This window comes from Oncorhynchus mykiss, chromosome 16 (assembly GCF_057628025.1).
Source record: "Oncorhynchus mykiss isolate SJ-2025 chromosome 16, ASM5762802v1, whole genome shotgun sequence".
Taxonomy (NCBI): Eukaryota; Metazoa; Chordata; class Actinopteri; order Salmoniformes; family Salmonidae; genus Oncorhynchus; species Oncorhynchus mykiss.
The window spans coordinates 36260188-36332276 of NC_143037.1; the positions used below are offsets into that span (position 1 = coordinate 36260188).

General features: G+C 42.1%; 2 protein-coding genes across 5 annotated transcripts; both read left to right on the forward strand.

Moving 5' to 3' along the window:
* Positions 1-13815: 13815 nt before the first annotated feature.
* Positions 13816-30043, forward strand: LOC110491853 (serine--tRNA ligase, cytoplasmic). Its single transcript, XM_021565662.3, has 11 exons — positions 13816-14047; positions 21241-21311; positions 21497-21577; positions 21698-21856; positions 22040-22183; positions 22305-22460; positions 24388-24609; positions 24846-24975; positions 28494-28651; positions 28792-28921; positions 29149-30043. Exons 1-11 carry the CDS (start codon positions 13912-13914, stop codon positions 29301-29303), a joined length of 1542 nt encoding a protein of 513 aa, XP_021421337.2. The 5' UTR covers positions 13816-13911; the 3' UTR covers positions 29304-30043.
* Positions 30044-30139: 96 nt separating this feature from the next.
* On the forward strand, positions 30140-38560 carry LOC110491854 (PTB domain-containing engulfment adapter protein 1). Of its 4 annotated transcripts, none has more exons than XM_021565663.3 (9): positions 30140-30279; positions 30421-30512; positions 30667-30738; positions 32566-32664; positions 32882-33019; positions 33133-33240; positions 33809-33868; positions 38178-38292; positions 38393-38560. In XM_021565663.3, exons 2-9 carry the CDS (start codon positions 30465-30467, stop codon positions 38461-38463), a joined length of 711 nt encoding a protein of 236 aa, XP_021421338.3. In that variant the 5' UTR covers positions 30140-30279; positions 30421-30464; the 3' UTR covers positions 38464-38560. The 4 variants fall into 4 exon arrangements, with proteins under 4 accessions (XP_021421338.3, XP_021421340.3, XP_090058712.1 ...); XM_090202585.1 differs by having other exon boundaries at positions 30272-30333; XM_021565665.3 differs by lacking the exon at positions 38178-38292.
* Positions 38561-72089: the final 33529 nt, after the last annotated feature.

The following is a 72089-nucleotide window of genomic DNA, read 5'->3' on the forward strand; positions in this document are numbered from 1 at the left end:
TTTGGCCTGATATGGTTCTCAATCAGAGGCAGGTGTTAGTCATTGTCTCTGATTGGGAACCATATTTAGGTAGCCTGTTTGGTGTTGGGTTTTGTGGGTGACTGTTTCTGTCTCTGTGTTTGCACCAGATAGGGCTGTTTTGGTTTTTTGACATTTCTTGTTTTGTTAGTTTATTCATGTATAGTGTCTTTATTAAAGAACCATGAATAACCACCACGCTGCGTTTTGGTCCGCCTCTCCTTCACTTCAAGAAAACCGTTACAACTGCTCTATCTGCAGATCTCTTGAGGGCCCCTCCAACACCATTTGGTGCCCCTTGTCGTGGCTGGCCTCAAAGAAATTCCAGTTGACCTCTTGAAAGCCTTGTTTGTGTGGTTCTGTGGGAAGTGGGTAGAAGTTCCCTTTTTGCTTGTATTGTGTAGCCGGCCCGTCAGTAAAGAAATGAAGCTGACTTCAGGGTACTTCTGCTTCAACATAGCAAGAACCGGATCAAGGTGTTCCCAAATGGAAGGTGGATCATGTCTCTGTGATGGTGAAATGGAGCAAAAAGTAATTGGTGGTTGGTCTGCAGCAGTGTAGAGCACTCCCGTGTGGAGAGTGGCTTGCTGCTGAGATCCCCCAAGGTGCACGGACTGGATCTCTTGACAGTATTTGCATGAATAGTTTTTGCTGAATTCAATGTGCAGCAAGCATTCATTGTTCTTCAGACTCTCCCTAAGCTCCCTATAGGCCCTGTATACTTGATATTAAAGATGTTCCCTAAACTTGGCAGGCCTATCTTGAAACTGACAGTTCAGTTTCTGTTATAGTGACCTCCCTCTTCACGGTTATCATGGAGCACTTCTCTACATCTTTTTGGATCTTCTCCAAGGTCCAATGTGTCAGAGGAACTTCTACATTCCCAGGAGGTTTCAGAGTTGGATGACTGGTGAGGAAGCAATCCTTACATTCACCATAAGCACATAGCTTCGATTTCGGGTCACACATACTTGATTTGACCATGTCCTCAAGGTTTTTGGTGGACAAAAGCCCAAGGCTGTGAAGAGAATTGACCATGAACTGTAAATTCTCATGGGTTTTGCACTGACAAGTTTCACTATCAGTGTTATTGGGCGTAACAACCCGAAATGGCCTGAGGTGGCAGAAGGAGGTATAGGACAACTGACTTAGTTCCTCAGACAGGAATTTCCTGTGCATATTTGTCATTGTGTCAGTAAGAAGCCTCTTCTGCATTTTGTTCTTTAGTCGTGGGATGGTTTGTTTGCGGCTGGTCGTTATGACTTACATCATCACGGAGAAAGAAATCCTTCACTTTCCTTTTGATTTCTGTTTCTGTTCTGCTTCCCTTCCTCGTCAAAAAAGAGCAAAGATCCCCTTCAAACTCTCTTCTTTGAAAAGCCCAACACTGTATGGGCATACTTCTGAAGTTTATACTTCTACAGTATTTTCACAGAGGTCCCTTTCGCAATGATTTGCTTGTTCTTCTGTTTCCTTGCATTTCTGTATTTTGTTTTGTTATCTTTAATGAGAGATGTGTGAAAGAGAAGAGGCCTGTTAATAGGTGATGTCACATTCTGACGTCTCTGCAATGCTTTGACTGTTGAACGAGGCGATACAGATGCCTGTTCTCCACTAATCCTTGCATACCTCTTCCTGTATTTTTTTCCTATCCTTTGCCACTTCTGATTTGAAATGCTCTCTCTTTTTGGAGTCTTCTATTTGTTGTTTCTTCGAAAGTGTTCCCCTTGCTGGCGTTGCGTAAAACAGAATTGACCATTCCCGTGTTTTACTTGCTATATTGTATTTACTTCACCACCATGGCCTTTTTTTGCCTTTACCTCCCTTATCTCACCTCATTTGCTCACATTGTATATAGACTTATTTTTCTACTGTATTATTGACTGTATGTTTGTTTTACTCCATGTGTGGTTGTGTGTCGAACTGCTTTGCTTTCTTGGCCAGGTCACAATTGTAAATGAGAACTTGTTCTCAACTTGCCTACCTTGTTAATTAAAGTGCCAGTAACCACAATGTAACAGGGTGGACATGTAACGGTTCTCCTCGTCATTGGAGGAAGAGTAGTCAAGATCGGACCAAAATGCAGCGTGGTATGTGTCCATGTTAATATTTAATAAATCAACTGAACACTGAATAACAAAACAACAAAGAGAGTGAACGAAACAGTCCTCCTGTAAGGTGCAACAACACAAAACTACCCACAAATCAAGTGGGAAAAACAGGCTACCTAAGTATGATTCTCAATCAGAGACAACGATTGACAGCTGCCTCTGAGAACCATACCAGGCCAAACACATAGAAAACCAAAACTAGAACAACACATAGAATGCCCACCCCAACTCACGCCCTGACCAACCTAAACAAGAAACATAACAAAGGAACTAAGGTCAGGACGAGACAGTACCCTCCCCCCCCCAAAGGTGCGGACTTCGGCCGCAAAATCTAAACCCATAGGGGAGGGTCTGGGCGGCTCTGGCACGGGACGTGGACCCCACTCAGCCATAGTCTTGGCCCCTTTGCGTGGCGCCTTAGGAGCGGCGACCCTTGCCGCCGACCTTGGACTGGGGACCCTTGCAGCTGGCCCGAATAGAAGGGCAACTCTGGCAGCTCCGGACAGACGGGAGGCTCTGGCAGCGCCGGACAGGCGGGAGGCTCTGGCAGCGCCGGACAGGCGGGAGGCTCTGGCAGCGCCGGACAGGCGGGAGGCTCTGGAGGGAGGAGACGGAAAGACAGCCTGGTGCGTGGGGCTGACAAAGGAGGCCTGGTGCATGGAGGAGGCACAGGATACACAGGGCCGTGGAGGCGCACTGGAGGTCTCGAACTAATGGCCTACACAACCCGTCCTGGCTGGATGGTGACTCTAGCCCGGCACGTGCGGGGCGCAGGCACAGGACGCACTGGGCTGTGCAGACACACGGGAGACACAATGCGCTGCGCCGGCGCAGGATATCCTGACCCGAGGAGACACACTGGCTGTCTGGAGAGCAGGGCTGGCACCATCCGCCCTGGCTGGATCCTCACCCTAGCCCGGCAGATGCGGGGAGCTGGGATGTAGCGCACCGGGCTAAGCATGCGTACTGGGGACACTGTGCGCTCCACCGCATAACACGGTGCCTGACCAGTACGACACCCGCCACGGTAAGCACGGGGAGTTGGCGCAGGTCTCCTACCTGGCTTCGCCACACTCCCCGTGTGCCTCCCCCAAGACATTTTTGGGGCTGCCTCTCGGGCTTCCAGCAGCGCTGCCGTGCTGCCTCCTCATACCGCCGCCTCCCAGCTTTCGCTACCTCCAGCTCTGCCTTGGGGCGGCGATATTCCCCAGCCTGTGCCCAGGGTCCTTTGCCATCCAGGATCTCCTCCCATGTCCAGGAGTCCTGAGATCGCTGCTGCTGCTGCTGCTGCCCGTTACCACACTGCTTGGTCCTTTAGTGGTGGGTAGTTCTGTAACGGTTCTCCTCGTCATCAGTGGAAAAGTAGTCAAGATCGGACCAAAATGCAGCGTGGTATGTGTCCATGTTAATATTTTATAAATTAACTGAACACTGAATAACAAAGCGAGTGATGAACGAAACAGTCCTGTAAGGTGCAACAACACAAAACAGAAAACAACTACCACAAATCAAGTGGGAAAAACAGGCTACCTAAGTATGATTCTCAATCAGAGACAACGATTGACAGCTGCCTCTGATTGAGAACCATACCAGGCCAAACACATAGAAAACCAAAACTAGAACAACACAGAATGCCCACCCCAACTCACGCCCTGACCAACCTAAACAAGAAACATAACAAAGGAACTAAGGTTAGGACGTGACAGGACAACGACTTTGAGGACATTCAAAAAATTGTCAATATTCTTATAAGAAGTGCAGCATTTAACATAAAAAGGCTATTCATAAGAAAACATTTAATGAAGAAAATTTGAACATTTGGAAATATTTTTTTAAATGTATAATTATATTCCTAGTTATTCTCGTTGAAGTTGATTGAGCAGCACTTGGGACATTGAGAAATTGCCTCCTTCCATGGATTCACATTGAAAATCAGCACCTGCTGAAACTGAACAGCAAGTTCAGAGAGAAATTCAAGCCTTAGAACAGAACACCTTTGTTTTTGCTCATGGAACACTACATAACCTAATGTACTCTGTACATGTAGCCTATGAAGACTGTGTACAAAACATTAGGAAGACCTGCTCTTTCCATGACATAGACTAACCAGGTGAATCCAGGTGGAAGCTATGATCCCTTATTGATGCTAAATCCACTTCAATCGGTGTAGATGAAGGGGAGGTTAAAAAATAATTGTTAAGCCTTGAGACAATTGAGACATGGATTGTGTATGTGTGCCATTCAGAGGATGAATGGGCAAAATATAGTACCCGTCAAAAGTTTGGATACACCTACTCATTCCAGGGTTTTCTTTATTTTTACTGTTTTCTACATTGTAGAATAATAGTAAAGACATGTAAGGGCAATTTCTGTTAAACCTTAATGATACTTGTATACTCATATTGTTTCTTAAACTTAGTTGCTTAGGCATTAAGGTTGAGATTGTTTAAGAAACTAGATCATACAAGAGTTCTAACTTGTTTTGTGTGTGTGCAGTATAGGAACCTAAGTAGGAACCTAAGTAGGCCCACATTGTTCGTTCTGGCACACAGCCAAGAGCTGACCGGTGCAACCTATGGTTTCCTGTTAGTCAGAAGAGAAATAACTGTTTCCTCTTAATCTACTGAAATCAGAGAAAGGTGTTATATCTCGTGTACCATTGATAAAGCTGTTGTCCTGGAATTAGCCTGTTGCTGGGAGAAAGATTCATACTTGTGTATGTGTAGCTGTGTAGGTGGGTGTGAAACCTATGCTTGCATAAGACTGACTATATAAAAGGTTCCTGCGTGTCATGTGTCATTTGAGCTCTCACCTTCCACCTCAGAGTGTAGGGTCGACCAGCTCCATTATTGCAATTCTTATTAATTAAGATGGCTTGTTTGAAGAAATAACAAAGTCTCTCCTGATTGGTTAGAATTTCCAAAACAGACATCAAAACTATGAAATAGCACATATGGAATCATGCGGTAACCAAAAAAGTGTGAAACAAATCAATCTATTTTATATTTGAGATTCTTCAAAGTAGCCACCCTTTTTGAACAGGACAATGACCCAAAACAAACCTCCAGGCTGTGTGATGGAGTGCTGCATTAGATGACCTGGCCTCCATAATCACCCGACATCAACCCAATTGAGATGGTTTGGGATGAGTTGGTTTGGGATGGTTTGGGAAGGAAAAGCAGCCAACAAGTGCTCAGCATATGTGGGAACTCCTTCAAGACTGTTGGAAAAGCATTTCTCATGAATCTGGTTGAGACAATGCCAAGAGGGTTCAAAGCTGTCATCAAGGCAAAGGCTGGCTACTTTGAAGAATCTAATATACAAAATATATTTTGATTTAGCACATTTTTGGTTACTACATGATTCCATATGTGTTATTTCATAGTTGTAATGTCTTCACTATTATTCTACAATGTAGAAAATAGTAAAAAATAAAGAAAAACCCTGAAATGAGTATAGTGCCTTGCGAAATTATTCGGCCCCCTTGAACTTTGCGACCTTTTGCCACATTTCAGGCTTCAAACATAAAGATATAAAACTGTATTTTTTTGTGAAGAATCAACAACAAGTGGGACACAATCATGAAGTGGAACGACATTTATTGGATATTTCAAACTTTTTTAACAAATCAAAAACTGAAAAATTGGGCGTGCAAAATTATTCAGCCCCTTTACTTTCAGTGCAGCAAACTCTCTCCAGAAGTTCAGTGAGGATCTCTGAATGATCCAATGTTGACCTAAATGACTAATGATGATAAATACAATCCACCTGTGTGTAATCAAGTCTCCGTATAAATGCACCTGCACTGTGATAGTCTCAGAGGTCCGTTAAAAGCGCAGAGAGCATCATGAAGAACAAGGAACACACCAGGCAGGTCCGAGATACTGTTGTGAAGAAGTTTAAAGCCGGATTTGGATACAAAAAGATTTCCCAAGCTTTAAACATCCCAAGGAGCACTGTGCAAGCGATAATATTGAAATGGAAGGAGTATCAGACCACTGCAAATCTACCAAGACTTGGCCGTCCCTCTAAACTTTCAGCTCATACAAGGAGAAGACTGATCAGAGATGCAGCCAAGAGGCCCATGATCACTCTGGATGAACTGCAGAGATCTACAGCTGAGGTGGGAGACTCTGTCCATAGGACAACAATCAGTCGTATATTGCACAAATCTGGCCTTTATGGAAGAGTGGCAAGAAGAAAGCCATTTCTTAAAGATAGCCATAAAAAGTGTTGTTTAAAGTTTGCCACAAGCCACCTGGGAGACACACCAAACATGTGGAAGAAGATGCTCTGGTCAGATGAAACCAAAATGGAACTTTTTGGCAACAATGCAAAACGTTATGTTTGGCGTAAAAGCAACACAGCTGAACACACCATCCCCACTGTCAAACATGGTGGTGGCAGCATCATGGTTTGGGCCTGCTTTTCTTCAGCAGGGACAAGGAAGATGGTTAAAATTGATGGGAAGATGGATGGAGCCAAATACAGGACCATTCTGGAAGAAAACCTGATGTAGTCTGCAAAAGACCTGAGACTGGGACGGAGATTTGTCTTCCAACAAGACAATGATCCAAAACATAAAGCAAAATCTACAATGGAATGGTTCAAAAATAAACATATCCAGGTGTTAGAATGGCCAAGTCAAAGTCCAGACCTGAATCCAATCGAGAATCTGTGGAAAGAACTGAAAACTGCTGTTCACAAATGCTCTCCATCCAACCTCACTGAGCTCGAGCTGTTTTGCAAGGAGAAATGGGAAAAAATGTCAGTCTCTCGATGTGCAAAACTGATAGAGACATACCCCAAGCGACTTACAGCTGTAATCGCAGCAAAAGGTGGCGCTACAAAGTATTAACTTAATGGGGCTGAATAATTTTGCACGCCCAATTTTTCAGTTTTTGATTTGTTAAAAAAGTTTCAAATATCCAATAAATGTCGTTCCACTTCATGATTGTGTCCCACTTGTTGTTGATTCTTCACAAAAAAATACAGTTTTATATCTTTATGTTTGAAGTCTGAAATGTGGCAAAAGGTCGCAAAGTTCAAGGGGGCCGAATACTTTCGCAAGGCACTGTATGTGTTTCCAAACTTTTGACTGGAACTCTAAGTGCCTTTGAACGGGGTATGGTAGTAGGTGCCAGGCACATCAGTTTGAGTTTGTCAAGAACTGCAACGCTGCTGGGTTTTTCACGCTCAAGTGTTCCTAATGTTTTGTACACTCAGTGTATAGTTAATCAATCTAATGCAACATCTACAGCCCCTTTTCTATTTCATTGGGGTTTGCTCATCAATTTTGTATTTCCATGATGTTCTGTTACCTCTAGAGCTAATTTGACATCAACTCATTTAGAGAAAGGATTTTGTGAGTGATAGAAAGAGGGAGTGAGTGAGTGAATGAGTGAGGAAAAGTGTGAATGCGTGATTTTTTTTTTCATGCACTTTTTGTGTTGTATTTTGTATTGCTTATAATTAATCAATACATTTTACTTGCTTTGAATGTTTAATTTATTTTCAAAAAGTAATAGTATATGTTTTACAAATCCTTTACGTATTTTTTTGTATGGAAAAGATCATGTGTGACAACGTTCAGGGAACCGTAGCGAAATTAGCTATAAGGTCAATGTTTTTATTTAAAAACTGAGTACTTTTAAAACAAGCTACTACTTACTTTAGCTTGTAGTTTTTTACACCTGTAATTTTACTTCTACTTGAATTTTATTAAAGCTCAGTAAGTCCCAAATAAAATATCACATTTTCTTTTATTGTTTAATATATATTTAAATGGATAAAGGAAAGCTTAATTTGCCATTTGTGTCAATTCAAAGTGATAAAAATATATATTTTTACGAGTTATAAATACAGCAGCTTTGTTTACAAATTTGCAGGTCAGATTTTGTCCAGGTAATTATGATGCATAGGCCAATTGATCATTTTTATTACGAATGTTGTATCTGTTGCGCTGATGCATCCATGACTACAGCAACACCAACAATACAAATAGGCCTATCTATATACCTATCATCATAAACACGACTCATTATAAATGAGAGTTGAGTGATAGAGTAAAAGTGTAATTTAGCTGACAAATGGGTGTGGTAACAGTTCAAATTGGCTCCTAGATGTCAGTTCGTATGTCTACACTTTTTGGGGATGTAGTCCGCTATAAATCCCACAGAAGAATGATAATAATGAAAGCCTGCGCTAGCTGTCTACTGGTAAGTGAAACCCAGTGTAAGCTGGAGGGAGGAGCTATAGGAAGATGGGCTCAATGTAATGGCTGGAACCGAGTCAAACGTGGTTTCCATATGTTTGATGTGTTTGATACTGTTCCATTTATTCCATCCAGCCAATACAATGAGCCCTTCCTCATATAGCTCCTCCCACCAACTAGTTAGTTAGCTAGCTAATTTAGCTGGCTATCAAACAGCTGTCAACAGATTATCACATGCAAAATGTATCAGACTGTAACGAGTGCGCTGGGAGTCGGGAAGCAAGTACAGGGAGTGAGTGCTTTAATAAATAAACGCAACATAATACAAAATAAGAAACACGAACACCATACAGACATGACACAGGAACAGAAACAATAACGCCTGGGGAAGGAACCAAAGGGAGTGACATATATAGAGAAGGTAATCAGGGAAATGATGGATTCCAGGTGAGTCTGATGACACGCAGCTGCACATAACGATGGTGACAGGTGTGTGCCATAACGAGCAGCCTGGTGACCTAGAGGCCGGAGATGGAGCACAGGTAACAAAGACCCAGATGCAGACAGTTCGAATCACGGATGTTTATTACAAAATGGAGCTGGCAAATGACAGGTCAACGGCAGGCAAAGGTCAGTAATCCAGGGCAGTGTCAGTAAAGGTACAGAATGGCAGACAGGCTCAGGGTCAGCGCAGGCAGAATGGTCAGAAATCCAGAAAACAGGAGACAAAGGGCTGTGAGACAGGTTTAATTCTAGATACATGGAAAGTGGGATATATACGGAGAGTGCGGGCAACAGAAGGCGTACAGCAGAGGAGCTAAGGACCATAGAGATGGGGAAAGGGCTGCTAAAACGGGGTGGAGAGTTTGCAGGACTTCACCCGGAGGAGCAGATCCCGAGTGGACAGCCATACCCTCTGCCCGAGACGATAGCGGGGAGCAGGGGTCCGGTGGCAGTCCTCCTGTCGCCAATACCTGGAGGTGTTCTTGAGGGTGGACCGGGCTCTCTTCCAGGTACGGCGACAGTGACAGACGAACATCTGGGTAGAGGGTATGCTCAGGGAAGGGCGGAGGCTGATAACCCATGGAACACTCGAACAGCGAGAGACCAGTGTCCGAGCAGGGAAGGGTGTTGTGCGTGTATTCCACCCACACAAGTTGCTAGCTCCAGGTGGTGGGCTTGGCGAAGATGAGGCAACAAAAATGGATCCGGAAGACTTGCTGCGCCATGAGCTGGGCTGTCTCCTTGGCTGAGGGTAACTTGGGAAGGGGAATGAAATGGGCGGCTTAAGAAAACCTATCCACCACTGTAAGGAGAGTGATATTGCCATCTGATGGAGGGAGACCAGTGACGAAGTCCAGGGATATATGGGACCAGGGGCCGTGAGGAACAGGGAGTGGTTGAAGGAGGCCAACTTGAGCTTGCCGCAGAGTCTTATTCTGGGAACACACAGTGCAGGCAGTGACAAATCCAGAGACGTTGGGAACCAAGGTGGGCCAGCAAAAACGTTGTAGAACAAGGCCCAGGATCCGGCGGGATCCAGGATGGCAGGCCAGTCGGGAGGAATGAGCCCATTCCAGCACCGGGGAATGGGCTGAGTCCAGGAAAAACATCCGGTTAGCCCCCCCAATCGAGTGAATAGCAAGGCCCATCGAGCTTGCCTGGAGTTGAGGCGCTTGGCGGTGCGGAGATATTCCAGGTTCTTGTGATCTGTCCATACTATGAATGGGTGTTCTGCCCCCTCTAATCAGTGCCTCCACTCCTCCAAATCTTCACCATGAGTAGTTCTCGGTTACCCGCGTCGTAATTCCTTTCCGTGATGTTGAGAGAGGATGGCGCAGGGATGCAGCTTTTGGGCAATTGTAGGTGTCCAGACTTGTGACAGCGAGGCAGTATTGTGTGCCTCTTGCATATGCAATGTCCACAGGAAATGTAACATTGCCCATGCAATGCAAGTATGGGAGGTATGAATACCATGGACTACATCACCTATTAGCTCACCAGACAACAACCTCTGTCGTACAACCTCTGATTATTGTTCAGCCATATGGTCAAGTGCTGCAAAGGAAGTTAAGCTGCAGCTGGCCAAGAACAGAGCCACACTTCATTGTAATCAGAGGGCTAAGATTAATACTATGCATGCGTGTCTCTCTTGGCTGAGAGTTGAGGAATGACTGACTGCTCACTTCTTGTTTTTATAAGAAACAATGTATTGGAAATTCCAAATTGTTTGCATAGTCATCTTACACACAGCACTGACACACACACTTACTCCACCAGACATGCCACAAGGGGTATTTTCACAGTCCCCTGGTCCAGAACAAATTCAAGGAAACATACAGTATCCCATCTCATATTGCTTAAGTGAACAGCAAACATGTTTTTAAAAAACAAAAAAGCAACACCTCCTGGCACAATGCCTCTCCCCCATGTCACCTACTTGTTGTGTGTATGTACTGACATGTGACCTACTTGTTGTGTGTATGTACTGACATGTGACCTACTGGTTGTGTGTATGTACTGACATGTGACCTACTGGTTGTGTGTATGTACTGACATGTGACCTACTTGTTGTGTGTATGTTCTTACATGTGACCTACTTGTTGTGTGTATGTACTGACATGTATGTGTAACTGATAGATGCACACACACACTACATGTTAATGTTTAAAAGTATTTTTTGGGTCGGTAATGTATTTTCTGTTATGTGTCAGATCCCAATAAGACTAATAAGACAATAAGACTATTGCCATTGGCAAATGGGGATCATAATAAATGAAATACAGTTGTTCTTAACATGTTTTTATGTTTTCCCCATCTAAGCTGATGGATTTATGCAGAAACTGCCGAATGGGTTCAGGTGGGTGTTGACAGTTATCCTGACCTTGCCTTTCTGCCAAATAAACCTGTCGGTTCCCCCAGCCTCCTCTAACATAGCAAAGAGAAGACAACATGATAAGCTTGTATTAATTAGGATGTCACAATGTGAAAGGTCATATACTTGACCAGAAAAAAAGTTGGGAGTTTCATCTCCCAGTTGAATGTGGGTCTTTCCACAGTACTTACCATTAGTAATTTTTTTAAATTCTCCCCATCACAACAAACAGATATCATGGTACATATCATGTACATTTTATAGATGTGTTTCATTTTCTCTAAAGGTGCATGAACAGATTATACAAAACACACATTTGTACTTTTCACTACTTTTTTCTTCTGGCAATGTAATGTAATAGAATTTTGACATTGACTATGTCAAACTATGATGGTTTGTCATGGTCATAAATATATATAAAATGATATTTAATTATTGTTGTTCAGATAAACACTACATCAGGAGGCTTATTTAAGCATACTGTATTTCTTGTTGAAGAGGTCCTGGAACTGCTTTATCAGGTATTTTATGTCCTGGTGGAGCTTATCTTTGTCTTGAGCTGATAAACCACAATCTGTTTTAAACAACAACATTAATTCAGGTAAATAATTAATGAAATGATAATTTTATGTAATAAAATGTTCATTACCATTGAAACGTTCAACAAATTCTCTCATTAAATCTTCATGCCCCTCTATGTAATTATTGCCTTCTGTAATGAACACTGCAATACGTCTGTCATTTGTGTTATGGACTATAATAATGACCTCCACTCCCACCTTTTCCAGCTTGCGCTCCTAGATTAATTACAGAAAATGATTGTGTTGTATGAATCTAAGATGCTAAAATCCCTGCTAAAATGCCTATAAGAACAAGATAAATGTAAGTGTGTATTCCCTGACTATTCACTTTCATAATGCTTACTTTCATGGTTGGTGATTGAATACATGTATTATTATGTCCATGGCTGGATTCCCAATAGAATAAGATATAATTAATCCAAATGAAACATGAAACACACCCAATTTAAGGCCAGCATCCCGGGGTCACCTCTTTACAGTAGTCGTTGAGACTGTTTTTTTGCGGGTACTATTAAATGAAGCTGCCAGTTGAGGACTTGTAAGGCGTCTGTTTCTCAAACTAGACACTCCAATGTACTTGTCCTGTTGCTCAGTTGTGTACCAGGGCCTCCCACTCCTCTTTCTATTCTGGTTAGAGCCCGTTTGCGCTATTCTATTCTGGTCAGGGCTGGTTTGCGCTATTCTGGTTAGAGCCAGATTGAGTAGTACACAGCGTTATACGAGATCTTCAGTTTCTTGGCAATAGCCTTCCTTTCTCAGAACATGAATAGACTGACGAGTTTCAGAAGAAAGTTATTTGTTTCTGGCCATTTTGAGCCTGTAATCAAACCCACAAATGCTGATGCTCCAGATACTCAACTAGTCTAAAGAAGGCCAGTTTTATTGCTTCTTTAATCAGAACAACAGTTTTCAGCTGTGCTAACATAATTGCAAAAATGGTTTTCTAATGATCAGTTAGCCTTTTAAAATGATAAACTTGGATTAGCTAACAAAACGTGCCATTGGAACACAGGAGTGATGGTTGCTGATAATGGGCCTCTGTACGACTATGTAGATATTCCATTTAAAAAAATCTGCCGTTTCCAGCTACAGTAGTCATTTACAACATTAACAATGTCTACACTGTATTTCTGATCAATTTGATGTTATTTTAATGGACAAAAAAAGTAGCTTTTCTTTCAAAAACACTGACATTTCTAAGTGATCCCAAACTTTTAAACAGTAGTGTATATACACACAATACTCCATAATGAAAAGCAAAAACAGGTTTTTAGAAATGTTTGCAAATGTATTAAAATGAACAGGACAATAACCCTAAGCAGACAGCCAAGACAACGCAAGAGTGGCATTGGGACAAGTCTCTGAATGCCCTTGAGTGGCCCAACCAGAGCCCGGTCTAAACTTATCACAAACATCTCTGGAAAGACCTGAAAATAGGCTGTAATCACTGCCAAAGGTGCTTCAACAAAGTACTGAGTTAAAGGGTCTAAATTCTTAAGTAAATGTGATATTTCATTTTTATAATTTTTTATAAATTAGCAAAACATTCAAAAATACACTTTTTGCTTTGTCATTATGGGGTATTGTGTGTAATTGATGAGGGAACATTTTTAAAAATCTATTTTAGAATGAGGCTATAACTTAACAACATGTCAAAAAAGTCAAGGGTTCTGAATACCTTCCGAATGCATTGGATATTATTCAGATTGTACAATCTGTGTGTCTCTTCATTGGCCTGGGCTAATCTTTATTTGAATTCAAGACCAGACTGATCTCAATTTGTCAGTGTCAGAGAAGCCACTCATTTTGGTCATTTGTGTCATATTAAAAAAGATTCAGCTAATGTCTTCTCTCGTGTAATAGTATTTTTTCATTATTTTTTATTTGTTTTCATCAATAATTTATTGCCTTTTCTTGTTGGTACAATACAATTGCCCATTGATAAAAATTCTATAGCTTTTGAATGAGTTATCCACATTGCAATGTTTCGTACTGCGGGCTTTTATTTTGAAGGTTTGTCATTACCATACGATGTGACGTCATCATTCGGGCTTTTTGCAGAATACAACTAGTCCGGTTAAATCATTGCAGTTGAGGAAGCTTAGTATCAGCATGGTGCTCGATTTGGACCAATTTAGAGCCGATAAAGGCGGTGATCCTGAAGTAATCAGAGAGACGCAAAAGAAAAGGTTTAAAGACGTGTCACTTGTGGATAAACTGGTACACGCAGACACAGAATGGAGGAAATGTAAGTTCCGCCTTTAGCTAGCTATGTGCATTAATTTAATGGGATGGATGCCTGTTTGTGTCCAAATTGCTTGCTAGCTTCGTGCATTAATAAACGGTACTCAAAAGTCGACCTTGTAGTCACCCAAACAGAAATGGACACATTCAAGCATGATACGCCAGTTCACGTTTTTAGATCTAGCTAGTTCACTATTAAATTCTCAGCTAAAGCCTAACTAGTTGGTCACCTGCGCTAGCTAGGTAGATAACTAGTTAGCCACCGGGAGTTAGTAAATGGCTACGTAGCTAGCCAGTTTAGCTAGCTGTGCTAGCCACCTGGGATACAACCAACAATCTCCTTTCCCATGGCTTTAACTAGGCATATCTGACATGTAGTTGATTCGTGTTTAACATAGCTAGCTAACTAACAATGTATGGTTTAGTAGTTGAACTAGCGAGAAACTCAATCGATACATCCTCCTATTCACACTGACCGTACAATCTGACGCAATCCCCACCCAGTATGTGTAAAACCGATAGGCATCTAAATCTCCCACAGATGTTATTGGGACGAGATGTAAAATTAGGTTGATGCAGATTTGACTGAGTTTTAATGGTATGGTGGTCGCTTTAAGGCCAGGCTCCACAGGCTAATAGGCATCTGTTTTCCTTTACTCTCATCAGACTCTAACTTTACCAGTTGGAAGTATACAATAATATCTTGTATTTATGTATTACAAGTTCAAGTTTAAAATTAAAATATGCAAATGAGGCAACCCGTCCTTTAAATATGCGCATATTTGCATATTACAAGAGTTTGTTTTAACACATTGCTAAGGCAGAATGTTTTTGTTTGTGATAAGACATTCAATTGTCAGACTTTTACCAATCAGTTTATAAAAATATTGTAATTTTAAGGAATTGTTTTTAAAACACTGACGGATGCATATTTTGCTAATATTTACACAAAATTACACTTAAAATCAAAACGACAAGGTGTGTGTGTATACATACATACGTGTGTATTAGAGGTCGACCGATTATGATTTTTCAACGCCAATATCGATTATTGGAGGACCAAAAAAGCCGCTACCGATTAATCGGACGATTAAAAAAAATATATATATATTTTGTATTATTTTTGGGGGGGATTTTTTTTTTTTTTTGTGATAATGACAATTACAACAATACTGAATTAACTTATTTTAACTTTATATAATACATCAATAAAATCTATTTATCCTCAAATAAATAATGAAACATGTTCAGTTTGGTTTAAATATTGCACTTTTACTTCTCCAAAACTTTGTTTTTGCATTATGTGCCATGTAAAAAAGATAACGTTTGAGTTCCTTGCTCAGAACATGAGAACATATGAAAGTTGGTGGTTCCTTTTAACATGAGTCTTCAATATTCCAAGGTAAGAGGTTTTAGGTTGTAGTTAATATAGTATTTATAGGACTATTCATCTCTATACCATTTGTATTTCATATACCTTTGACTATTGGATGTTCTTATAGGCACTATAGTATTGCCAGTGTAACAGTATAGCTTCCGTCCCCCTCCTCGCCCCTACCTGGGCTCGAACCAGGAACACATCGACAACAGCCACACCCGAAGCATCATTACACATCACTTCACATAAGCCGCGGCCCTTGCAGAGCAAGGGGAATAACTACTAAGTCTCAGAGCGAGTGACGTTTGAAACGCTATTAGCGCACACCCAGCTAACTAGCTAGCCATTTCACATCGGTTACACCAGCCATTAGGCTGATAGGCTTGAAGTCATAAACGGCGCTGTGCTTGCAAAGAGCTGCTGGCAAAACGCACAAAAGTGCTGTTTGAATAAATGCTTACGAGCCTGCTGCTGCCTACCATCGTTCAGTGAGACTGCTCTATCAAATCATAGACTTAATTATAACATAATAACACACAGAAATACGAGCCTTTGGTCATTAATATGGTCAAATCGGGAAACTATCATTTTGAAAACAAAACGTTTATTATTTTAGTGAAATACGGAACCGTTCGGTATTTTATCTAACAGGTCGCATCCCTAAGTCTAAATATTCTTGTTACATTGCACAACTTTCAATGTTATGTCATAATTATGTAAAATTCTGGCAAATTAATTCGCAATGAGCAAGGTGGCCCAAACTGTTGCATATACCCTGACTCTGCGTGCAATGAACGCAAGAGAAATTACAAAAGTTCACCTGGTAAATATTACCTGCTAACCTAGATTTATTTTAGCTAAATATGCAGGTTTAAAAATATATACTTCTGTGTATTGATTTTAAGAAAGACATTGGTGTTTATGGTTAGGTACAGTCGTCCAACAATTGTGCTTTTTTCGCAAATGCGCTGTTGTTAAATCATCCCCCAGCGTTGCATCGATTATATGCAACGCAGGACACGCTAGATAAACTAGTAATATCATCAACCATAACTAGTGATTTATGATTGATTGATTGTTTTTTATAAGATAAGTTTAATGGTAGCTAGTAACTTACCTTGGCTTCTACTGCATTCGCGTAACAGGCAGGCTCCTCGTGGAATGCAATGAGAGGCAGGTGGTTAGAGCATTGGACTAGTTAACTGTAAGGTTGCAAGATTGGCTCCCCCGAGCTGACAAGGTGAAAATCTGTCGTTCTGCCCACGAACAAGGCAGTTAACCCACCGTTCCTAGGCCGTCATTGAAAATAAAAATGTGTTCTTAACTGACTTGCCTAGTTAAATAAAGGTATATTAAAAAAATCGGAGCCCAAAAAACTCTGATTGTTATGAAAACTTGAAATAGGCCCAAATTAATCGGTCGATCTCTAGTCATAACGGCAGGACTAAATATCAACATGTTACCCTATGTAAATATTAGCATATATTTACTTTATGTAAAGCTAATTTCTCACTAATCACATTAGTCTACAGCCCTGTGACACTGTAGGCCTATGTGACAGTCTCGTTGTATAGTTATGTTTTCCTGTCACTCAGTTTTATACACTTTGAATACATTTTGCTGGAGCAAGGAAATGCATATTATTTATAGGGTAGCCTAGTGGTTAGAGCATTTGACTAGTAACCGGAAGGTTGCAAGTTCAAACCCCCGAGCTGACAAGGTTAATCTGTCGTTCTGCCCCTAAACAGGCAGTTAACCCACTGTTCCTAGGCCGTCATTGAAAATAAGAATTTGTTCTTAACTGACTTGCCTAGTTAAATAAAGGTGAAATAAAAACAAATATAAAAAAATACACAGCAAGTCACCTGACAATGGCTACTCTCCCTTTTTATTTACCTGTCATTCTCCTGTCATGTCTCTGATATGAGCTGAGACGCAAGGAAGGAATCCCTAGGACTTTGCTTATTTTCTAAAGAGCGGCATGTCCAAGTTCGTGGGCTAGATGAACCATCCTCACATTTTTATCAAATGCCACGTCTCCCCTGGAGCACTCCTGCAGCCTGGACAGAATTACAGAATCCCTGGTTGGTGGGGTCTATGGTGATTTCCAGCCCAGTGTTTAGACACTTAGGGCAGATCAAATCATGTACAAATTGGTTTGTTTGTGACGTGGAATAAAAGCCACTGTTGGCTGGCTGCTGTCTGGTTGTCATCTTCATCTCAACTAATTTGCACCTGGAGGCGCTGTTGCCGGTTACCTCCTTTTCCTCTACATGTATTACCACTGCCTCTATGAGGCACACATTTTTTTTTTTTAATTCACAGCTTTTCTCGCATTGGCTAACGGGTCGCCTATTTTTATTCGCATACTGTAGGTATATTCTTCAAGATTGTATCTTTTTTTCTCTCTTTACGTGGATTCTTCGCGGGAGATATTTTCAAACAAGGAAGTGCTGTGGCATTTTAACCAATCAGGTTGTCGGAAAGGGCCTTAACGCCAGTCACTGATCGGATGTCAGGATATTACTCCTCTTTCAGTACAAAGCACTGCGACTACAAAGGATATTGCCATGTATGGACTAGCTAACGATATGTCCTGGAAAACAAGCGTTTAAATGATGTACACTGCTCAAAAAAATAAAGGGAACACTAAAATAACACATCCTAGATCAAATTTATCAAACCACGGAGGTCTGGATTTGGAGTCACACTCAAAATTAAAGTGGAAAACCACACTACAGGCTGATCCAACTTTGATGTTATGTCCTTAAAACAAGTCAAAATGAGGCTCCGTAGTGTGTGTGGCCTCCACGTGCCTGTATGACCTCCCTACAACGCCTGGGCATGCTCCTGATAAGGTGGTGGATGGTCTCCTGAGGGATCTCCTCCCAGACCTGGACTAAAGCATCCGCCAACTCCTGGACAGTCTGTGGTGCAACGTGGCGTTGGTGGATGGAGCGAGACATGATGTCCAAGATGTGCTCAATTGGATTCAGGTCTGGGGAACGGGCAGACCAGTCCATAGCATCAATGCCTTCCTCTTGCAGGAACTGCTGACACACTCCAGCCACATGAGGTCTAGCATTGTCTTGCATTAGGAGGAACCCAGGGCCAACCGCACCAGCATATGGTCTCACAAGGGGTCTGAGGATCTCATCTCGGTACCTAATGGCAGTCAGGCTACCTCTGGCGAGCACATGGAGGGCTGTGCGGCCCCCCCAAAGAAATGCCACCCTACACCATGACTGACCCACCGCCAAACCGGTCATGCTGGAGGATGTTGCAGGCAGCAGAACGTTCTCCACGGTGTCTCCAGACTCTCACGTCTGTCACATGTGCTCGGTGTGAACCTGCTTTCATCTGTGAAGAGCACAGGGCGCCAGTGGCGAATTTGCCACTCTTGGTGTTCTCTGGCAAATGCCAAACGTCCTGCACGGTGTTGGGCTGTAAGCACAACCCCCACCCTTGGACGTTGGGCCCTCATACCACCCTCATGGAGTCTGTTTCTGACCGTTTGAGCAGACACATGCACATTTGTGGCCTGCTGGAGGTCATTTTACAGGGCTCTGGCAGTGCTCCTCCTGCTCCTCCTTGCACAAAGGCGGAGGTAGCGGTCCTGCTGCTGGGTTGTTGCCCTCCTACGGCCTCTTCCATGTCTCCTGATGTACTGGCCTGTCTCCTGGTAGCGCCTCCATGCTCTGGACACTACGCTGACAGACACAGCACACCTTCTTGCCACAGCTCGCATTGATGTGCCATCCTGGATGAGCTGCACTACCTGAGCCACTTGTGTGGGTTGTAGACTCCGTCTCATGCTACCGCTAGAGTGAAAGCACCGCCAGCATTCAAAGGTGACCAAAACATCAGCCAGGAAGCATAGGAACTGATCTGTGGTTATCACCTTGTCTTGCTAATTTCCTATAATTTCCACCTGTTGTCTATTCCATTTGCACAACAGCATGTGAAATTTATTGTCAATCAGTGTTGCTTCCTAAAGTGGACAGTTTGATTTCACAGAAGTGTGATTGACTTGGAGTTACATTGTGTTTAAGTGTTCCCTTTTATTTTTTTGAGCAGTGTATATATACAGTGGGGCAAAAAAGTATTTAGTCAGCCACCAATTGTGCAAGTTCTCCCACTTAAAAATATGAGAGGCCTGTAATTTTTATCATAGGTACACTTCAACTATGACAGACAAAATGAGAAAAAAATTCACACTCCAAACTCCACTATGGCCAAGACGAAAGAGCTGTCAAAGGACACCAGAAACAAAATTGTAGACCTGCACCAGGCTGGGAAGACTGAATCTGCAATAGGTAAGCAGCTTGGTTTGAAGAAATCAACTGTGGGAGCAATTATTAGGAAATGGAAGACATACAAGACCACTGATAATCTCCCTCGATCTGGGGCTCCACACAAGATCTCACCCCGTGGGGTCAAAATGATCACAAGAACGGTGAGCAAAAATCCCAGAACCACACGGGGGGACCTAGTGAATGACCTGCAGAGAGCTGGGACCAAAGTAACAAAGCCTACCATCAGTAACACACTACGCCGTCAGGGACTCATCCTGCAGTGCCAGACGTGTCCCCCTGCTTAAGCCAGTACATGTCCAGGCCCGTCTGAAGTTTGCTAGAGAGCATTTGGATGATCCAGAAGAAGATTGGGAGAATGTCATATGGTCAGATGAAACCAAAAAAAAACTTTTTGGTAAAATCTCAACTCGTTGTGTTTGGAGGACAAAGAATGCTGAGTTGCATCCAAAGAACACCATACCTACTGTGAAGCATGGGGGTGGAAACATCATGCTTTGGGGCTGTTTTTCTGCAAAGGGACCAGGACGACTGATCCGTGTAAAGGAAAGAATGAATGGGGCCATGTATCGTGAGCTTTTGAGTGAAAACCTCCTATCAGCAAGGGCATTGAAGATGAAACGTGGCTAGGTCTTTCAGCATGACAATGATCCCAAACACACCGCCCGGGCACTGAAGGAGTGGCTTCGTAAGAAGCATTTCAAGGTCCTGGAGTGGCCTAGCCAGTCTCCAGATCTCAACCCCATAGAAAATCTTTGGAGGGAGTTGAAAGTCTGTGTTGCCCAGCAACAGCCCCAAAACATCACTGCTCTAGAGGAGATCTGCATGGAGGAATGGGCCAAAATACCAGCAACAGTGTGTGAAAACCTCGTGAAGACTTACAGAAAACGTTTGACCTCTGTCATTGGCAACAAAGGGTATAAAGCAAAGTATTGAGAAACTTTTGTTATTGACCAAATACTTATTTTTCCACCATAATTTGCAAATAAATTCATTAAATATTTTTTTTTTCAAATTGTCTGTCATAGTTGAAGTGTACCTATGATAAAAAGATGAGGCTTGTAATTTTCAACTGGGAGAACTTGCACAATTGGTGGCTGACTAAATACTTTTTTGCCCCACTGTGTATATATAATTCAACATGGAGAGTTTTAAAAAATAGCGTTTGAAGTTCTACATGAAACATGCTATCAAGAACGACATTCATGGCACGTGTTGTTGACAGAGTTGGGATACAATGATACAAAAAGTGTTTATATACATTATTGACGATTTTATTTGTACATTTTATTACAGTATGGTAGTTATAGTTATAAAATATCCCAAAATGTTCAAATGGAAGCAAAATCCCATTTTTTTTTTTTTTTTTTTTTTTTTTTTGCCTGTAGTGTCTGGCCTTAATGTATCCTGTCAGTGTCAATAACATCATAATGTTAGCTACCTGCCATGACACACACCATTATTGATGCATGTAATGTTGACCCTTGTCTTTTCCATGCTCACCAGGTCGTTTTACTGCCGACAACCTCAACAAGGCAAAGAATTTATGCAGCAGAACCGTTGGCGAGAAAATGAAGGTATAGGGGACATCTTGTGATGCTGGTGAACAATCCAGCCACCCCTCAGTCTTTACATAACCTAATGTTACATGGCTACCTGTTTCCCCCCCCCTTCATTCTGACAGCCTGTCATGTTCTATTCTATGTGCTGATAGTGTTTCTTTCTAACCGTTCACCCTGTTCTGGGGCTTTTCTGTTTACAGAAGAAAGAGACAATTGGGGAGGATGATTCTCTCCCAGATGACACCCAGAACTTGGAGGCCCTAACAGCAGACACACTAGCGGTAGGTCAACTCGCTAGCTAGCACTTCATCTATATGCTGATTGATGTCTTTATGGAAGATTCTATTGGACTTGTGGGTCCCATACCATGAGTATTTTTAATTTCTCTTTCCTCCCTCTAGCCCCTCACGGTCACCCAGATCAAGAAGGTCCGTCTGCTTGTGGATGAGGCAGTGCAGAAATCTGACAGTGAGAGGGTAAAGCTGGAGGAGGAGCGCTTTCAATACCTGAGAGAGATCGGAAACCTCTTGCATCCATCTGTGCCCATAAGTAATGATGAGGTGGGTGTCAAGGAATTGTAATTCCCATCACCAGCAATAAGGAGGTGGATGGAAGTAAACATTGCTTCTGGAAGAAAACACAAAATCCGGTGTCTTGTCTGCTGTCTCTGTCTCATGCATTTTGTTTTGCCTCTTTTGTTTACTTTTCTACTCTCTAATTTCCCTCCGCTATCTCCCTGGCAGGATGCTGATAACAAAGTGGAGCGCACTTGGGGAGACTGTACTGTGCAGAAGAAGTATTCTCACGTGGACCTGGTAGTCATGATCGATGGCTACGACGGAGAGAAAGGAGCTATAGTGGCAGGGAGCCGTGGCTACTTCCTCAAGGCAAGTTCTTAGTTACACACTGTCACATGTAGCCAATACTCACAGGCCGATTAAAACCAGGTGTAATTCCATTCAACTCTGATCGTTATCCTTACTGACTCTTCCCTTTTTCTGTTTTTAGGGACCACTAGTTTTCCTGGAGCAGGCATTGATCAACTATGCTCTGCGGATGCTCCACAGCAAGAACTACCAAATGCTGTACACCCCCTTCTTCATGAGGAAAGAGGTCATGCAGGAGGTGGCTCAGCTCAGCCAGTTTGATGATGAACTTTACAAGGTGTGATGTATTTCAAATTAACCGTCCATTTCTATTGAGGACCGATCATTCTCTACCTTCTCCTGTATGTGTTGCTAAAGCCACTTTCTATCACTCTAAATTTCAAGCATCTCCCTCTAACCCTAGGAAACTCTTTTCCACTTTCTCCTCCCTCCATAACCCTCCTCCCTCTCTGAGGACGACTTTGTCAACCACTTTGAAATGAAGGTTGATGACATCAGCTCCTCATTCACTCAGCCTATTAAGTCCATTGGTCCCACTCACACAGAACTACGCTATGCCTTGACTTCTTTCTTCCCTCTCTCTCTCTCTCTCCATATGAAACCCTGCGACTTGAGGTCTGGTCGCGTGACCCCATCCCCTCCTCCCTTCGCCAGACGGTCTCTTGAGACCTTCTCACTTCACTCAACTCATCTTTGACCACTGACTGTGTCCCCTCTGACTTCAAAATGGTCCGAGTCGCTCCCCTCCTCAAGAAACCAACACTCAACTCTTCTGACGTCAACTATAGAACTTTTTTATTTTCTTTCCAAAACACTTGAGCGTGCGGCCTCTGACCAGCTCTGTCGCTGTCTTTCTCAGAATGATCTTATTGACACTAACCAGTCAGGCTTAAAGACGGGTCCCTCAAACAAGACTGCTCTTCTTTGTGTCACGGAGGCTCTCCTCACTGCCAAAGCTGACTCTTTCCTCTGTTCTCCTACATCTATACACTGCCTTCGATGCCGTGAACCATCAGATCCTCCTCTCCACCCTCTCAGGGCTGAGTGTCTCAGGCTCTGCACACTTGGATTGCATTCTACCTGACAGCCCGCTCTTACCAGGTGACGCGGAGAAGATCTGTATCTGCACCACACTCACGACGGGTGTCCCCCTGGGCTCCGTTCTAGGCCCTCTATACACCAAGTCAGTCACTCGGCTCAATCATATCATCACATGGTCTCCTATCATCACTATGTGGATGACACTCGGCTACTTTTCTCCTTCCGTCCTCCTGACACCCAGCTGGCAACATGCATCTCTGTGTGCCTGGCAGATATCTCAGCTTGAATGTTGGCGCAAAACCTCAAGCTCAACATCAAGAAGATGGCGCTGCTCATCTTCTCGGAAGGCCTGCCCGCTCAAAGACCTTTCCATCACGGTTGACAACTCCACGCCCCCCCCCCCCTCCCAGAATGCAAAGAACCTTGGCGTGACCCTGGACAACACCCTGTCATTCTCTGCAAACGTCAAAGCAGTGACTCGCCCCTGCAGGTTCTTGCTCTAAAACATCCGAGGATTACGACCCTGCCTCGCATCTGGACTACTACAACTCACTGTTGGCTGGGCGCCCTGCTTGTACCATGAATCCCCTGCAACTCCAGAACGCTGCAGCCCACCTGGTTCAACCCTTCCGAGTTTTCCCATTTTACCCCACTCCTCCACTGGCTTCCAGTCGAAGCTCACATCCACTGCAAGACCATGGTACTTGCCTACAGAGCTGCAAGAGGAACTGCACCTCCTTACCTTCAGGCTATGCTCAAACCCTACACTCCAACCCGAGGACTCCAGCTCTCACCCCTACGGGAGGGCAGCACCAGCTCAGCCCAGTCAAAGCTTTTCTCTGTCCTGGCACTTTAATGGTGGAACCAGATTTAATGGTGGAACCAGATCTGACCATCTTCCGAAAACATCTGGAACCCTACCTCTTCAAAGAGTATCTTAAATATACTTAAATCCCACAGCCTCACCCCCACCCCCTTTTATTTAGGATGATTTTATTTACTGTGATATGTGGTTGGCCCACTTAGCGCAGTAATCTTAAGATAGCTAACTGTAAGTCGCTCTGAATAAGTCTGTTAAATGACAAAATGTTTAAATATGCTGATGTGGGTTTTTTCCCCCTGAAATGATTCACTCTGTGCCCTCCCTGCTTGTTGTCTCTCAGGTGATTGGGAAGAGCAGTGAGAAGTCTGAGGACACGGCCATTGATGAGAAGTATCTGATTGCTACCTCGGAGCAGCCTATTGCAGCCTTCCTGAGAGACGAGTGGCTGAAGCCAGAGGAGCTGCCCATTCGCTACGCCGGCCTCTCCACCTGCTTCAGACAGGAAGTGGGCTCCCACGGCCGTGACACCCGAGGCATCTTCAGGGTGCACCAATTTGAGAAGGTCAGTGGACATTTTCTCGAAGTAGATATGGGTGAGTCATGGTCAATGTAGAAAAGGCCACATCTTTGTTGGAGTACATTGTATTTTATAGGCCTAATTGAAGAAGGATGGAGTCCTGTTATTGATCATTTACAGATCATGTCAAGCGATGCACATTTTTCAGAGGAGAACATTGTTTTTTTAATAGGGCCTCAGCTAATGATTGCCAAATACTAATCAACACTCTCTCCATTCAGATTGAGCAGTTTGTATTTGCCTCTCCTCATGACAACAAGTCCTGGGAGATGATGGATGAGATGATTGGAACTGCTGAGGAGTTCTACCAGACACTAGGGATCCCCTACCGCATCGTCAACATAGTCTCAGGTAGGTGCTGCAGATAGTTCTACTCAACACACCTGTTCCTCTCTGGGACGGAGACGTAATGATCACTGGCCAATTCCATACGAGATTGGCCAAAAGATATGATGTTTTGAATCTTTCTGAAATTAAATCCATAGATGTTCTTTGGAGGAAGGATGCCTAGCAGATCTTTTGAAGTCTGTATCCAAAATGATTATTGAGAAAAAATGTATTAAAGTTTGGAAATTTGACGTTTTGACCAATCCCAGGGCTTCTGTGAGACACTACAACAATGTTTCAAATGACTGGCTTTGTAGCCTTACCGTCTCCACTGAAATATACAATGAGTCTATAGATGCTACAAAGCCAGTCATTTGAAACCTTAGCGTCTCCACTGAAATATACAATGAGTCTGTAGATGCTACAAAGCCAGTCATTTGAAACCTTAGCGTCTCCACTGAAATATACAATGAGTCTGTAGATGCTACAAAGCCAGTCATTTGAAACCTTAGCGTCTCCACTGAAATATACAATGAGTCTGTAGATGCTACAAAGCCAGTCATTTGAAACCTTAGCGTCTCCACTGAAATATACAATGAGTCTGTAGATGCTACAAAGCCAGTCATTTGAAACCTTAGCGTCTCCACTGAAATATACTGTGCCTTTGGAAAGAATTCAAACCCCTTGACTTTTTCCACATGGTCATAAAATTGATTCAATATTTTTTTCCCCTCATCAATCTACACATACTACCCCATAATGACAAAGTGAAGACAGGTTTTTATTCATTCCCCTTGGTGTTTTTTCCTATTTTGTTGCATTACAACCTGTAATTTCCATAGATTTTTATTTGGATTTCATGTTATGGACATTCACAAAATAGTCCAAATTAGTGAAGTGAAATGAAATGAAAGAGAAAATACATTTGTTTAATCTCCCCCTTTGCTATGAATCCCCTAAATAAGATCTGGTGCAACCAATTACCTTCAGAAGTCACATAATTAGTTAAATAGATTGCACACAGGTGGACTAAGTGTCACACTCTCGCTGTCTCTGTGTTCTGAAAGGCCTCCGAGTCTGCACCACCACCAAGCAAGTGGTACCATGAAGACCAAGTAGCTCTCCAAACAGGTCAGGGACAAAGTTGTGGAGAAGTACAGATCAGGGTTGGGTTATAAAAAAATATCACAACTTTGAACATCCCACGGAGCACCATTAAATCCATTATTAAAAATGGAAAGAATATGGCACCACAACAAACCTGCCAAGAGACAGCTGCCCACCAAAACTCACTGACCAGGCAAGGAGGGCATTAATCAGAGAGGCAACAAAGAGACCGAAGATAACCCTGAAGGAGCTGCAAAGCTCCACAGCGGAGATTGGAGTATCTGTCCATAGGACCACTTTTTAAGCCGTACACTCCAGAGCTGGGTTTTATGGAAGAGTGGCCTGGAAAAAGCCATTGTTTAGATTTTTTTTTTTAAATAAGCAAACATGTTTGGTGTTTGCCAAAAGGCATGTGGGGAACTCCCCAAACATATGGAAGAAGGTATTCTGGTCAGATGAGACTAACATTGAGCTTTTTGGCCATCAAGGAAAACGCTATGTCTGGCACAAACCCAACACCTCATCACCTTGAGAATACCTTCCCCACAGTGAAGCATGGTGGTGGCAGCATCATGCTGTGGGGTGTTTGTTTTTCATCGGCAGGGACTGGGAAACTGGGCAGAATTGAAGGAATGATGGATGGTGCTAAATACAGGGAAATTCTTGAGGGAAACCTGTTTCTGTCTTCCAGAGATTTGAGACTGGGACAGAGGTTCACCTTCCAGCAGGACAATGACCCTAAGCTTACTGCTAAAGCAACACTTGAGAGGTTTAAGGGGAAACATTTAAATGTCTTGGAATGGCCTAGTCAAAGCCCAGACCTCAATCCAATTGAGAATCTGTGGTATGACTTAAAGATTTCTGTACACCAGCGGAACCCATCAAACTTGTAGGAGCTGAAGCAGTTTTGCCTTGAACAATGGGCAAAAATCCCAGTGCCTAGATGTACCAAGCTTATAGAGACATACCCCAAGAGACTTGCAGCTGTAATTGCTGCAAAAGGTGGCTCTACAAAGTATTGCCTTTGGGGGGATGAATAGTTATGCACGCTCAAGTTTTTTGTCTTTATTTCCTGTTTCACAATAAATGTTGTGCATCTTCAAAGTGTGTAAATGTTGTGTAAATCAAATGATATAATGATTTAATTCCAGGTTGTAAGGCAACAAAATAGGAAAAATGCCAAGGGGGTGAATACTTTCGCAAGCCACTGTATATGGGGGCAGTACTCAGTGACACCACCTTCCTGAAACAGGAGGTAAAAAATTTTAGAACATAGGTTCTTGGTCAGGGAGGTCTTGGTCATGGTCACTCTGACAGATCACCAGAGTTCCTCTGTGGAGATGGGATAACCTTCAAGAAGGACAACCATCTCTGCAGCATTCCACCAATCAGGCCTTTATGGTAGAGTGGTCAGATGGATGCCACTCCTCAGTAAAAGGCACATGACGGCCTGCTTGAATTTTGCCAAAGGGCACCTAAAGGACTATCAGACCATGAGAAACAAGTTTCTCTGGTTTGATGAAACCAAGATTGAACTCTTTGGCCTGAATGCCACGTGTCACGTCTGGAGGAAACCTGGCACCATATCCCTACGGTGAAGCATGGTGGTGGCAGCTTCATGCTGTGGGGATGTTTTTCAGCGGCAGGGATTCTAGTCAGGATTGAGTGAAAGATTAACTGCACAAAGTATACAGATCCTTCATATAAAACCTGCTCAGGACTTCAGACTATGGCAAAGGTTCACCTTCCAACAGGACAACCCGAAGCACACAGCCAAGACAACGCAGGAGCAGCTTCGGGGGAAGTCTCTGAATGTCCTTGAGTTGCCCAGCCAGAGCCCGGTTTTAACCTGATCAAACTTCTCTGGAGAGATTTGAAAATAGCTGTGCAGTGTCGCTCCACATCCAACCTGACAGAGCTTGAGAGGATCTGCAGAGAAGAATGGGACAAACTCCCCAAATACAGGTGTGCCAAGCCTGTAGCTTCATATCCAAGAATACTCAGGGCTGTAATCAATGCCAAAGGTACTTCAACTAAGTAAAGGGTCTGAATAGTTATGTATATTTGATATTTAAGTTTTTTTGCTTTGTCATTATGGGCTATTGTGTGTAGACTAAGGGGGGGGGGGGACTGTTTAATCAATTTTTAGAATAAGGCTAAACTAACAAAGTGTGGAAAAAGTCTAGGGGTCTGAAATCTTTCCGAACGCGCTGTAAGTGTATTATTGCTCAAACATTAATTTCTTTACCCACTCAGGACAAGAACCATAACTTGTATGAGTTAACTTGATGTTTAATAACAACCTTCACATTTATCCTGCGTGATTTACATTTGACACAACAGACATTTCCCATGGGAGCAGTTTTGGGGTGTCTTACTAGCCACATTTTCTAGCTGGTCTGTCTGAGCCTCAGTGTCTGTCTGCTCCCACCCAGGTGCTCTGAACCATGCAGCCAGTAAAAAGCTGGACTTGGAGGCCTGGTTCCCAGGGTCCGCAGCCTTCAGAGAGCTGGTCTCCTGCTCCAACTGTTTAGACTACCAGGCTCGTCGGCTGCGTATCCGCTACGGACAGACCAAAAAGATGATGGACAAGGTTAGAGTACCCAGTCTTTCCATAGAAAACCCTCCCATTTATAAAATTGATAGTTCTGGATTTGCTTCCATAATCAAAAAGTCAAATTGAGTGGAGTATTTGAACCAGTTCGTTCACATGACTCTTCCTGTGTTCTTTAGGCCGACTATGTGCATATGCTCAACGCGACCATGTGTGCCACCACACGTGTAATGTGTGCTATCCTGGAGACGTACCAGACAGAAGACGGTATCATTATTCCAGAGGTACTCCGGAACTTCATGCCTCCAGGTGAGCCACAGTGTTTCTTTGTTTACAGGTTTTGTGAAGGTTCGTGCAATACGTGTGCCAAATGCATGGAAGGTAGTGAGAAGAAACAACCTTTCATGATCGCAGAGTACTTAAAAATATATAGATTTGCTTCTGTGTATTTGATGACTAGTATTGCCATGAAAGCAGTTTGTGTGTGTGTGTACTGAATGTGTACACTTTCATTCCTATTCTATACATTTTCTTAGGTATGACCGAGATGCTGAAGTTTGTAAAGCCTGCCCCTATTGATGTGGAGATGTCCAAGAAGCAGAAGAAACAGCAGGATGGAGGGAAGAAGAAGCAGGGAAGTGGAGACCAGCTCCAGAACCAAGTGGAGAACATGTCTGTCCACGATTCCTAGACCCCATCATCATCCCCATTCTTACACTCCCTTCACTCTCACCACATCTGAAAATGGACTGCTCCATCCTATCACCAATGCATCTCATTGTGCTCTGGGTCTAGTGACCAGTCTGTCGCTCTCCTCTCCCAGAGATAAGGTTCAACCCTTTTTCTACTGTATGAACAGAATACATACTGAAAGGGAAAAGCCGAAGGTGTTGCTAGTTAGTGGGAAAGGGGCTGTTAACAGCTTTGGGGCAATAGTAATGTTAGGTCTGCTGCATGCAATTATCTTAACTGTAACATCCAAACAATATCAAGTCTGAACTCTGGAATTCTGTGAAATTTCGTTTGGCGCTTATTATTGCAAAAAAAATTCAAAGTAAGGTGACGTGAACATTCAATCAACATCTTGAGTCGTGCACAGCCGTGTGTGTGTGTGGGTGGGTTGCTTTTAGTAATACAGTTGCTTTGAAGTTCTTAACTACATTTTAATTGTCTGAATGAATATCACCATAAATCACACAACTATCCTCTGTAAATTCAGAAGGGCCGGGGTCATGAGACATCTGGACTCTGTCTTGTTTGGGCTTTTTGTGACACCGCTTTCTCCAAACTCAGTAGGAGTTTTCCTACATTGTTGCTTGAGGTCATTTGCTTCTAGTGCTTGTCAGGATAATACGATGTCTGTATGTACTTGCGTAAGATGAGGTGTTGATAAAGTGGCACCACTGTAACAATAAATAATATGAAAAATGACTTTCCTAGTGTATTTTTCCCAATGATATGAGATGTCAGTGACTGCAATAGTTTGCGATTGATACAGATATTGCTATCAGATGGCATCTGACTCTGAACTGAAGGATATCAGCTGAAGAGCAATAAGGAAGAATTTAAATTTGGTTAGTCATTAACCCCACTAGACTTTACACCCAAAGCAAGCTCACCACCTGAGGTCCTATAACTACAATCGTGTGGATAGTTACTGAAAAAAGGTAAGACCACAAATTTACCACCGTTTTGAAATTGAGTTAAGGGGCCTTACACAAGTAATTTACACCCAGGCATCATGAGAACCAGTTGATTTAGTGGTGTAATATCCTGAAATGCTATACTTGAATCATTTGTTTTTCCAGGAGCAGATCCCTGTCATAGCCGGATTCATTTTTTGAGTGTAAAGATGAGTGATATCTCTGACGATGATAATGAGATCTCTTTCGCAGTTAAAGTAAGTGGAGACTTCAAGACGGCATGAATAGTGTCATGTTAATCAATATATTTCCTAATATAATACATTAGGGACCATATTGTTATGGCTTGGGGTGACAATTTGATTTTGTGAATGTTATTGCCCTCTGTGACGCTCTCTTGGTCTTCATAAGTTTCTGGGGCGTGTTGAGGTGGTCCGTTCTGAGGGCATGCAGGTCCTGAATGAGGCCATTCAGAGCCTGAAGGTAAATATCCATAACAGCTGTCCCAACCATTTCTCTGCCGAATATTAGACAGTTGACAAGGGGTGCGTTCAGCAGGACTCAATGTTTTGGCATGTTCAGATAGGCATGATTGTTCTACGTAGCATATTTCTTTCTGACATGTAGAATAAGGAATCACTTTGGCTCTATATGTAGCATTTCTATATAAACTCAGCAAAAAAAAGAAACATCCCTTTTTCAGGAACCTGTCAAAGATCATTTGTAAAAATCCAAATAACTTCACAGCTCTTCATTGTAAAGGTTTTAAACACTGTTTCCCATTCTTGTTCAATGAACCATGAACAAATAATTAACATGCACCTGTGGAACATTCGTTAAGATAATTGCCTACCGTCTGTAAACTAAGGTCACAATTATGAAAACTTAGGACACTAAAGAGGCCTTTCTACTGACTAAAAAAACACCAAAAGAAAGATGCCCAGGGTCCCTGCTCATCTGTGTGAACATGCCTTAGGCATGCTGCAAGGAGGCATTAGGACTGTAGATGTGAGACGCCTAAGACAGCGCAACAGGGAGACAGGACGGACAGTTGATCGTCCTCGCAGTGGCAGACCACGTGTAACAACACCTGCACAGGATCGGTACATCCGAACATCACACCTGCGGGACAGGTACAGTATGGCAACAACAACTGCCCGAGTTACACCAGGAATGCACAATCCCTCCATCAGTGCTCAGACTGTTCGCAATAGGCTGAGAGAGGCTAGACTGAGGGCTTGTAGGCCTGTTGTAAGGCAGGTCCTCACCAGACATCACCGGCAACAACGTCACCTATGGGCACAAACCCACGGTCGCTGGAGCAGACAGGACTGGCAAAAAGTGCTCTTCGTTGACGAGTTGCGGTTTTGTCTCACCAAGGGTGATGGTCAGAGTCGCGTTTATTGTCGAAGGAATGAGCGTGATATCGAGGCCTGTACTCTGGAGCGGGATCGATTTGGAGGTGGAGGGTCCGTCATGGTCTGGGGCGGTGTGTCACAGCATCATCGGACTGAGCTGGTTGTCTTGGCAATCTCAACGCTGTGCGTTATAGGGAAGACGGGCTCATCCTGACATGACCCTCCAGCATGACAATGCCACCAGTCATACTACTCGTTCTGTGGTGTGATTTCCTGCAAGACAGGAAAGTCAGTGTTCTGCCATGGCCAGCGAAGAGCCCGGATCACGTCTGGGATCTGTTGGATCGGAGGGTGAGGGCTAGGGCCATTCCCCCCCAGAAATGTCTTGCAGGTGCCTTGGTGGAAGAGTGGGGTAACATCTCACAGCAAGAACTGGCAAATCTGGTGCAGTCCTTGAGGAGGAGATGCACTGCAGTACTTAATGCAGCTGGTGGCCACACCAGATACTGACTGTTACTTTTGATTTTGACCCCCCCTTTGTTGAGGGACACATTATTAAATTTCTGTTAGTCACATGTCTGTGGAACTTGTTCAGTTTATGTCTCAGTTGTTGAATCTTATATTCATGCAAATATTTACACATGTTAAGTTTGCTGAAAATAAATGCAGTTGACAGTGAGAGGACGTTTATTTTTTTGCTGAGTTTACAAGTTTCAAGAATGTTTGACTACTGAACGTAGACGAGGTGTGCCCTTGAAGTATGACTACAAAGTGTGATTGATTGGTTTTGTAGGTAGATGCAACATTTTCAAGGCACATAAAACACATTTCAATCATATCAGCATTTGTAACCAACATGGGTTCAATGAACAGTTTTTGTTTTAAAGATCATATTGATTGAAATATTCGAAATTATTGGTCGCTCACGTCCCTGTCCTTTGCCCTCCATTAGATGCCTGACAAAGAGTCATCAGCAAAGGTGCAGAAGAATAACAAGGTGTCTTTGTTTTTGTCCATGAGCGGGATTGACATTTTGGAGCACAAAACCAAGGTGAGAGCCTAAGGTCCAACTCCAACGGAAGATGTGGGAGGGAACTGCTTCAGTATGACGAAGTCTAAAAAGGTTAACAGAAATAAATGGGCCCCTCACATGTTTATAGGTTTCTTTACTGTTGTGCAATGCACCTGCACACTCCTCTCCTTCCTCATCCAATAATCGTTCTTTCTCTTATTATCATTTATTCTCACTTCCCTCTTGTCTTTTCCAGTTCATGCTGTACACATGCCCCCTCTCCTCCGTGTCCTTCTGTGCAGTCATCTCGACCACACCCAAAGTCTTTGGCTTTGTGGCCAAACACCCAGCTGCAGACATGTACCACTGTTATCTCTTCCAGAGCAAGAAATTTGTGAGTACAGTGCAATCATGCAATCTTGATTTTAGGGTACATCACTAAAAACACATCTAAGGGTTTTAAGTTGCCAATCTCTACCTTCTCTATTTTCTTGCTCCTCTCCTCAGTCTCATCTGCTGGTGTCCATTATCGGAGATGCATTTCGGGCCACAAAGAGAGAGGAAAGCCTCAGAGGAGGCGGACGGGATCTGATTGTGGAGGCACTGAGGCACAAGGTTGGATTAAAGGGATTTACAGTGTGTTTGGAAAGTATTCAGACCCCTTCACTTTTTGCTTGGTTTTTGCTCTGACATGCACTGGCAACTGTGGGACCTTATCGACAGGTGTGTGTCTTTCCAAATCATGTCCAATCAATTGAATTTACTACAGGTGGACTTCAGTAATGTTGTAGAAACATCTCAAGGATGATCAATGGAAACAGGATGCACCTGAGCTCAATTTCTAGTCTCATAGCAGAGGGTCTGAATACTTATGTAAATAAGGTATTTTTATTTTTTATACATTTGCAAAATTTCTAAAATCCTGTTTTGGCTTTGTCATTATGGGGTGTTGTGTGTACATTGATGAGTTAAAAAAAAATGTGAAAATCTATTTTAGAATAAGGCTGTAACTTAACAAAATGTGGAAAAAGTCAAGGGGTCTGAATACTTTCCAAATGCACTGTAGTTGGTTAAAAACTGTTTTGTGGTTGTGTCGACTGTTTATGGGTTCTTGTGTTTTGCATTGTACGGTGTAATTCACAATTGAATATTTCTAACTACTTTTCTGCCCTTTTTCTTTTAGAATAAACTCCTGCAGAGGGAGAATGCCGAGCTGAGGATGAGACTCAGTGCATCAGGAGATGTGAGTGAGGAAACAGTAGCCCCCACACACACACCTTCCATTGTTTTTTGTAAATGAGGTCTGTGTAACCAGGGTTCGCTAGGTCACTTTCTAAATGTAATCCTTTACTAGTTACCTGACCAAAATTGTAACCAGCAACGTCATTTCTGGATTACCCAAACTCAGTAAAGTAATCTGATTACGTTCCCCTTAAGAGGCAATATAAGAACACAACAATTATGTTGCATTTTACTTTATAGGTTATGTAGGCTTCTAGCCCATAGATTTCGATTTCAATACAAATAATAATACGATTAGGTTATATATTTGCATGAGAAACCAACGTCTGTCAGATTTCCACTCATTCCAATTAATTAAATACCCCCTGATCTTCAAGTAGGACTTTGAAATATCGATGAATCAAATTGTTTTACCTGAGCATAACCCAAAAGCGAAGGACTTCTTAGCCTACTGTATTGTTTATGTATGTTTTTGTCATGGAGGACTGATTGGGCTCATTGTTTTGATTTGAAAAAGAAATGCTGCTCTCATTGAATGGTATGCTTTGAGCACTATCGAAAGTGCTATTTGCGTGTGAAAAAATGAATGCCATATGCCACATTTGCTAAAGGCCTATTGTTTACATTTTTGTTGGTGACACTGATATCTTGAAAATTTGCAGCTGTTTACATGGCCACAGGAAGATGTTTTGGGTTGGGTTTTTCTCTGCTTTCTCCCAAAAAATAAATATATAATATACAGTGCATTTGGAAAGTATTCAGACCACTTGACTTTTACATATTTTGTTACGTTACAGCCTTATTCTAAAATGGATTCAAATATTTTTTTACTCGTCAATATACACACTATGTCATTATGACAAAGCAAAAACAGGTTTTTAAATTGTTTCGCCAAAAAAAAAGAAATACCTTATGTACATAAGTATTCAGACCCTTTGCTATGAGACTTGAAATTGAGCTCAGGCGCATCCTGTTTCCATTGATCATCCTTGAGCTGTTTCCACAACTTGATTGGAGTCCACCCGTGAAATTCAATTGATTGGACAGGATTTGGAAAAGCACACAGTTGACAGAGCAAAACCCAAGCCAGGAGGTCGAAGGAATTGTCCGTAGAGCTCCGAGGCACAGATCTGGGGAAGGTTACCAAAAAATGGCTGCAGCATTGAAGGTTCCCAAGAACACAGTGACCTCCATCATTCTTAACTGGAAGAAGTTTAGAACCACCAAGATCTGGCCGCCGGGCCAAACTGAGCAAACAGGGGAGAAGGGCCTTGGTCAGGGATGTGAACAAGAACCCAATGGTGAACAATAACCTGGCACCAACCCTACTCTGAAGCATGGTGGTGGCAGCATCATGCTATGGGAATGTTTTTCAGCGGCAGATACCGGGAGACTAGTAAGGATCGAGGTAAAGATTAACGGCGCAAAGTACAGAGATCCTTGATGAAACCCTGTTCCAGAGCACTCAGGACCAAGAAGGTTCACCATCCAACAGGACAATGACCCTAAGCACAAAGCCAAGAAAATGCAGGAGTAGATTCGGGACAAGTCTCTGAATGTCCTTGAGTGGCCCAGCCAGAGCCCTGACTAGAACTTGATCGAACATCTCTGGAGAGACCTGAAAATAGCTGTGCAGCGACACTCCCCATCCAACCTGACAGAGCTTGAGAGGATCTGCAGAGAAGAATGGGACAAACTCCCCAAATACATGTGTGCCAAGCTTGTAGTGTAATACCCAAGAAGACTCGAGGCTGTAATCACTGCCAAAGGTACTTCAACAAAGTACTGAGTAAAGGGTCTGAATAATTATGTAAATTAGATATTTCAGTTTTTAATTCTTAAGTTGTTTTTTTATACTTTTCAAAATGTTCTAAACTGTTTTTGCTTAGTCATTATGGGGTATTGTGTGTAGATTGATGAGGGGGGGAAACTATTTCATCAATTTTAGGCTATAACGTAATTGATTTATCAGGAGATGCTACAGCACCCTCAGCATCCCTACTTTCACAGCAATAGCTGTTTAGCTCTATCAAAAATGCCAGAGTTTGAGCATATGTCTAATCATACAGTTGAAGTCGTAAGTTTACATACACCTTAGCCAAATACATTTAAACTCAATTTTTCACAATTCCTGACATTTAATCCTAGTAAAAATTCCCTGTTTTATGTCAGTTAGGATCCCCACTTTATTTTAAGAATGTGTAATGTCAGAATAATAATAGAGAGAAGGATTTATTTCAGCTTTTATTCCTTTCATCACATTCCAGTGGGTCAGAAGTTTGCATTCAGTCAATTAGTATTTGGTAGCATTGCCTTTGTTTAACTTGGGTCAAATGTTTCGGGTAGCCTTCCACAAGCTTCCCACAATAAGTTGGGTGAATTTTGGCCCATTCCTCCTGACAGAGCTGGTGTAACTGAGTCGGGTTTGTAGGCCTCCTTGCTCGCACACGCTTTTTCAGTTCTGCCCACAAATTTTCTATGGGATTGAGGTCAGGGCTTTGTGATGGCCACTCCAATACCTTGACTTTGTTGTCCTTAAACCATTTTGCCACAACTTTGGAAGTATGCTTGGTGTCATTGTCCATTTGGAAGACCCATTTGATACCAAGCTTTTTGAGACCAAGCTATAACTTCCTGGCTGATGTCTTGAGATGTTGCTTCAATATATCCACATAATTTTTCAACCTCTTGATGCCATCTATTTTGTCAAGTGCACCAGTCCTCCTGCAGCAAAGCACCCCCACAACAAGATGCTGCCACCCCCATGCTTCACGGTTGGGATGGTGGTATTCCGCTAGCAAGCTCCCCCTTCTTTCTCCAAACATAACGATGGTCATTATGGCCAAACATTTATATTTCTGTTTCATCAGACCAGAGGACATTTCTCCAAAAAGTACGATCTTTGTCCCCATGTGCAGTTGCAAACCGTAGTCTGGCTTTTTTATGGCGGTTTTGGAGCAGAGGCTTCTTCTTTCCTGAGCGGCCTTTCAGGTTATGTCGATATAGGACTCTTTTTACTGTGGATATAGATACTTTTGGTTCTGTTTCTTCCAGCATCTTCACAAGGTCCTTTGCTGTTGTTCTGGGATTGATTTGCACTTTTCGCACCAAGGTACGTTCATCTCTAGGAGACAGAACGCGTCTCCTTCCTTAGTGGTATGGCGACTGCATGTCTCCATGGTGTTTATACTTGTGTACTATTGTTTGTACAGATGAACGTGGTACCTTCAGGCATTTGAAAATTGCTCCCAAGGATGAACCAGACTTGTGGAGGTCTACAATTTTTTTCAGAGGTCTTGGCTGATTTATTTAGATTTTCCCATGATGTCAAGCAGAGGCACTGAGTTTGAAGGTATGCCTTGAAATACATCCACAGGTACATCTCTAATTGCCTCAAATTATGTTAATTAGCCTATCAGAAGCTTCTAAAGCCATGACATCATTTTCTGGAATTTTCCAAGCTGTTGAAAGCATTCCACAGGGATGCTGGCCCCATGTTGACTCCAATGCTTCCCACAGTTGTGTCAAGTTGGCTGGATGTCCTTTGGGTTCTGGACCATTCTTGATACACAGGAAACTGTTCAGTGTGAAAAACCCAGCAGTGTTGCAGTTGTTGACACAAACCGGTGCACCTGACACCTACTACCATACCCCATTCAAAGGCACTTAAATATTTTGTCTTGCCCATTCATCCTCTGAATGGTACACATACACAAAAACTTCTTTAACCTGTTTCCTCACCCTTCATCTACACTGATTGAAGTGGATTTAACAAGTGACATCAATAAGGGATCATAGCTTTCACCTGGATTCACCTGGTCAGTCTGTCATGGAAAGAGTAAGTGTTTTGTACACTTGTGTGTAAATATCAAGTGATATCCTTGTCGCTTGCAGAGTACACCACTGCTGTCGTCCTTACTTCCAAGCAGTTATTCAGGTTGGATGTATAGGCTAATCTTTGGATGCCAACAGCATTCGCACCACATTGGAGTAGCTTGAACTGTAGCCTACAAAAGCCTATTCCTGCTCTTTTCCCGTGATCCATCAAACGCTCACTCAGGCGGAACAAACTTAAACTTGTTTATTTTTTTATGCTGATTTCAATGTCATAAAGATTTTTTTCACAAACATCCCTTCTGAATTTAAAAGTAATCGGATTACAATATTTTTGCTGGTAATGTATTACAGTTATTATTATTTTTGTAATCAGCTACATGTAACTAACTCCCCAACCCTGTGTGTAACATGGCATGATAGAGAAGAAGTATCCTATGCCATGCCAACTCTGCTCTCTGTGCTTTTTATCACAGGGGACAGACAGGGCTGCTAGAACCACAAACAGACATCAAATTGACCTCAGAAGGTCCCAAAAAAAGCAAACAGAAGCACAGAAACTCTCACACTTAGACATGTATCCTCACAAAAGTGAGTACTTTTACTTATAGCAGCAATGCTGTCATCACACCCAAACTGAATTCTGTTTCAAATCTAATAATAACAATGATGTATTTTTCATCATTTCCAGTAACGTTTCACTGCAGTGATGACACAGCGCCTCTACTGAGAACACAGGAACTGAACATGACAGATGTTTGAAGAGGCGTGGCCATGTCAAATATACTGTAATGCATGTTGATGATACATGACTCTAACTTAACTATAATGTCTGAATAAAACAATGAATGAACAGCTAGATATGTTCGAGTCTTTCTTTAGTATGCTTTTATATTCCAAGGACATGTAGTTTCTCTGTACATTTAGTCAATGGATATAGATTACATTATTTTTGTTATGCAGGCATGTGCAAAACTGAAACGTCTCAAACCTCTAACAATATAAAGAAAAAATAATTGCAAGCTGGCACATTTTCCTCAGGAAATGTATCTTTAAGAACTGTTTCAAGCGCCCATTGGAATGAATCCAGAGCGCAACACAATTGTTTGTGGTAAGGTGAAAGCAACCGACTATAGACGAAAGTCAAGGAGTGAAGTTGGGGAGGTGCATCTGCGACAAGCGAAAGTCGTACACTAATGTGGTTTCAACAGCAAGACTCAGTGCAACATCACAGTGTTGTCATTGTTTATTAAATGTGTTCTTTATAATGTCGAAATGAACGTCTCAAACCCCCCCACATCACACATTCACAAACTGAAAATATATGTGTGTACATTGTACAATCAATCGGTGAGAGAGCGCCTCACATCACATGAATTTGAACATATCCACCTTATACATGTATTGTGCAAAGTTGATTCCTCTTTCAGTCGTGTCTTTGGTCACGTTCGGGTAGGTCAAACAAAAACACCCTAATGATTGTGTGACAATAGAGCTTCCCGCAATGCAGGATGAAGTTGCTGAAGAGAGACTGCAGAAACTTGCAGTTGACTGCAGTAAAAACTCCATGATCTTTGATCAGTTGATTTTTCTCAAATTCATGTAGGTATAAGTCGGACAATGTTTTTACCCATAATCAGAGTTTTGTTCTGTGGGTGTCACTAGTCTGATACCACACTGCATAGCTCACAATCCATAGGTTATGCTGTACAGTTCAAATAAGTATGCCTCCCAATGCAATTCTGAAGTCTGAACAGTGCGTTTTCAACTGAGTTTCACTTATTTTTTTAAATCATATTAACTGATTTGTCTTTTGTTGAATTTACATAACATTCCAAAGTTGTTTAGTATGATCTAACCCAATTATGGAATGATAGCACTATTTGTATCCGTTTTGGGTCAGTTTCACAGTTTCCATGTGGTACTTTTATTTTGAAGGCGAACCGATTCAGCTATTGTTGAATACTCTGTTAACTACACACTGGTACGAGAACGGCAACGTGATAATGTCACAAACTTCAACACTATCAATAACTTGATAATCTGGCTTTAATGTTCTCAGAAATATCGTCAACCAAATAACTTGCAAACTCACTGAGAAAATGGCCTTTGAATGTTTTGGTACCTACTGTACCTACTGTGAGTTCATGTGCTAAACAGTGAGTAGTGTAGTAAAGATGAAGACTAAAAGTGGTAAAAGAAGTAGCCTACAATAAGGAAAAATTCAGGGTAAACAAAGTGTCCAGATAAAAATATTTTATAAATATTAACTTACGCTTACCCAGACACACTTGTCTAAATTGATGGGTCATGTGAAAGAAATTCTATAACCAATCCCCAGCCACATCTTGCGAAGTGGATGGGTCTCTACAGAAGGTGTAAATGGTACAGCCAAATGGTTACTTGCATAGTATCACTATCAGAAATAGTGTCAATGTAAATAAAATAATATACAGTAGGTACAAGAACAACATCAATATCAGTGATAGATGAGGTAGTCTTATATGCATACAGTCAGGGGTTAAGTGGCTGAGCAGCAGGATAAAAAAAGAAATAGTAGCAGCAATGTATTAGGAGAGAGTTATTTGAATAGGAGAGAGTTATTTGAATAGAGGCACTGCAGATAGTGCTGATGACTGGTTCATGCGTTGTTCGGATGGACATGGGAATCTATATTTGGAAATCCTGTTTCTGTCCTGCCTTTGACTTTGGGGCAGGTCATGTGACGTCCATAGCCTCTTCATTGCAAAACTCCCTGATCTTCTCAAAAACACAAGTTTGTCTAGCTGTGTCCAGTCCAGGTGGTGCTTGTACAGGCAGACCATCTATGGAGGAAGGATGTCAGCGTTGGGCAGCATCTGAAACCTAGTCCCGATGGGTTTGAACGCTCCTTGGTGACAACAACACCAGGCTCCAGAGCACCGACGCTGTAAAACAGGAAATAATAAAATAATGTAGAAGACATTACAACCTTGCACAACATCAATTCACCTTCCAAGTTTAGATAAGAATAATAACCTCATTCAATGCAATGAAAATTATATTCACCTGAAGTGCTGGTACTGCTTGAACTGTGTCAGCGGCCTGAAGTACAGAGTCAGGTGTTTTTGCCAGCCATAGCTTTCCACCAGCACCGTACCATCCTCCAGTCCAACCAGCTGTGGGATGTTGACCCCTGTCACAGTGCTGTCCTTCACAACACCAGCAATCTCAGACAGTGTTGACTCTGGTCTTTCTGAAGCGCTGCTTGATGAGACTGAAGCACCAGTCAGGGGCAAACTTGGTGTGGCCTGTGATCAGGAAGTGATGGTCCATACTGTGGTGGAGCTTGTGCATGGTCTGCACATGCTTGTTGTTGTTTTGACCTCTGCAGTTGCGAGGAGTTCAAAAGTAGATGGGACCTGGCTGCATAGGTTCAGAAGGATAGTGCACCTACAAACAACAAAATACCATTAAGATAAGTTAATGAAAAGAAAATGTAATGTAAAACACTTTCTTTATGCATCATTGTCAGGTAAGTTTCACTTACCTACAAATGTCCAGAACAGCAGCATTTTTAAGATTTCAGAAAAAAATCTCTCCATCATTTAGGGTGGAAATGTATGAGTGGGATATACAGACCAAAAACACGAAGAAAGATTTTTTAAATTGTATTATTTTATGGCTTATTTATAGTTCTTGTGGAAGTTGATAAATAACACCTGGGGGCAAAAACTTCTGCATCCACTGACAAAACTGCCACCGCATTGTACGACTGACCCAGCTACCACCATAGCAGAGAGAACATTTGCTAAGTATGTCTTTGATGCCTGTGTCGATACTGATAGGATCGAAAGAAAAGCAGCACTTGTTCTCGGATCATGACATCTCCATTCAAATCTTACTTTAACATTATTATTAAAGTAACGACAGATCAGTCAATGGCTGCAAATAGTGAGGTGGCTTATTCTGATACTTGCCCTATAATATATATATTTCACAGCGGTTTAGATGGTACAATGATTCTCTACACTATACTTGCTTCTTTTGTCACATAAACTGACATTAGGCAAACTGTTAGAATTTTAGCAACCAGGAAATGGTGGAGCGATTTCTGCATAGTGCATCTAATGGAGTCTTCTCGGTTTTCATTTAAAGCATCTTTCTATCCTTTGATTTTTTGTAACAATTGCAAAGACGTTGTAGTATTTGTAGTCAACTTCGTGGTGAAGTTATCAGCGGTCACAGAGAGAGAGATAAACATATTGATTCTACAGTTGAAGTCGGAAGTTTAAATGCACTTAGGTTTGAGTCATTAAAACTTATTTTTCAACACTCCACAAATTTCATGTTAACAAACTTTAGTTTTGGCAAGACGGTTAGGACATCTACTTTTGCATGACAAGAAAATTATGTCATGGCTTTAGAAGCTTCTGATAGGCTAATTGACATCATTTGAGTCCATTGGAGGTGCACCTGTGGATGTATTTCAAGGCCTACCTTCAAACTCAGTGCCTCTTTGCTTGACATCATGTGAAAATCAAAAGAAATCAGCCAAGACCTCAGAAAAAAATTGTAGACCTCCACAAGTCTGGTTAATCCTTGGGAGCAATTTCCAAATGCCTGAAGGTACCACGTTCATCTGTACAAACAATAGTACGCAAGAATAAAGACCATGGGACCACGCAGCCATTATACCGCTCAGGAAGGAGACACGTTCTGTCTCCTAGAGATGAACATACTTTGGTGCGAAAAGTGCAAAACAATCCCAGAACAACAGCAAAGGACCTTGTGAAGATGCTGGAGGGAACAGGTACAAAAGTATCTATATCCACAGTAAAACAAGTCCTATATTGACATAACCTGAAAGGCCGCTCAGCAAGGAGAAGCCACTGCTCCAAAACCGCCATAAAATATACAGACTACGGTTTGCACATGGGGACAAAGATCATACTTTTTGGAGAAATGTCCTCTGGTCTGATGAAACAAAAATAGAACTGTTTGGCCATAATGACCATCGTTATGTTTGGAGGAAAAAGGGGGATGCTTGCAAGCCGAAGAACACCATCCCAACCGTGAAGCATGGGGGTGGCAGCATCATGTGGGGGTGCTTTGCTGCAAGAGGGACTGGTGCACTTCAAAAAATAGATGGCATCATGAGGTAGGAAAATTATGTGGATATATTGAAGCAACATCTCAAGACATCAGCCAGGAAGTTAAAGCTTGGTCACAAATGGGTCTTCCAAATAGACAATGACCACAAGCATACTTCCAAAGTTGTGGCAAAATGGCTTAAGGACAACAAAGTCAAGGTATTGGATTGGCCATCACAAAGCCCTGACCTCAATCCCATAGAAAACTTGTGGGCAGAACTGAAAAAGCGTGTGTGAGCAAGGAGGCCTACAAACCTGACTCAGTTACACCAGCTCTGTCAGGAGGAATGGGCCAAAATTCACCCAAATTATTGTGGGAAGCTTGTGGAAGGCTAATTGAGTTTGTAAACTTCTGACCCACTGGGAATGTGATGAAGGAAATAAAAGCTGAAATATATCATTCTCTCAGGTATTATTCTGACATTTCACATTGTTAAAATAAAGTGGTGATCCTAACTGACCTAAGACAGGGAATTTTTACTTGGATTAAATGTCAGGAATTGTGAAAAACTGAGTTTAAATGTATTTGGCTAAGGTGTATGTAAACTTCCGACATCAACTGTACTTGTTGCAGTGTATACAAGAACCGGAGCACATGACTTGACAAGTCGTTTACCGTTTTTGACAAATCACATCACATCAAATACAAGCCTACTGCCTAGCCTAACCGTAGCGCTAAGCTAAACATGGATGAAACCATTTTAGGGGGGGTTGGTGGGGGGATCATTTCATTTGTTGGGGTGTGGTGGAAATTAGAAGGTTATGTCATAAGGCTGTTTTAAGCAACAGAATACAGGGTTGTTAGAATGCTAATCTGTGTGTGTACTACTGAAGATGGGCCTCTAGAAGATTTACGATGTCTTTGGGGATACCACATTCCAGAGTCTGAGTTAATGATTCTGTTCTATACGGTACCAGGGAGACATGGCTCCAGTATGGAGTTGTGGGGCCAGACACTGGTCATTACACAATGAGTTCTCATGTTTTTACAGCAGATACTTATAATTCACAGCAGACAGTATCTTTCATACAAATCTTAACATTGTGACCCATTCCATACATATGTTGTGTGTCATGTAGACTGAAGGACGATGGAATTTTCTATAAAATGCTGTGGCTCAAATCAGCTGGTTGAGTTCTCAGTGATCACCTTCCAGGGGTGATTACCAACCAGCTCCATTACTGCACTAATTAAATAATAAAGTTAGATGGTTTTGAAGAAATCTAAAAGTCTCTCCTTTTGATTACAATAATTCCCCCACAGGGGGTTTTCAAGTCCGTGGGGGGTAGAAATGGGGGAAGGTATTGTGGGGGGACATGATGCAGGAATTACTACTATGATGGGGGATTTATCAATAAATGGGGGGCAAACACAATAGAAGATTATATGCTAAATAAAAATAAACCTCCTGGAAAGGGTGGTATAAGCTGGCTACCCTAAGGTACAAAAGTTACAATCTGATGCCGCGTTCAAGATAAGCAGGAACTCGGGAAAAAATAAAAAAAACGTTTTGGACGGTCATCCAATTCGGAATTACAACTCGGGAACTCGGGCCTCTTTCTAGAGCTCTGACTTTCCGACCTGAAGATAATTGACGTCATGATTTTACCTTGCATTTTTCCGAGTTCACAGTTGTCTTGAATTAACTATCCCTTGTTATAACATCTTTGGTCTGACAGACGCTAATGTGACAAACAGAATGCATTGAATGATGTCACCAAACATGGTGCCACACATAGCCAGCAAATAGCCTAGCATTAGCTCATCTTAATCAGTACAACATTCAAGTATTTTACACACATCATATGTGTCCATTACAATAATGCAAAAATTGGAATGCATGTTTTGTCACCAGTACTTGAAAACATGTTAATAAAACAGTAAATACATGATGATCCATACATACAGTGCCTTGCGAAAGTATTCGGCCCCCTTGAACTTTGCGACCTTTTGCCACATTTCAGGCTTCAAACATAAAGATATAAAACTGTATTTTTTTGTGAAGAATCAACAACAAGTGGGACACAATCATGAAGTGGAACGACATTTATTGAATATTTCAAACTTTTTTAACAAATCAAAAACTTAAAAATTGGGCGTGCTGTTTTACGAGTGGTCTTAGGCAGTAGGTAAATAACAAGTGTTTTGAAGTGCAACTTTAGTAACAATGGTTTTGGGAAACAGTTTGGAGATTTAACAATGCTCCTATGAAGGTTCTAACCATGAACTTAGCTTTAGGATGCTTTTGGGAATTAATAATAATATATGCCATATAGCAGACACTATATGGGAACTGAAAAAACTAAGGTTGAATCATGATGTCAATTATCTTCAGGTCGGAGTCGCTAGAGCATGATGGGACAAGGAAATCCCTGCCGGCCAAACCCTCCCCTAACCCGGACGATGCAGGGCCAATTGTGCGCTGCTCCATGGGTCTCCCGGTCACAGCCGGCTGTGACACAGCCTGGGATCGAACGCGTGGCTGGAGTGGCGCCTCAGCACTGCAGACAATATTTTTTATTACATTTTATTTTGCACTTTGTTTGTAAACTGATATGACAAGTATTAATGCCAAAATAACATGCAAAACAGGCAGCAAAAGTTTTTGGGGTTGTACTCATCCTTCTTCCTCCTCCAAACACGGTGAGTGGAGTTTAGACCAAAAAGCTCTATTTTTGTCTCATCAGACCACATGACCTTCTCTCATTCCTCCTCTGGATCATCCAGATGGTCATTGGCAAACTTTAGACGGGCCTGGACATGTGCTGGCTTGAGCAGGGGGAGCTTGCGTGCGCTGCAGGATTTTAATCCATGACGGCGTAATGTGTTACTAATGGTTTTCTTTGAGGCTGTGGTCCCAGCTCTCTTCAGGTCATTGACCAGGTCCTGCCGTGTAGTTCTGGGCTGATCCCTCACCTTCCTCATGATCATTCATGCCCCACGAGGTGAGATCTTGCATGGAGCCCCAGACCGAGGGGGATTGACCGTCATCTTGAACTTCTTCCATTTTCTAATAATTGCCTTCTAACCAAGCTGCTTGCCTATTGTCCTGTAGCCCATCCCAGCCTTGTACAGGTCTAAAATGTTATCCCTGATGTCCTTACACAGCTCTCTGGTCTTGGCCATTGTGGAGAGGTTGGAGTCTGTTTGATTGAGTGTGTGGACAGGTGTCTTTTATACAGGCAACGAGTTCAAACAGGTGCAGTTAATACAGGTAATGAGTGGAGAACAGGGGGGCTTCTTAAAGAAAAATTAACAGGTCTGTGAGAGCCGGAATTCTTACTGGTTGGTAGGTGATCAAATACTTATGTCATGCAATAACATGCAAATGAATTACTTAAAAATCATACAATGTGATTTTCTGGATTTTTGTTTTAGATTCCGTCTCTTACAGTTGAAGTGTACCTATGATACAAAATACAGACCTCTACATGCTTTGTAAGTAGGAAAACCTGCAAAATCGTCAGTGTATCAAATACTTGTTCTCCCCACTGTACGTACATACATATCCCAACCAGAAGCCATGGATTACAGGCTGCATCCACACGAGCTAAAGGCTTGAGCTGCCGCTTTCAAGGAGAGGGACACTAATCCAGACGCTTATAAGATATCCCACTATGCCCTCAGACGAACCATCAAACAGGCAAGCGTCAATACAGGACTTGATTGAATCCTACTACACCGGCTCTGATGTTCATCGGATGTGGCAGGGCTTGAAAACTATTATGGACTACAAAGGGAAACCCAGCAGCGAGCTGCTCAGTGACACAAGCCTACCAGACAAGGTAAAAGCCTTCTATGTTCGCTTCGAGGCAAGCAACATTGAAGCAAGCATGAGAGCACCAGCTGTTCCGGACGACTGTGTGATCATGCTCTCTGTAGCCGATGTGAGCAAGATCTTTAAGGAGAAGTCTATCTTTAATTCTGTGAATAACACTTGTATCTTTTATCAATGTTTATTATGATTATTTTGGTAAATTGATGTGGCTCTCTGCAAAACATATGTATTGTGTAACATGATGTCCTATGAGTTTCATCGGATGAAGATCATCAAAGGTTAGTGATGAATTTGATCAATATTTCTGCTTTTTGTGACTCCTCTCTTTGGCTGGAAAAATGGCTGTGTGTGTTTTTGTGACTTGGTTCTGACCTAACATAACCATAGGTTGTGCTTTGCTGTACAGCCTTTTTGAAATCGGACACAATGGGTAGATTAACAAGAAGTTTCTTTAATTTGGTGTATTGCACTTGTTGATGTGTGAAAGTTACTTGTTTCGGAAAAATATTTTTTGAATTTTGCGCACTGCCTTTTCAGCGGAATGTTGTCGAGGGGTGCCGCTAGCGGAACCCCTAGCCATAATTATAACACAAAGAAAATATGGCTGCTTTGGTGTTAACTCTACTTGCAATATTATCTCAGCTCCTGAGTAATGCAGGTTACTGGTAATCTGACTGTCAATTTAGGTTTGTAAGCATATCTAAACAAACCTGACACATTTTGGTCTTCCCGTATGCTGCAGCTCGTTTTTGTGTAATGTTAAAAAACAAACACTAAGAAAGAAGAAACATCAGAATAACTCACATTTAACACCAGGTTAATTCATATTTCTTAATTTCATCTATCTGTATTCTTTAATTATTTATTTTTAGTAGTTAATTACAGACATTTATTTTCTACAAATGTGCGGCAAGCCAATTCAGTTGAACTAACAATTCACCTGTGGAGGGCACTGAAACACTAGCACTGCCTTGTCTCTGTAACGCTCAATGAGTGAATGGGTGTGGAGTCTGGCGCAGAGAGCAAAGGATGCGGGAAAAAACATGCTTTAATGTCCAAAATCAAAAATAACAAAATAGTATTACCCTACACAGGCGTAACTATTACTACAATAAGTACCCTTAGGTAAAAAATACCAGGACAGCGAGAAAACCCAACAAAGCACGAACACCTCTCACAAATACAGAAGAACAAACCCGCACAAACAGAAGTGGGCTAAACGAACTTAAATAACACCACCCTGACAACCAAACAATGAACAGGTGAAAACAATCAGACAAAACCAAACGAACACGGAACAAAGGATCGGTGGCAGCTAGTAGACCGGCCACGACGAGCGCCACCCGAACAAGAAGGGGAGCCACCTTCGGTAATATTCGTGACAGTCTCAGAACCACCTGAAGCACAAATTGTCTGTTTGAATAAAACCTAGTGATAATGTACTATTGTAATGCCAAAATGTACTCAAATAAGATGAGTAAATCGGATGTTTTCATATCTTTATAATAAGAGGAAGTCTCCAAATGCAGTGGTTGTGCTGTTACCACTAGCCACAGGAAGTAAAAGTGGAATTGTGTTAGTTTGATAGCACCTGCACCGTGTCAAGTAGATCAAACATTTCCCCTCCCTTCCTGTCATATGATGTTTATTAACATGGAATTGTGAGATGCAAAAGTATTTGAAATATGCCTCTTACACAAATTGAGATGATTCTGAAGAAATCTGCTACTGCAAAAATTATCCAAGGGCTGCATAAAAAACCTGAATACACAATTGACTCGCTCTAATCCTCCAGACTGTGCAATACACATATAGTGATTTGTCAATTTTTTTGTTCTCTCTCTATTCTCGTTTTTACACCTATCCGGTATATACCTTACACTTTAAATGTATTTACCAATATCAATTTTTCTGTGCTTTGCATAGTGAATAAAGATATCTCCAAACATAGGCCTAAACTAAGTACCACAGGTAATGCTGCGAAGTGCAAAATTGAACTCGACACTGTCATGACGTTGGCCTGGGGTGTAGGTTTATGACAGTCATAAATACCTCTTCCCCCTTTTTTCCTCTCTCTACCCTACTGAGGTTACATTTGCAAAACCCTTGGTAAACATAGAGATTCGGGGACATCAGTTGGGAAATTAACTATATTCTGGTAATCAGAACAATTGAACATATGCGGTGGTACTTAATGAATATGATGTCAGTTCGGTTGTCATCTGAGACATTCTCATCGATGATAAGATGACAAACTCTACAGTGGAAAGTCTACACATCAGAGTTTTCGGATTCACATGGAATTTTTGTTCAATTTAAATGTTTGAATATGAAATTATTCGTATTGGGATGAAATGTGATTTTAGCTTCTAAAATGTAAGATTTGAGTCTTCATAAGATATGGCTCTGCTCAATCATTGGCCCTCCCCTGTGAAGGGACATGGGCTATAAAACTTTTCAAACACGCCCTCCTCTCCCTTCCTATATAAGCCCTTGACGACAATATAACTTCCTGTTCCGAAGATGTGAGGACGACGGTCCTATGTCAGAATGGTTCAGATAATAACTACAGAACGAAGCCAACATCAGCGTGAGCTTTGAACTCTTTTCACTACAGAAGTGATACCTCCTAGCCGTTGAATTAGCAACAGCAGATGCAAACGAGGGTTAGGAAGGAACAGACAGAGTATCCCGTCTATCACACAACGACGTACTGCAACGTATCTGTCAAGTAGAGTAGGCCAGAAGGCTATACTGGAAAACCTAACCTCTATCAAATTAAAAAGATGGCGGAGCCGCAAATGTTCTTCTGTGCAAGGGTGTTAATTTACAAAGTGATTCCAGAATAAAAACAACAGTACTGCCATCAAACATATACCTTAAGGGACAGCTAAAAACAATGCTGCCCCATTCACAGCTCAATCCAAAATGGCCTCTCTATGAACTGAAAGAGAGGCTCCTTTTGTAGGGCTAGCCTCTCCACTCAGAACAATTAACCCTAATTAATTAAGCAATTACCTCGTCAAACCTACATTTTCCATTAACTAAACATACTAAAGGATATACATTGCAACACGTTTTTAAACAATATCACCACATAACATTTACAACATTGCATCACTACTGACAGTGTCTTTCAATATGCCCATTTACATGAATGAACCATTCGGGACAGGCACTACAAAGTCATCACATTCCCTTAGCTCGGGTCCTTATCCAGCATACCCGGAAGCTACAGAGAGAGGAGAGAGGAAACAAACAAACAATGCGCTCATCCACAACATAGATAAGTATAATACATATTACTTATATTAAATATGAACATTGACATAAGTGTGCAATGTATGTACTAAGACAGAAGTTTGCAATGTATGTACAGAGAAGTGTGTAATGTATGTACTAAGCCAGTGACGGACTTCTACATCACGGTATCCAATTGACCACCAGAGACATTCTTCAAAGGACTCGGTTGGGCAACACGGCCTTCCATCTACCAAATCAAATCAAATCAAATCAAATTTTATTTGTCACATACACATGGTTAGCAGATGTTAATGCGAGTGTAGCGAAATGCTTGTGCTTCTAGTTCCGACAATGCAGTAATAACAAGTAATCTAACTAACAATTCCAAAACTACTGTCTTGTACACAGTGTAAGGGGATAAAGAATATGTACATAAGGATATATGAATGAGTGATGGTACAGAGCAGCATAGGCAAGATACAGTAGATGGTATCGGGTACAGTATGTACAAATGAGATGAGTGGCATAGTAAAAAAGTGGCATAGTATAGTATAAAGTGGCTAGTGATACATGTATTACATAAGGATACCGTCGATGATATAGAGTACAGTATATACGTATGCATATGAGATGAATAATGTAGGGTAAGTAACATTTATATAAGGTAGAATTGTTTAAAGTGGCTAGTGATATATTTACATCATTTCCCATCAATTCCCATTATTAAAGTGGCTGGAGTTGAGTCAGTGTCAGTGTGTTGGCAGCAGCCACTCAGTGTTAGTGGTGGCTGTTTAACAGTCTGATGGCCTTGAGATAGAAGCTGTTTTTCAGTCTCTCGGTCCCAGCTTTGATGCACCTGTACTGACCTCGCCTTCTGGATGATAGCGGGGTGAACAGGCAGTGGCTCGGGTGGTTGATGTCCTTGATGATCTTTATGGCCTTCCTGTGACATCGGGTGGTGTAGGTGTCCTGGAGGGCAGGTAGTTTGCCCCCGGTGATGCGTTGTGCAGACCTCACTACCCTCTGGAGAGCCTTACGGTTGAGGGCGGTGCAGTTGCCATACCAGGCGGTGATACAGCCCGCCAGGATGCTCTCGATTGTGCATCTGTAGAAGTTTGTGAGTGCTTTTGGTGACAAGCCGAATTTCTTCAGCCTCCTGAGGTTGAAGAGGCGCTGCTGCGCCTTCTTCACGATGCTGTCTGTGTGAGTGGACCAATTCAGTTTGTCTGTGATGTGTATGCCGAGGAACTTAAAACTTGCTACCCTCTCCACTACTGTTCCATCGATGTGGATAGGGGGGTGTTCCCTCTGCTGTTTCCTGAAGTCCACAATCATCTCCTTAGTTTTGTTGACGTTGAGTGTGAGGTTGTTTTCCTGACACCACACTCCGAGGGCCCTCACCTCCTCCCTGTAGGCCGTCTCATCGTTGTTGGTAATCAAGCCTACCACTGTTGTGTCGTCCGCAAACTTGATGATTGAGTTGGAGGCGTGCGTGGCCACGCAGTCGTGGGTGAACAGGGAGTACAGGAGAGGGCTCAGAACGCAACCTTGTGGGGCCCCAGTGTTGAGGATCAGCGGGGAGGAGATGTTGTTGCCTACCCTCACCACCTGGGAGCGGCCCGTCAGGAAGTCCAGTACCCAGTTGCACAGGGCGGGGTCGAGACCCAGGGTCTCGAGCTTGATGACGAGCTTGGAGGGTACTATGGTGTTGAATGCCGAGCTGTAGTCGATGAACAGCATTCTCACATAGGTATTCCTCTTGTCCAGATGGGTTAGGGCAGTGTGCAGTGTGGTTGAGATTGCATCGTCTGTGGACCTATTTGGGCGGTAAGCAAATTGGAGTGGGTCTAGGGTGTCAGGTAGGGTGGAGGTGATATGGTCCTTGACTAGTCTCTCAAAGCACTTCATGATGACGGATGTGAGTGCTACGGGGCGGTAGTCATTTAGCTCAGTTACCTTAGCTTTCTTGGGAACAGGAACAATGGTGGCCCTCTTGAAGCATGTGGGAACAGCAGACTGGTATAGGGATTGATTGAATATGTCCGTAAACACACCGGCCAGCTGGTCTGCGCATGCTCTGAGGGCGCGGCTGGGGATGCCATCTGGGCCTGCAGCCTTGCGAGGGTTAACACGTTTAAATGTCTTACTCACCTCGGCTGCAGTGAAGGAGAGACCGCATGTTTTCGTTGCAGGCCGTGTCAGTGGCACTGTATTGTCCTCAAAGCGGGCAAAAAAGTTATTTAGTCTGCCTGGGAGCAAGACATCCTGGTCCGTGACTGGGCTGGGTTTCTTCCTGTAGTCCGTGATTGACTGTAGACCCTGCCACATGCCTCTTGTGTCTGAGCCGTTGAATTGAGATTCTACTTTGTCTCTGTACTGGCGCTTAGCTTGTTTGATAGCCTTGCGGAGGGAATAGCTGCACTGTTTGTATTCGGTCATGTTACCAGACACCTTGCCCTGATTAAAAGCAGTGGTTCGTGCTTTCAGTTTCACACGAATGCTGCCATCAATCCACGGTTTCTGGTTAGGGAATGTTTTAATCGTTGCTATGGGAACGACATCTTCAACGCACGTTCTAATGAACTCGCACACCGAATCAGCGTATTCGTCAATGTTGTTATCTGACGCAATACGAAACATCTCCCAGTCCACGTGATGGAAGCAGTCTTGGAGTGTGGAGTCAGCTTGGTCGGACCAGCGTTGGACAGACCTCAGCGTGGGAGCCTCTTGTTTTAGTTTCTGTCTGTAGGCAGGGATCAACAAAATGGAGTCGTACCACCAACCTACCGCAGCTCAGAGTAAATATTTATTGCATTTTCCTTTTCCAAATGGTCGGTAATTTAGAATGCATAAGATACTGTATTTATGATAGCACAGCTTTGGCCTTTGTTCCTCAGTCTTCCCCTTTTCTTTTGTGTAACAAGCTATCATATCTGTTTCGCCCGCTAGGGATGTTTTCCTTTATGACGTCATTTCTAATCAAGTTATGATTTAAGTATGTGTATGTGTAATTCTATGTGATTAGTTAGGTATTTAGTGAATAAATAATTCAACACAATTTTGTATTGCTGATCCAAATTGTTAGCCAGGGTTCGTACAGATAACCAAGAATGTACAACTTTCAGATGACTGAATTAAGATGATGATTGATATTGACTGCTATTGATGTAAAATATTACTAGGTCTTTAAGAGTTTATTCGGAAGATAACAGCTCTATAAATATTATTTTGTGGTGTCCGACTCTCTAGTTAATTACATTTACATGATTAGCTCAATCAGGTAATATTAATTACGGATAAATAATTTTAAAGAATAGCATGTCATATCACTTAATCCGGCATAGCCAAAGTCATGACATAATGGGAGCCCCCTGATAGGAATCTAAAATAGAATGACGCTGTCATTTTGATTCAGCCTGTATAAAATCGAAAAGCAGATTACATAATATACCAAGTTTATTACACATTTTTGGAGTGGTAGACAAGCATTATTGGGTGTGTGTGTGCTGATCCTCAACACTGGGGCCCCACAAGGGTGCGTTCTGAGCCCTCTCCTGTACTCCCTGTTCACCCACGACTGCGTGGCCACGCACGCCTCTAACTCAATCATCAAGTTTGCGGACGACATAACAGTGGTAGGCTTGATTACCAACAACGACGAGACGGCCTACAGGGAGGAGGTGAGGGCCCTCGGAGTGTGGTGTCAGGAAAATAACCTCACACTCAACGTCAACAAAACTAAGGAGATGATTGTGGACTTCAGGAAACAGCAGAGGGAACACCCCCCTATCCACATCGATGGAACAGCAGTGGAGAGGGTAGTAAGTTTTAAGTTCCTCGGCGTACACATCACAGACAAACTGAATTGGTCCACCCACACAGACAGCATCATGAAGAAGGCGCAGCAGCGCCTCTTCAACCTCAGGAGGCTGAAGAAATTTGGCTTGTCACCAAAAGCACTCGCAAACTTCTACAGATGCACAATCGAGAGCATCCTGTCGGGCTGTATCACCGCCTGGTACGGCAACTGCTCCGCCCACAACCGTAAGGCTCTCCAGAGGGTAGTGAGGTCTGCACAACGCATCACAGGGGACAAACTACCTGCCCTCCAGGACACCTACACCACCCGATGTCACAGGAAGGCCATGAAGATCATCAAGGACAACAACCACCCGAGCCACAGCCTGTTCACCCCGCAATCATCCAGAAGGCGAGGTCAGTACAGGTGCATCAAAGCTGGGACCGAGAGACTGAAAAACAGCTTCTATCTCAAGGCCATCAGACTGTTAGACAGCCACCACTAACATTGAGTGGCTGCTGCCAACACACTGACTCAACTCCAGCCACTTTTAATAATGGGAATTGATGGGAAGTGATGTAAAATATATCACTAGCCACTAATAAACAATGCTACCTAATATAATGTTTACATACCCTACATTATTCATCTAATATGTATATGCATATACTGTACTCTATATCATCTACTGCATCTTTATGTAATACATGTATCACTAGCCACTTTAGCTATGCCACTTTGTTTACATACTCATCCCATATGTATATACTGCACTCAATACCATCTACTGTATCTTGCCTATGCCGCTCTGTACCATCACTCATTCATATATCTTTATGTACATATTCTTTATCCCCTTACACTTGTAAGGTAGTAGTTTTGGAATTGTTAGCTAGATTACTTGTTGGTTATTACTGCATTGTCGGAACTAGAAGCACAAGCATTTCGCTACACTTGCATTAACATCTGCTAACCATGTGTATGTGACAAATAAAATTTGATTTTCTGAAGATTCCCCCGCCTCCGTGTTCTCTGACGTAGTCAGTGGGTAACGTAAGCAAACACATTTCTGTGTGAGAGTTCAGAAAGCTAATTATAGAAATCTGAGAAATAGAGCGTTTGGCCAAACGCAGGGCTATTTCTGCCTGGCGCGTTTCAGACGGGAGTAGGCTCGGTCATTATTCATTTCTCGAGCGAGGACAAAGAGCCAGCCGATTGAAATTCAGGAAATATAAGCTTGACCAGCGATATATATCTCTGTCTCTCTCGCGAGTAGACCGCGTGTACCGGTTAAAACATCGTAAAAAAACGCTGAAAAAGGTTTGAACATAATACGTTATCAGTAAAACCGTTCCCTTGCCAAGGGAATCCTATGTGCTGCATTTTCAGGCACAATGGAGGCTTTAGCTTGCATGCTAAAGCTAACAAGGGAAAATAGCTAATTTGTTTTCTTGTTCTACGTTGAAACTCCTCTGCCTTGCAGAACGGAAGTTCCGCCCCGGGTAGTTCCGTTTGATTTCAGTGTGTGAAATCATTGACCGCTGGCGTGTGCCCTAATAAATTCGTTCATGAAGAATTATTCAAGTCACACTCAAGTCATTACTTATGATATCCAGACGGATATTATGTCTTATCCAATTGAACTAATAAGTGTAAATCTGGCAATTTACATTCTGAAATAGATTTTTTATTTTTTATTTTACCTTTATTTAACCAGGCAAGTCAGTTAAGAACAAATTCTTATTTTCAATGACGGCCTAGGAACAGTGGGTTAACTGCCTGTTCAGGGGCAGAACTTACAACCTTCCGGATACTAGTCCAACGCTCTAACCACTAGGCTACCTGCCGCCCCAGATATTTTAAATAATATCCAAATTGATGAGTTTTCTAAATAAGACATTATAAACTTTTAACAAACTAACCTAGATGAAGCAACTTCTCAGGTTAATTAGTTTAATTCCCAAATATCCTATGCAGGTCTGATTTATAATTTAATTGATAAATCAGTAAAATGTGTTTTTTTGCAAAACCATTCGGTAATCCAGTACTGACAGAAGCCCCGCCCAGCGGGAATCCCATGTGGTTTTGGCCTTAGGGAGAAGTGCCACAGTGTTGAATGTTCCCAACATTTGATCTACTGTTTACACTTATGATATCCAATCAATGGAGATTGTATGGATTATCATCTCATTCAATTTAATAGGTTACATTTTTGAATTTAACTTAATGTTCTTCCAATCAAATGAGAAACGTTTAAACTTCTCATATTAACCTAGATGAAGAAACTTCTCAGGTTAATTCAAGTTTATTACCCAGATAGCCTACCCAGGTAGGATTAATCATTGGCATTGATTAATTAATTCAATTTTGCAAATTCATTCACGTCCAACTTCCACATTACTGGTACAGTACTGATAGTTCGTCAACATCTATAAATAGATTAAACTTGTCTTTTCAGCTTCCAATGAATTCCAAACCCAAACTTTGAAAAAAAAATAGGAACATTTTTCCTCTAAATTTTTCTAATAATGTGCAAGCTATCAAAGGTGGTCACCACTCCTCTGCTGATTAGTGAACCTCCGCCCATAAAAGGATTGATCTCTGACCTCAGCAGCGATACCAACCCAAATTATGCCATTAGCAAAGAAACTGACGAAATTGCGAACGCTCTCAAATCAACCCTCAGACACAGGCTTTGTGACGGTTCTCCCCACTTTTGCACTGATGTATCGCCATAAAAATGTGGCATCGGTCCAATACCACAGTGCACAGCTGAAGCACGTGCCAGACATGGCTAACATGAGGGGACAGGTGGAGAGAACTGAGCAACTATTTACAAAAGCAGGAAATTAAAACATTATGTTAGTCGAGGAATTGCGTTTGCAATCTGAACAATTGAAAGTAATTGCAAATACTTATGACGATGAACGAGCACAAACTCTTCAACAAAATCGTTGTCTCCAGGAACAACTCGATTTAGCCAAAACTAAATACGATGTAGTCCACTCCAAACTAGATAAATCTGTTGTTATCTACAAACAGGAGCGCGCAATTTGATAACATGCCGGCAGTTTTGTTGAACGTTACTCAGAGTAACATGGTTCTACTCAAAATTCTGCAGTACAAAGACAATCAATTGATGAACACAATGACCAAGTTGGATGACAAATCAGCAGATCTCATTGAAGTCACTGACCAAATGAATCATGAGAGAACTCAGGTGATGAAGATGGAAATCCTGATTTCTAAGCAAGTGGAAGAAATCTCATCATTCAATCTCTCGCTCCGTACTCAAGACCTCTATCTGCAAACAATGACAGATAAGTTTGAGACCGAAAGGAGCAAGTGCGACGAAGCAGAATACCACCCTTAGGTACCATCTGGAGGAAGTCCAGAATGGTTACGCTCTACAGAGTGACTAAGCAACCGGAGCCCGGTACTCAAAGGAGTGAAGACGATAGGTTTCAGACATTGCCTCCATTAAGTGTCCCTCAGTCTTCTCCTCTTGGCCATTCGGCACTGAGTAATATGGTGAGTCTTGGCCAACAAAGCCAAAGCGTGGCTTCTCCTCTTGGCCTTTCGGCCCCACTTTCCCCACAGGATGAAGCCGACCCTCTCCGCCCGCTTGATGCGGAATACCTTGACAAACTTGTCAAGAATTTCCCCACCTTTGACCCCGCCCCAGGTCAGCCAAACGATACTGAAACGTTATTAGCTGACAGAGGACACGTTGGATGGCTACCCGAACGCTACGGGTTCTGACAGGGTTTACCTGTTGAAGCAAACATCGAATAGACACGTGACCAGGTTCATTCGCCCACAACAGCAACACGCGCTAAATGACTACGCTAAACTTGCAACAGCTTTGAAATTAGTAGTCAGCGGTTCTGCGACTCACAAACACAATAGCTCACTGGCTAACACGGTCAAACAAGCTCGGAATGAACACCCACAAGCTTACTATCATAGGCTTCGTTCAGCTTACTTTGGCCTAGTCACTGAAACAGGCATGGAAGACCTGTTACCATTTAAACAAATGTTCCTGTTGAACATGTATCCTATCTTCATTACCTACTTGGGCCCTGCAGCCCACATTGGCTTGCCTATCTAAAACTCTAGAGCTTGCAAGCACAGCTTTTGAGGCATCAAAAGTTCGCAACGCTAAGAGCCCTGACCACTCGGTTTTGAAGTTTGACCAGGAGCACTCACTCCAGTTAGAGGGTGCATTATCAGGTATTGGAGTGTTAAGAGATGACGCACAACAACAGTTTCTACCACGAAACTATGATTCCAATAACCTCCGCGGTCTAAATAACTAAAATACGTCGCCATCAAAACGACAACCGCTACAATCGACCTGTTCACTACGTTCCTGCACCCAACCTACACAGCGTCAGAGCACAAGGGTAACAAAGGGTTGAAGGGAGATCAAAACGTAGACCAATGTTCTCCAGAAGATCCACTACTTGAAGAACTAAAGCAAGAAACACTTGAATAAAGGGTAAAAGATAAGTCACAAGGACTAGACAGGGAATTACCGGACACCTGGTCCGCAGGAATTAACACCCATAGCAAGGACGTTAAAATTCAAATCTCTCCCGCTCTCTCTCTCTCTCTCTCTCGAGCCCTATCCAGGGCCGGCTTGATCAAGAAACAAGCCCACGGGCTTTGTCTATAGACTCTGATACAAAAGTTGCAAAGAAAAAGGTCAAACGCTTCGTTAAAGCCAAGCCCACTCAAAATCTGAAAAGTCGATCTGCTTCCACCTTGAACAGAATTGACACATCACGTCGTTGCGAACGACCACTCCACTTTGTATGGAATATGTCCACTAAACACGAATCGAAACGCCCATACCTGGAAACAGTCCTGGAGGACTGCTTAACTTGTCATGCGCTAATTGATTCGGGTGCGACAATATCACTCATCTCTCAAACATTGTTTGATGATCTAAAAAGGGCTTTGAAGCCAACTAAACGTTGGTTAAAAGTGGAACGATGCCACACTACACTTCGAGGGGTCACTCAGACTACCTCGCCTCTCACATTGAGAGTCATGCTGAAACTACACTTCCAGGACGTATCGCTCGTTCACCCTGTGTATGTTACCAGCCTCAACTGTACCCCTGCTACTTGGAGCAGACTTGATGGATCGGTTACTCCCATTGATGCTACAGTGCCTTCTCCACCAACCACGCTGTCTTCCTCTAATGCTGCAACGCAGTCATTCACGAGGGGTATCTGTCAAATGTACCCCTTGGGAAAAAGACGTTTAGAAACCTCTTGTTGCAGAATCCGATCCAAGGAGATATTACGATATCTCGACACATTCCATCAGCCAATCTGATTGACAATTCTTGTCATGATTTCGAGCCAGCTGTCTCTGTGAATGAGCAACTTCCCTCCTCCTTGCATTCGTGCAATACGGTAGTTGAGATGAACTTCTCTTGCCCTTCAGACACTTCCGCAAGCACTGCGGCTGTCTCAGCAAGAAACATCGATGCGCAGAGTATACTCTGCTTCCGATGATACACCTTCTGCTTTGTGGGGGACTGTCAACCCTTACAATGACACTGCTGGCATCAAGTCCAGCAACTGACCCGATGACTCCCACTGGTGAAACACTTTGCGATATCACAGACCGATATCCTCGTCTCAGTTTGCAGGTACTGAAGAGGGTGCCATACGCGGACGTGGTGCTGACTGACAGACCTCGACAACCACTGAGGGTGTTGAAGCACAAACACCAGGAGATTTGGTTGAAAGGTTACAGCCACTCTCATAACACGGCCACTGACAACTCGTACATAGGGTCCAAACTTTTTGTTTGCGCCTCGGATACCAACACCACCTGCTGGTGGGGGGGTCCCGAGACACAAAGGGGGTGAATAGTAGCCCAGACCCATGATCGAGGCCGGTGGGGGGGTCGATACTACGGACAACACCGTACGAGGCCGCCAGAGCATAAATCAAATCTAGTTGTAAACTCCCCTTTGAGAACAGTGAGGAGCAGACAGGCCCCTAGACAGGGATTATCTTAGAACACATCTAAGATAGTACTGAGGTGTACCACACTGGTCGTAAAGGAAGTCCAGTGGACTTGTCCACCTCCAAAACAAATGGCAACAATAATCATTCCTTGCCATGTGTAGTAGCCAGAACAAGACAACTAGTAAAATGCTCTAATCATGTATTACTGTAGGATAACATTCAGAATAAATTGGTAGGACAACTGGACCCATTGAGTGCCAGTACCAATACCACAGTCAGTCCAGCAACACTCAGTAAGAGGATTAGTAACCTCACAAGTTAAATTGCTATTGATAATATCAACATAGGAGTCCCTCAGAGTGCAACACGGGGAAGGGAATCTCCATTGCACTCTTCCAATGGTTACACATGCCACTAATAAATAGAACCCTCCGTTCAGGAGAAAAGTTATTAGAAGTCATGAACCACGATCACACCACGTACCACATCTCTAATACTTAGAGTACTTCCTCCATGAAGTTAGCTCCTCCGTGGATAACATAGCTATGAATTCTACTTCTTCATACCTACCTCCACTACAATAGCAGAAGACAGAGACTGGTAGTAAAACTACTATAGACTCCCTCGACACCAATTCTGACTGACCTCCAGGCAACGACTTGAAAATGACCTGACTACGTCAGACTCATTCTGAACAAGTTGTAATCTGCCAGGATACTTGGTTTCCTTCCCTTGACATGTGCACTTGCGTAAGCATAAACGCACATGCACAACGGAACATCCAATTAGGATTTATTCTAGGATCACTTAGGGGTCTTAGCAAAATAGCAGCCTTAGTAAAGTTGAACATTTATTTTGAGGCCTTTAACTCTACAGCTACAGTACTCACCAGTTTTCTTCTCAGTTGTCCATAGGTCATCCCTGTAGACCGCCCAAAACTAGTGCCTTACAGCTGTAGACTTATCATATAGTTATTAACTTAGGATAGTACCCTAAGCAACACCCCGCAAATTAGGAAAGCCCTAGATATGACATTAGAAAATGCCATGATAGGGTCATTTGGCCAAGACCGTGGACGTAGATAGAATACAGTCGAATTAGATGATTAAGGGGGCATAACTATAGTTTGTTTTGTTTATGCTTTCATTCATTTTGTTTCATTTTCTTCGGCACGTAGAAAGTGATAGAGCCATAAACAACTTCCCCATACAACCATCAGTTAGTGCCACAACGCCGCTCATTTGGGAGGAAATTTCATGAGTGTGTGTGCGTTGTTAACATCTGTCTAAGTTACTGCCCAGATCTTCCAGTCTGGACGACCAGACGACGGGTCCGGAACGGCGATCCCAATCCAGACACCCGCTGCCGAGCCATGGAGCGGACTTCTTCATTTGCAGACACCCTACCCGGGTCGACCACCAGAGGGGGGACTGCAACGGCGATCCCAATCTGGACATCCGCTGCCGAGCCATGGAGCGGACTTCATTCGCAGAAACACTACCCGGGTCGACCACCAGATGGGGACCACAACGATGGTCCACAACCAGGGCAACCCACGGTCATTTTTATGTTGGTTTGCAACATGCAGGTTGGCCTGACAGTCATAAATACCTCTTCCCCCCCTTTACTAATAAACTAAACTAAGCATGAATCTCCAACGGACAGGTGTGTATAATGTATGGCCAATCTCCTGATTTCACCGTGTGTGTGTGTGTGTCCTCCCTTCAAACACAGGTTATTATCCACAGCAAAGCAATACTTCTGAAACATGTTATTATCCCTTTCTCTAATGGAATAATTTCTGACATACTATTTGACACACGGCACTGTACTGGGAAGTTATGTCAGCTAAATCAGATAGTGAAATGGGCTACAACATGAATGCACAGCGTCCTTCATTAACATTTAGGTCAGTAGTAAGCCACATGCATTAGCTGTAGATAGCCTAAACCCCACTGCTTACGGGTTCTCATCTATATGGGAATGCTTTATGATTGTTATCTTGTTCATCTGCATGCTTTTCGTGTCCCTCCTACTGTATATGACAAGATCAATGTCCATCAACCCAAGAAGCACTTTCAGGCATCAATCTAGCCCTAATGGTTGGAGAAGAGAGGCTCTACAATAGTCTGTGACAAGGATCAAACTGGCACCAAGTATTCCAAACAAGCTATGTTTCACGATGCATAAACAATGCATCGTCCTCGACCTAGTGTCTTCATATTGCATAACCCATGACAACATCGACTAAGCATATTTCTAAATGTTCAGGTGTTGGAATGACACATGAAAATATTGTTTACTTTACTGTATACCAGACCTGGGTTCAAATATTATTTAAAATAATTTCAAATACTTTATCTGTGGTGCTTGATTGAGCTTGTCTGGCTTAATGGACCAATAGAACAGTCCCAGAATTGCAAACCCCATCCATTTGGTACTCTGTACAGGCTAAAGCAAAAGCTTAAAGCATTTGAGAGATTTAAAATAGTATTTGAACTCAAGCCTGCTGTATACCTGTTGTAAATAAAATATTAACATTTTATAGGGGGAAAAACTCTAATAGACAATGTATAAATACAAGAATGTGTAATCCATAGAATGCCACTATATAAAGACTAAAAGCTCTCATCAGGCTTTCCAGTCAGTGTGTACATTGTTCACTTCCCGGATCTGTCTTTACTGTGATCACAAGTGGTTTCGTCACGAAATAGGAGGGTAGACACCCTCCAACTTATTTTATACTCTTTATGGTAGAAAAGGATCAAACATACTCATACGGGTTTAGCCAACCTACTACAAATGTGAGCTTGATTTAAATTTCTTTGCATTGGAAATTAATACAAATATTTAATTTCTACCATCTTTGTTACACTTCGTATGAATTCTAGCTTGTTGTTCCCCTTAGACGGGAGAATGGGAGGAACAAGTGTGGCACAATAATAGCGTACATCTATCCTGGTCCCAAACAGTACATCAGTGTTAAATGACACTCATTTACCAAGTTTGAAAGCAAGCCTTACAGTAGTATGAACTGGAGTTAGGTCATGGATCCCCATCTAGTGGACATATGTGGCACGGTCTAGTCCTAGGGCTCTATTCAATCTGTAAAGCTGAAGCGCTGCAGATCCTGCGATAGACATGTAAAGGTAGTTTCCGATTGAGCCGACATATGCAGCGTTTACTGTGAATGCAGTCTCCGCTAAAGCGAGAATTGCATTTCCATCATGCTGTAAAGCTGAACCTCCACGATGCAGGTTGAACAGAGCCCTTAATCAAAAATTTGTATTTCATGGTATTGACTAAAAACTGGCCATTCATTTCATTCCAGATCATCATTATTTTCTAATCTAAGAAAAACGTTAACATATATATTTTTTTGTCAACTTCAGCATCCACAAACCCTTTTCCTGTTCCATTAAGTCTTTGTATGTTTATTAGATAAAGAGAGCTATAGAGGAGAGTGTGCTGAAATAGCAGTGGACCAGATTCAAACCCATGCTTCAGCTGTGCACTGGCGGCAGCAGCCTAGATAAGGGTTATCAAGCTTTGATTATTTGAATCAGCTGTGTTGTTGGGCCCCCAGAACTGAGTGGGAAACCCTGGCCTAGACTGCTAGACCACCCCTAGGTCACAGTTCATTTTAGTCATTTCTGTATATCGCCATACGTTGGTTCAGCATTCTGTTCATAGTACACCTCCAAAGCGATGCTCTTTTATATCTAAATGAGTGCCCACTGTCCAGGGTGTATCTTGTGCTTTGAAACAGTTTAGATATACAATGATATCAACATCTTTGTTACATCATTATTGATTGATACCTTAGTTTACACCATCTAGTCCAGTCTGATAATGCCTGACATTTTCTCTCCTTATATACAAGCTGTAATCATACAGCCTCTCAAACTAGTGACAACGAAATTGCCTAAAGAGCGGTAAATAAGACTAAAATTGTCAGGTGAAAACACATCAGACAAACAGACAAATTTGTCCAAATCAGTTAAGGTTGTTTGTGTATTGATGTTCCTATAGTATGTTCCTATATAGGACATTCAGTGGTTTTGCCCTGTCACACATTACAAATATTATGTTGTGGTTACTCATACCTAGTGACTAAAGCCCCATTTCCATTGGCACTTTGAATTAGGGCCAAATTTGAGCTGGGTCGAGGGAAACTGGGGCCAATGCAGACTAATCCTAGACGTGTATAATAACACTCACAGCTTTCAAAGAAAACAAAGATCTAGGCGATGGATCTTACTTGTTACATGACTTTCATTTTTCATGCATTATCTCGTATGTCAAAGAGGTGGGGGAGTGTGACATTTTGTAAACAATCCCCTTTTGCTGTACTGTAAGTGACGCCATATTTTTTCTTACACAACCCAGACAGATGGTTGTTTGGACATAGGAATTGAAACAACAGGTTTGGGACTCAAAAAAAGTCAAATCAGGGTGGATGAATGCACAGAGGAAGGGGATGAGGCTAGGCAGCCCTGCTGACCCCCCCCCCCCCCCCCCCCCCCCCAGCATTGACCATCTTAAACTGTTGACCAAAAAATATTGATTACTTAGAACTTCATTGAGTTCACAATGCACATTAGTGTCATCTGCTGGTCAACAATAAATAGCAGGGTGTCATTTTCAGATCCGTTTTTGTCTATTCAATAAATGCCTACAGAAAGCTGCCAGTGGGGCTTTCCCATGGTACCGTTACTTGCCCCCACTCTAGTCTTCTCTATAAGACTAGCTCTAGCCGCATTCTTAAGACTAGTGGTACCGTTTTATGTTTAGTTTTACAGATTCATTTATATTGACTTACTGAAATTCCGTAAAACCGAAACCACCTGGATTCGGTCTTATGTAGCAACATTGGAATTTCTGTTTTTTACTTTTGATAAAAGTAGAGACTCAGAGGTACAAAATTGTATATCATACACTGCATTTGAGGAACAATGGGAAAGTGATTCTGCTTTGAAAGTTGATCCACTTGTAAACTCACTTTTGAGAACTGTCTTTCAATGTTTTGGTACTAGAATGGGAGAGCCCTTTGTCTACACCCATTCAGCATTGTTCACACCCTTTCAAGCCTTAGCCCCACCCATCTCTTTAAGGGTTGATCCGAGCGTTCTGTACTAAATTGCCAGCTACTTCCAGACGTCCAAGAGAGAACAGCTCACTGAACATTACTCCCCTTAGCAGAGCTGGTTACGCTGTTATGTTATCCAGAGCGTTGGTGACTGCAACTGTGGTGTCAGATGGTCCATTCGTAAATTCAGAGGATTTTGCATAAAGAGCGCACACTAGACGTTCTGACCGATAAGTAGGATTGTTCCGAAAGCTCTGACCTCACAACTACAGCCAAGCACCCAAGCTAACTGGCTAACATTGGCTAGCTACTTCCAGACACATAATAAGAGAACACCCACTCTGACCATTTTACTCCCCCTAGCAGAGCTGGTTAGGCAGTTTTCATGTTATCCAGAGCGTTGGTGACTGTAACTGTGCTGCTGGCAACAATTGAATAACGCTTTGTTGCTGACGTTTACTGACACCAGACATATTCAACAGGTGTTGAGCGTTCAAAAATGTATCAGTTATTCTGCGCTCTGGTACACGAAGACAAGAGTATTTTGTTAAGACTTCTTATGGCTGGGGGGCAGTATTGAGTAGCTTGGATGAATAAATTGCCCAGAGTAAACTGCCTGCTACTCAGGCCCAGAAGCTAAGATATGCATATTATTAGTAGATATGGATAGAAAACACTCTTGAAGTTTTTAAAACTGTTTGAATTATGTCTGTGAGTTTAACAGAACTCATATGGCAGGAGAAAAACAGAGACAATAATCCAACCAGGAAGTGGGAAATCTGAGGTTTGTAGTTTTTCAACTCTTTGCCTATCCAAGATAGTGTAAATTTGGTCTGATTGCACTTCCCAAGGCTCCCACTAGATGTCAACAGTCTTTAGAACCTTGTTTGAGGCTTCTACTGTGAAGGAGGAGAGAATGAGAGCTGTTTCAACCAGAGGTCTGACTGAAGGCCATGAGCTGATCACCCGTGAGAGGTACCTGCGTTCCATTGCATTTCTAAAGACAAAGGAATTCTCCGGTTGGAACATTATTGAAGATTTATGTTAAAAACATCCTAAAGATTGATTCTATACATCGTTTGACATGTTTCTACGAACTGTAATGGAACTTTTTGACTTTTTGTCTGGACCTAGTGCTTGCCCCTCATGAATTTGGATTTGTAAACTAAACGCACAAACTAAAAAGAGGTATTTGGACATAAATTATGGACTTTATCGAACAAAACAAACATTTATTGTGGAACTGGGATTTCTGGGAGTGCATTCTGATGAAGATCATCAAAGGTAAGTGAATATTTATAATGCTCTTTCTGACTTCTGTTGACTCCACAATATGTATCTGTATGGCTTGTTTTTATGTCTGAGCGCTGTACTCAGATTATTGCATGGTGTGCTTATTCCGAAAGATTTTTTGAAATCTGACACAGCGGTTGCATTAAGGAGAAGTATATCTATATTTCCATGCATAACACTTTTATCTTTTATCATGAGTATTTCTGTAAATTGATGTGGCTCTCTGCAAAATCACCGGATTTTTTGGAACTACTGAACATAACGTGCTAATGTAAACAGATTTTTTGATATAAATATGAACTTTATCGAACAAAACATACATGTTTTGTGTAACATGAAGTCCTATGAGTGTCATCTGATGAAGGTTAGTGATACATTTGATCTCTTTCTGCTTTTTGTGACTCCTCTCTTTGACTGGAAAAATGGCTGTTTTCCTGTGACTAGGCGGTGACCTAACATAATCGTTTGGTGTGCTTTCACTGTAAAGCCTTTTTGAAATCGGACACTGTGGTGGGATTAACAACAAGTTTATCTTTAAAATGGTGTAAAATCCTTGTATGTTTGAGGAATTTTAATTATGAGATTTCTGTTTGAATTTGGAGCCCTGCACTTTCACTGGCTGTTGTCATATCGATCCCATTAGCGGGATTTCAGCCGTAAATTTTTTTAAGACATAGCTAGCTAAACAATGGACTATAGTTAGCTAAACAATGGACCATAGTCACAACTCATGACGTTACCAGCCTGCATGAATCTGCAGGTAGCTAACCAACCAGCTTCTATGGCTATAACTAGTCATGCAAATGTGTGAGATACGAAGAATAAGATCATACACATAACGTTAGCTAGCGACCCAGCCAGCTAACATTAGCTAGCTAACAGTACACTTGAAATGAAACCACTTTCTGTCAAAATTAGAAACGTGTAATATCTGAAAATGTAGCTAGCTAGACTATCTTACCAGTATACATCATGGCTGGATGCGTCTCCTGTCGGATGCCATGCATGGTTGCCCTTAGTTTGACGATGTAACCCAGAATGGTGTTTTCTCCATCTCCTTAGCTATCATACTTGAATTCCACTGATTTCAAAACTCGGTCCTCCAGAAAGTGGAGAGCATAAACATAACGTTAGCTAGTGAGCCAGCCAGCTAACGTTAGCTAGCTAACACTAAACTTTAACTTGACATTAGGTTTATGCAGTTTTACTACGTGATATATATATATATATATATATATATATATATACTTTTTTTTAAAACAGCGTTTGACATGATTACCTAGACATACTAACCAGATGCGTGCTATATGGCAGACCAATCCAAACTCATCTCTCCGCATGTCCAGCCCACTCATTATCTCAGCCAATAATGGGTAGCGGGAAGGTTGCTGACTTTTTCTGTGGCTAAACGGACTAGGCTCATAATTTAACAATTTTATTCGTATTTTCAGATGGCATTCAAGTTTGATATTAAGGCACATGAAAGTTCACAAGTTCGAGAAGGCATTTCTGCCAAAAAACACATTTTGATAAACAAATATTTTTTACGTTCAAACAGCTCTCCTGTGAAGTCTTGACTTGTAACATACGCCTAGTTTCCTGAATCGGGTCACAAATATACTGTATTTCAAAAGTGTCATTACAGTCAAAAGACCTGTAGACTGTTGAACGCCATTTTTCCCCTCTTCAGTCATTTTTGCATTTGGATAGATTTAGCCTTTTCTCCCCCTCCTTGTCCTCCGACTTGATGAATGATGTCCCTGCCTTGTCCATCTGTGTTGTTTCCAGCTGCGTTGTCTCCCTCTAAGCACTACAGATAGCCAGAACAGAAGGAGGATTATAGATAGCCGTAATGTTAACATAAAGCTGAATATTGAAACAGGAGAAGACCGCCAAACAAAAACTTTTGTTGGCTTACACCTCAGTCATCAACCTGTACTTTGGTATAGTTCCCACATATTGAGCCTACCCTGTAGTCTTGTGGTAAGAGTTTCTGTTTTGAAGACACAAGGTTGGGTGTTCCATGATGGCTGAGCCATACCAAGTTTTTAGAAAATGTGACCGTTTGAGTCTGGCACTCAGCATTTATTATATTGCACAGTGATATTTTAAACACCATCCCCAGAAATCTGGCCTGTGTAGGATCTTCTAGGATGGTGTAGTGATCATTGCAGTTACCTTTCGCCACAAAGGTTGAGAGTTCAAGTCCCATCTGTGACCAATTCCCTACTGTTTAATGGTGTCCGTATACCTTCTAAATTCATGCAATTTCAATTGTTATGTTTTACCTGAATGGACGGATGCTGGCGGTCTTGGGTACCGCAGTGATCACCCTGGGAAGAGTTGTCCTCTGGGGAAGAGCCATGCATGTCAAGTGACTTTTGCAACTGTCAGTAACGTTTCAGAAAGGAGTGAGTGTGTTGCTCTGCTATGTTTTAACTTAGTGGAATACTTACTTGTAGCCATGGCTTATAAACCATTTTCAACTTCCAATCTAAGGAGGATAGATGTTAATGAGATTATTAAATATATAGTACAGACAAAATACAACCAACCGTCATTATCAGTTTTATTTAACCAGGCAAGTCAGTTAAGAACAAATTCTTATTTTCAATGACGGCCTAGGAACAGTGGGTTAACTGCCTGTTCAGGGGCAGAACGACAGATTTGTACCTTGTCAGCTCAGGGGTTTGAACTTGCAACCTTCCGGTTACTAGTCCAACACTCTAACCACTAGGCTACCCTGCCAGTACATAGTTCTGGTACAAAAATCATACAGTAGCTACCTTTGTTGTTGATCCCTGGCCATGTCCTTTTCGTTTGTCTTGGGACTGGTGTAGGTTCTGGGAGGTAGGCCTTCAATTCCATGACTAGGCCTATAGGCTAGATTAAATGAATGGGACAGAATGGGTATGAAAAGGAGATGAAAATAGCTAACGAAGATACCCAGAACAGTGGTTCCCCTATGATGGTAGTATGGGTGGAAAATGGCATGGTTTTAGAGGCCTTCTTGGCCACAAACAATATTTAGTTGTGTTAAAGCAAAATTCCTGCAATTCTACACACTTTGCCATGCAGTGGAGAGTACGTTTTACAGTTTTAAAGCTAATTTCATGCAATTCTACACATTATCCCATGGCCTATGTCGTGTTCCTATGCAATTTACATTTTTTTTTTTTCATTTTTCAGACACTTATACAGAGCGACTTACAGTTGAGTGCACACATTTTTGTACTATCTGAGTGACTCAAACATTATAACAAAATCAATGGGCGCCCCATGCCATTTTTTAAAACATTTTTCATTCTCCCTTATTGTCTGTCTAGTTTTTTTATTTTGGGTATTGTTAGTTCTCAAATATGTTATTTAAAAATACACTACCATTCAAAGGTTTGGGTCACTTAGAAATGTCCTTGTTTTTCAAAGTAAAGCACAAAATGTTGATCCATTAAAATAACATAAAATTGATCAGAAATACATTGTAGACATTGTTAATGTTGTAAATGACTATTGTAGCTGGAAACGGCAGATTTTTAATGGAATATCTACATAGGCTAACAGAGGCCCATTATCAGCAACCATCACTTAGAGGCAATTAAACAGACCTTCTTTAAACTAGTTGAGTATCTGGAGCAACTGATCTGTGTCAGTTATCAGTTAATCTGACAATTCTATCACTTTTGGTTTTATTTACAACATTCAGCAAATTTAGGGCTTTCTATACAGTGGTCTATTGTTGGTGAGATATTTTACCCCTGTTTTATGTTACAACTGACTCACTATGATCAATAACACCCTTTTTCTTGAGTACTTTTAACAGAGCTGAGATCTACTTCAAAGTGCATTCACCCTATTGCTTACACCTATTCAGTTGTTTCGGATCTACACAAGTGCCTAGGATAAAGGGGTTAGGGTTTCCTTCTGGACAGGCCCTAATAAGCACATGTCCTAAGGCAGAGGTGTCAAACATATGTCAGGGGGGGATTTTTTGTTAGATCATTTAGGGGTGTTGTTACTGTTGCCAAATAGTTATATTAACATATATTGCTAAGAATGTGAGTAGTGTGACTCCCCTAGCAGGTCTCAAACCCAGGCCACCAGCACCAATGACAAATGTCCTGAACACTGTCCTAATAAGGAATATCCCTATGGCATGTGCTTATTGGGCCAGTATAGTTAGAATTTACATCTGGACAGGGCCTAACGCCTTTTCCCTAGGCCCTTGTGTAGATCTGAAACAACTGGATAGATGTAAATAATAGGGTGAATGCACTTTTGAAGTAAATCTCAGCTCTGTTAAAAGTACACTCAAGAAAATAGTGATTCAGGGGTAACATTAAAACAGGGCTGTATGCCCCACCAACATTAGATAACTATACAAAAAATTGCTGAAATAAGTAAATAAAATCAATGATGAGAAAATAGTCCGATTCTCTCATCATTGGTGGCGTAGCGGGACGGTCGGAATGAGGTTGTGAGATCAAATCCCTGGGGAGCACATGTTGAATAATAATTACTGTACAAATTAACATGCACAATTTAATAATGTACTACATGTAAGTTGAAAACACTATGTTAAAAGCATTGTTTGTGTGAGTGTACCTAACCTTGCCAACAGAGAGCTGTTAATGGATTAGTGGTTCATCAATCAGATCCTTGATGGGCTGGGCCACAGTAAACAGGGTTGGTGAAACAATATTATTTTTGGAGGGGCCATCAGGCAACGTCCTGATGACTTATACACAGGAATGTTCCCATGAAACTTGTCTAGAACATTAATATCTTATATTCTGAGAACATGGCAACCATGTGCTGTGTATGTTTGGTGGGACGTAGATGGAATATTCTCCTAACCCACAGAAAACTGGGCAACGTTCCCACGAAACATGTCTAGAACATTATCTTATATTATGGAAAAACCAAAAACCAGTAGACACTTGGCCCTCTATGAAATTAGTTTGACACCCCTGGCCTAGTGTCTGCTAGTTTTTGTTTTTTCCTTTCATTAAGACCTAGACAGCCAGGTGAGGGGAGTTCCTTACTAATCAGTGACCTTAATTCCTCAATTAAGGAGAAGGGAGGAGCGAAAACATGCAGACACTCAGCACTCCATGGAACGAGTTTGACACATGATGTAGGTGGACATTTAAATGCTACTGCAGCGAGAATAACACATTTCAATTCCTGCACAGCCACAACTGGACATAACAGCATATTACTGTTGTTTGTAAAACAATGTTTTTTAATTTCTTTGAAGAAAATACATCGTTCCCTAGGGACCAATAGCTTAATGCAAATTCTACTTCGGGCCGGTTTCCCAGACAGATTAGCCTAAATCTAGTCCTCAACTAAAAAAAATCATGCTCAATGGATAATCTCCAAAATGCTCCTCAGCAATCCACCTCAGTGTAGAAATGTCAACTACTGGTCCTGAATCAGTTAAATGGACCGTGCAGAGTTCCCCTGGGTGACTGTACACACCGTTAGTGTGCATCTTCTGGTAGACGACCAGCTTAGTGAGAGCAATTCATTCTGTCTGTTTGTCTGTACAGGCGTAGAGGTAGTAAGGCCTTGGAGCTGCCTCCTTATACTCACACCCAGAGAGGGGGAAGGACCTGGAGCTTGGCAGCTCCCTCCTTCCATTCTAGGCATCCTCCCCGGACGAAAGAGAAAGGACACAATCTATTGGATCTTGTGTCCACATCAAAAAGTAGCCTGAGTGCGTCTGTTAGTGATTTCATGCCAACCCCCTGTCCCTCATTGTCATCCCAAACAAGAGCACTAACAGATCAGGGACCATTGTAATCAAAAAGGTTGTGCAAGTTGTCAAATACTGTAGCCTATCTTAAAAGGAATTATGTAGGCCAGGGCAAGCCTTTCCATTGCACATTCTATCATTGATTAGAGAAAAAGTTTTCAAGGCACTACATCTTATTTTACTCTTTGACCAGAGCCTACACATCTGGGTCGTGTCAAGTGGGAGAAAACACTTTGAAACAAGGAGGTTCTACCTGAACATTTCCATTAAGAAACAATCATTCTAATTTTCCATTGCCAAACAGA

Coding starts and splice junctions, on each gene's coding strand:
- LOC110491853 (XM_021565662.3), top strand. CDS start 13,912: ATGGTGCTCGATTTGGACCAATTTAGAGCCGATAAAGGCGGTGATCCT. Junction 21,312..21,496: donor CCGTTGGCGAGAAAATGAAG/GTATAGGGGACA, acceptor TTCTGTTTACAG/AAGAAAGAGACAATTGGGGA. Junction 28,652..28,791: donor CCAAAAAGATGATGGACAAG/GTTAGAGTACCC, acceptor TGTGTTCTTTAG/GCCGACTATGTGCATATGCT.
- LOC110491854 (XM_021565663.3), top strand. CDS start 30,465: ATGAGTGATATCTCTGACGATGATAATGAGATCTCTTTCGCAGTTAAA. Junction 33,869..38,177: donor GACTCAGTGCATCAGGAGAT/GTGAGTGAGGAA, acceptor TTTTTATCACAG/GGGACAGACAGGGCTGCTAG. Junction 38,293..38,392: donor AGACATGTATCCTCACAAAA/GTGAGTACTTTT, acceptor CATCATTTCCAG/TAACGTTTCACTGCAGTGAT.